The sequence below is a fragment of the Herpailurus yagouaroundi genome, unplaced genomic scaffold (assembly GCF_014898765.1).
Source record: "Herpailurus yagouaroundi ecotype Mexico unplaced genomic scaffold, PumYag 141, whole genome shotgun sequence".
Taxonomy (NCBI): Eukaryota; Metazoa; Chordata; class Mammalia; order Carnivora; family Felidae; genus Herpailurus; species Herpailurus yagouaroundi.
Genome location: NW_024412396.1, coordinates 44392048 through 44454017, shown reverse-complemented (window position 1 = coordinate 44454017; position 61970 = coordinate 44392048). Strand labels below are relative to the sequence as shown.

The 61970-nt window shown below is 49.2% G+C and overlaps 2 protein-coding genes and 1 pseudogene across 3 annotated transcripts in view; 1 reads left to right on the top strand and 2 right to left on the bottom strand.

Annotated features, from left to right (window-relative positions):
* Window positions 1–1870: 1870 nt before the first annotated feature.
* On the bottom strand, window positions 1871–32986 carry PLEKHD1 (pleckstrin homology and coiled-coil domain containing D1). Of its 2 annotated transcripts, none has more exons than XM_040477526.1 (13): window positions 32482–32986; window positions 21015–21108; window positions 20582–20671; window positions 20263–20339; window positions 19354–19445; window positions 18341–18393; window positions 10069–10163; window positions 8528–8621; window positions 5767–5945; window positions 5114–5246; window positions 4602–4746; window positions 4130–4279; window positions 1871–3905 (listed from the first exon to the last, which is right to left on the bottom strand). In XM_040477526.1, the coding sequence occupies exons 1-13, from the start codon at window positions 32628–32630 to the stop codon at window positions 3697–3699; spliced, it is 1560 nt and encodes a 519-aa protein (XP_040333460.1). In that variant the 5' UTR covers window positions 32631–32986; the 3' UTR covers window positions 1871–3696. The 2 variants fall into 2 exon arrangements, with proteins under 2 accessions (XP_040333460.1, XP_040333461.1); XM_040477527.1 differs by having other exon boundaries at window positions 1871–3910; window positions 32482–32979.
* Window positions 32987–41640: 8654 nt separating this feature from the next.
* Window positions 41641–61970, bottom strand: part of SLC39A9 (solute carrier family 39 member 9) — a 51040-nt gene continuing 30710 nt past the window's right edge. Inside the window, exons 3-7 of the mRNA XM_040477524.1 lie at window positions 56421–56615; window positions 49512–49580; window positions 48244–48329; window positions 47620–47754; window positions 41641–45608 (exon numbers count right to left, since the gene is read on the bottom strand). Of these exons, the coding sequence (XP_040333458.1) occupies window positions 45378–45608; window positions 47620–47754; window positions 48244–48329; window positions 49512–49580; window positions 56421–56615 (716 nt within the window). The 3' untranslated portion in view covers window positions 41641–45377. The remainder of the gene's footprint in view (window positions 45609–47619; window positions 47755–48243; window positions 48330–49511; window positions 49581–56420; window positions 56616–61970) is intronic.
* Window positions 58789–61970, top strand: part of LOC121031350 (60S ribosomal protein L36a-like) — a 4987-nt pseudogene continuing 1805 nt past the window's right edge.

Below are 61970 nucleotides of genomic sequence, written 5' to 3'. Positions count from 1 at the left end.
CCCCCCCCCCCCCCGGCATCAAGCAGCCTGTGGGACAAGTCCCTAGAGGAAAGTTTCTCCTGTGGTCAGTGACATTCCAAGGCCCATCAGCCACAGTTCTTGGCAGGATAACAGGACAGGTCGAGTCTGTTCATAGCAGGACCCTCAGCCTAGAGGCAAGGATTAGATCCTCCTTTCGGGGAAGTAAGACAGAGCACAGAGAATGAGCCCCCAAATGCGCTATCAGCTGGCCCTGTGTGGCTCTGCATTCTCCTGGAACCTGAGGTGGAGCCTCCTGCCTTTTAATTTTTTTTTTTAATGTTTATTTAACATAAAATAAGTTTTTGATGCTTATTTAACATTAAGACAGAGTGCGAGCAGGGGAGGGGCAGAGAGAGAGGGAGACCCAGAATCCGAAGCAGGCTCTGAGCTGTCAGCACAGAGCCCAACGCCCTCCTCACATACCCTGCGATCATGACCCTAGCTGAAGTCAGATACTTTACTGATTGAGCCACCCAGGCGCCTCGAGCCTCTTGCCTTTGAGCAACCTGTCTCGACTCACCTTCTCCGCCTGATCACAGAGTCTCACCCAGAAGCAAAGCCAGAACACCCCCTGCTCCTTGCTCTCCAGGGGTGAGGGAAGTAAAAGAAGTCAGTAGCTTCCCCAAGAGTCAAAGCCATAAGGTTTCTGAATTTGGGGAGCCCTTTGCAGCAGGGGTCTGAGCAGCCCCATCCTGGCTCACCACAGAAGCAGAAGATCCCCCAGGGCTGCTGGCCTTTATCTGAGGGCTCCAGAGCAGCCCCTTTGTCTGGTGGGTTTAATGACTATCTTCCAGTTAGACCAAATCTGACACAGGCTGGCTCTCTGAGACTTGAGCAAGTCAGTTCCACCATCATCATTTACTGTGTGCTCCAAATTTTACTCAGATGGTACCTGGATCACCCACAAGCTGCCCAGGTCATGGTGAGGTGGGTGGAATAGGATGGGGGGAGGGAGGAGGCAACAGTTACATCTCTCCAGAGACAAATATAGGCAGTAGATCCTTCTCAGGAACTGGGAGCTGGGAGCTGGGAGCTGGGAGCTGAGAGCTGGGAGCTGAGAGCTGGGAGCTGGGAGCTGGGAGCTGGGCAGTGGGTCAGGACCTGAGTATTTCACAGATCTCTTACCCCGCCCATTAACATACTGTTGGGGAACAGCATTACAACCAGGATGACCACAGAACTAGCACACAAACTGGGACATCAGGGACAACAGAAAGGGGAGTCATTAATAATTATGCTGGGAAACAATACAAACCAGGACACTCCTGGGCATGATGACAGATCAACCATCCCCAGTGAGGAAATATACCAAATAGGAGGAGAATCTTGTCATTACCATTTCTTGCTCTCTCTTACATGCTTACAAAACAAAAACATAAACCTCTCCTCTTCAGAGGAGGCATGCTGTCAATTTCCAGTGGGGATACTGATACCAGCAAGTCATAAAACTAGGTGTGCTTTGTCTCCCTGAGGTCATTCCCATCCATGTGGTCTACTCCCTTTGGTCAGTGCTCAAATCAGAACCAAATCCAGCTGATAGTCCTTGTTACATGGGAACAGCCAGGACCTCGGGGTGGGAAGACAGATTTTTCAGTTAATTATTAAGAAGCCACTTCCAGGAGGTGTAGCAGTGGGGAGTATTTCCTTCTATGTAGGGGAAACGTGCTTGCTTAATAAGACTACACGCAGGGAATTGCACAATTCCACGTTTGGCCTGCAGGGGGCAACATCTCTCTAGCAATGACCAGACTACAAGCCCTACTGCAGGAAACACATTTAATTGGCCAAGGAGTAAGAGTTTTATTAAAAAAAAAAAAAAAAAAAATCAGATCAATACATTTCCAATAAGTAATTCCCACTGTGATATATTTTCATATAGAGATGTTTCTCTTTTTCTATTTACAGTGTTAGGTACAAATAAATACTTATGGACTGATCAGTTTGTTGACAATAACCCAGACTTGCCTGAGGCATGGAAAGTACAGGGTGAAATGGTAGGAAAGAAACTAGGGATTGGTAAATGTGCATGGAACAGCACTTGCCTTCCTGGTTAATAGCCTGCCTGGGAGCGAAAATGCATTTGAAAATTTCCAAAAGGTCTTTCTCCAAGAGCAAACCATTATTAAACTAATTCCTTTACAAACAAAAAATAAAATGGTAATCTGGATTTTATACATCTTCCTCATTTCAAAGTCCACCCTATATACATGTCAGATAAATGAGTTCCAAGTTTATGCAGGTTCCTACGTGTTTAAAGTTTTTTTGTTTTTTTTTTTTAATTTTTAAACTTCTCTTTTTCAGATGCATTGTTTCTGAGTGCCTCTGTCCCTGTCTCCACCCAGATTCCACAGACTGGCTGAAGCCATCACAGTCCACCCAGGACTTGAGTTGGGTCTCCCTTAGCTTCACCAGGCAGCCTTGAGCACCGAGCAGGGCACCCCGGGCCGGCCTGGGCTAGGTGGCCAGTAGACACGCATGTATTTTGAGGGGGAGGCCAGCACCTCTGCCGGGGTTTGCCCTGCAGCCATCTGTGCACCGCTCCAGACTGGGCACCTCGCTCTGTTTGCCAAGCAGCAGAGAATCAATGCCTTTAATACCACCAGCATCTATGAGCACCCTGATCCCAGGCAGACCTCCTTTTCTGGAGGGACGAATGGATTTAGGTAGCTTTGGAGGATGTGGCTAGGAGGAGAAGAGCAGAGCAGACTGTGGGTGAGGGACACACCCCACAGACAACCTACAGTGTGTTTCAGCTTCACCCTAGACGACACAGGGCCAACCACTGGCTACTGGCATTATTGCAGGGCCAGGCCCCCATCTTCCAGGGTCACATTGCTTCACTGGATGAAGCCTCTGCAGGGAGAGGAGGCAGCAAGGTGGCTAAAGCAGGGGCGGCTCAGAGGGAGACACGTGTGATCCCACAGACCAAGGGCCACGACAGCCCGAGGCATCTGTCTTCCTACCCAACCAGGAGTGGACAATGCAGGAGCCAGGGCCACCCTGTCCCACGCCCTGAGCTTACTCCTTGTCCTCCGAGGGAGCCCTCAAAATGGCTGCTGGCTGCAGATCCCAGCCAGGGCCCAGGGCCCTAGGCACACATGCAGGAGGGATATGGGAGTGAGTGGGTAGCCCGTCAGCCAGGGCCCAACCTCAGGAGAGGAGACACCATGGCAAATGCGGTATGCCACAAACCCAAAGGTCACTGTGTTAGGTCCCTCTCTTCCCTGCCCCGCGATGTGGTAAAAGTAAGGGGCCTTGGCTGAGGGATGTCTATGGGTCTCAGAAGCAAAGAAAGGGTTAGGAACCTCAGGGGGAAGCAGGTATCAAGGTGGGGAGGGGAGTCCTTTATACACAAAGACAGGGAGGCAGCATCACAGGGAGTTGGAGTGGGCACAAGTGACAGCTATGGGCCCTGCCCACCCCAGTCCACAACCAAAATGTCTCCACGTGCAGCCAGGCCAGGCCCCGCCTCGCCTCACCAGATAAGCACCAGGTGACAAGCAGGCAGCACCCAACTTGGGCCTGATTGGGCCTGATGAGTAGGTTTCCGGGTGGGGGTGAGGGCGGTGCCATCCCTGTCCTATGAAGGTGAGGCCGGCCCCCAGGTGGGGGCGCAGAGGGGAGCAGAGAGGTGCCAGGTAGAGTCCGACCTCCCCCTGCCACCTCCTCCCGCCCCTACCCACTGAGAAAAGACCTGGGAGGCAGGGGGGGAGCGCCCATCACTTTCCACCCCGGGGAACCACTGAGGGCGCTCCTGGCTGGTTTGCCATGATGTGATAGATGGATTCTCGGAAGCGCTGGTCCCGGCTGAGCCTCTTGGCCACCTCCTTTAGTTCCTCCATGTTGTTGGCATCCAGCTGGGAGGTCATGAAAGACTGGGACGGCTTCACTGGGGAGACGGTGGCCGTGAGGCTGGGCCCAGGCCCCAACCCCAGCCCGCCTCCCTCGCGCCCCAGGCCCCCGTCCGGCGGGCTGCTGCAGCCAGTTCCAGGCCGCACTGCCGGCCTCTGAGCTGGACCAGCCCTTCCCAGTGCCCACCTTCCTGCCTTGTCACCCTCGGCCTCTGACCACCCCCACCCCGGGAGGGCACGCGGACGGCCACACTCACTGTCATTCCAGGACGTGCTGGACCGGCGCCGGTGGAAGCGGCAGCTCTTGATGCGGCGAGTGGCCGCCTTGTGGATGTAGACGGAGTTCTTCATGATGACCGGCATCTTGGCCTCCAGCTCCGCGTTCCGGATGCACTCCTCGAAGAACCCTGTGCGCGCAGTCGGGCTGCGTCCTTCCCGCCTGCCGCGCGGCCCCGCCCCGACCCCGACCCCGCCCCCGTGGGAAATACGCCCACCCGGCACAGCCCCAGCCAAAGGGGCGGGACCTCGAGCCACGCCCCCACCGGAGGCTACAGCCCAGAGGGAGCCGCGCCGGGGACTTGCCGGCGGCGGGGGTCTGGGCAAGTAACTCCAACCCTATCTATGGGTCACCTAATGCACACCAGACCCCGTTCCGGGCTTCCCGGGGCCTGCACTCCCGCAGGGGACGAGCCCTAGGGCTGGGGGCGGGCACCCGGGGCCGGGGCTTACTTTTCAGATGGCTCACGTCAGCCCGCATCCTCTCCTCCTTCTCCTTGTTCCGCACCTTGGAGTTAAGCCCTTGTTCCAGACTCCGCAAGGCCCCCTCTGCCTCCCGCAGACGCCTCTCCAGGTCCATGCGGACCTTCACCTCAGCCTGAGGGGGGAGAGAAGAGAGAGAGAAGTGGGGTCCTGGGGGGCAGCTGCCGTCTCCCTGGAAGCCTTCCCTGATCACCCCTGGCTCAAGCGGGCTTTCTGGCCTGTGGACTCGGATAGAAGTTAAGCACATCCTGCCCCGTGTCTTGCGCCCTTGACCAGGTGGCCTGGACTCAGTCCCTGCACCTGGCAGGTGTGTACCAATGATGCCCCCCACCCAAGCAGCAGGATCACTGCTTCCCCAAATGGTGGCTCCATCGCCTGCCCCTGGCGGGTCAGGCTGGCAGAGATCTTCCATGTAGCTGCCCGGTAAGGGATGTGAGGGAAGGTCCACCCGCACAGGCTGCTCCCAGCAGGCCCAGGCCAACCTTGAGCTCCCGCTCTGCCTGCTGCTTCTCTGCCGTCAGCTCCTGCAGCGAGTTCTGCAGCGCCTGGGACTGGCTCGAATAGAACTCGCGCTCCTCCTCCAGGGCCCGAGAGCGCTCTTCGTTCTCCTTCATCCTGCCCGGGGCAGAGGTGGTGCTCAGTGCTCACTCGCCAACGGGCCTTTCCAGTGGGAGAGCAGCCCCTCCTAGAGACCCGGCTGGAGAAACCCCGAGACCCAGAACTTTCTGGGGATGCGAGGGGTGGTGTGGTTAAGCGAGGAGAGCCCCCGCCTGAAGACTGGAGTCTTGGGTCCAGGTCTTGCTAGTTCTGTGACCTCAAGAAAGTCCTACAAATCCTCAGAGGCTCAGTTTCCTCATTTGTGCAAAGGGGCTTGGAGGACCTGCCCCGCCGCCACAAAGCATTGTTAGACCGAACTAATGTCTGTCTGTATGGTTCATACCAGTCCAAGAGACCATGATCAGGTCGGCTCTAGGTAGTGAAAGTTTTCTTCCCATTTGCCTGGTGGGGAAACTGAGTCCTAGGCAAAAGGAAGTAAGTGACCTATCTGGTCAAAGCCAGCTAGAACCCAAGAGTCTGGATGTGCAGTTCAAGGGATGTTATCAAAACGGGACTCAGGGGTTGAAGGCCCCCTTACCGCTTCTCAGCCAGGAGCTTCTCCTCCAAAAGCTGCTGCATCTTTTCTTCTATCTGCCTCAGGTTGCTATGGAGACCCCCATTGGGAGGGGGCTGCTCACTCTGATTGGCCAGTGTCTGCAGCTGGTTCTCATTCTCCTCCAGCATAGCCAGGGTTTTCTTCTTCTCTATGGAGAGTTCCTGGTATGGATGGGGGGAGGGAAGAAGGGAAATAACCTAGTTTAGGTTTTCCAACATGGCTGCCCTCACCTGCCTTTCAGTTTCAGGGAGGGATGTCCTCATCACTCAATCTTCTATAAGAGACACCATTGGGGGTTGGGGGGGGCACCTGGGTGGCTTAGTCAGTTGAGCATCCAGCTTCAGCTCAGGTCATGATCTCGCGGTCTGTGAGTTCGAGCCCTGCGTCGGGCTCTGTGCTGACAGCTCAGAGCCTGGAGCCTGCTTTGGATTCTGTGTCTCCCTCTCTCTGCCCCTCCCCCACTCACGCTCTGTCTTTCTCTGTCTCAGAAATAAACATAAAAAAAAAAAAAAAGAGAGAGACACCCATGGAATGCAAGCAAGTGCAACAACTCTGGAAAACAATATGGAGGGTCCTCAAAAAACTAAAAATAGAACTACCCTATGACCCAGCAATTGCACTACTAGGCATTTATCCAAGGGATACAGGGGTGCTCTTTCGAAGGGACACATGCACCCCCATGTTTATAGCAGCACTATCAACAATAGCCAAAGTATGGAAAGAGCCCAAATGTCCATGGATGGATGAATGGATAAAGAAGATGTGGTATATCTATACAATGGAGTATTATCGGCAATCAAAAAGAATGAAATCTTGCCATTTGCAACTACATAGATGGAACTGGAGGGTATTATGTTAAGTGAAATTTGTCAGAGAAAAATAAAAATCATATAACTACACTCATGAGGAATTTAAGAGACAAAACAGATGAACATAAGGGAAGGGAAACAAAAATAATATAAAAACAGGGAGGGGGACAACACAGAAGAGACTCATAAACATGGAGAACAAACTGAGGGTTACGGGAGGGGTTGTGGGAGGGAGGATGGGCTAAATGGGTAAGGGACACTAAGGAATCTACTCCTGAAATCATTGTTACCCCATATGCTAACTAATTTGGATGTAAATTTAAAAAAATAAAAAATAAAACAAGTTAAAATAAAAAAAATAAAAATAAAATATCCACCAAAAAAAAAAAAAAAAGACACCCCAAATATCTTCCTCCTTCCATGGAGGTAAAAGGCCAAAACCAAGATCTCCTTCCTCACAAAGAGGCAAGGTTACTCCTCGACAGAGGGACTCAGGGAGGAGCTCAATGCAGCTTCCAGTGGAAGTGGCACCTACTAAAACCGGCGTCCAAGGGCACCATGACTTTCTGGGGTCTTTATTCCCTGAGGGCTGAGTGAGGGCATGTGTTGGGCTCATATGAAAAAAGCTCAAAAGGAGCCAGCCCTAGAACAGATTTAGATGTCCTCGTCATTTATCAGGCTGGGGTCTTGCACTACCCAGAAATTCTAGAGTTGAAACTCTCCATGAGAACCATCTCTCATGATGTGAACTGAAAAGAGAAACAAATAAAGGCACCACAGACTAAGCATCTAGTCAGTGGAGAGAGAATAGAAACCCTTGCAGACCTCAAGGCAATTCATGAATTCAGAGTAAACATTAGTGCTGTGCCAGGCTGCCGCTAGGTGCTGGGCTGGGAGACACCTTAAGACATAGTCTAGCGAAGTTCACCATTTAGAAGACACAACCTAGTGTCCCATAACAAGACGTGCAAAGTGCTGCCGGAGCCTGGAGCTCACAGCAAAACCTTGCCTAGAAGAGTCAGGGAAGCTTGGCTACAGTTCTGTTGGAGTTGAGTCTTAGTAGGATGGATGAGTTCTCCAGGCAGAGAAGAGGTGAAAGAACATTATATGTAGAAGGAATAGCATGGCGGGGCGCCTGGGTGGCTCAGTCAGTTAAGTGTCCAACTTTGGCTCAGGTCATGAACTCGCGGTTTATGGGTTCGAGCCCTCCATCGGGCTCTGTGCTGACAGCTTGGAGCCTGCTTCGGGTTCTGGGTCTCCCTCTCTCTCTGCCCCTCCCCTGCTCATGCTCTGTCTCTCAAAAATAAATAAATATTTTTAAAAAATTAAAAAAAAAAAGAAGAAGGAATAGCATGGGCAAAAATGTTGAGTCTGAAAGGGGTTGGCCTCATCGGGACAGATGAGCTCAGTGGTTTGGAGTAGGGGTCAGGGTGTCTTTGCGCAAGGTGCAGAGGGGCAACTCAGGAGGAGCCGGGGAAGAGGGGCTGGGAACAGTCTGTACTTTGTCCTTGACACATGCCACTGCCTCTCTCCCCCTCACAGTTGCTGTGGTATCAGAGGCAGGTGACATACAGTTAATTTCCCTTCATGCTCAATTTCACCCAGTAGCAGCTAAGTGAATGAGCCACAAGAAGGAAGAGGTGGGTGGTCCCGCCGCCCACCCTAATCAACCCTCCATGTGGTATAAAGATATAAACTCTGAAGAAGATGGATTTCCCAAGGGCACAGTCATAGCAAGGCAAACTTGAATTTGCTTCCATGGGTCCTGCTTTAGGCCTCCCGTGCTCTCTGGTCCACAGAGAAGAGACCTTTTAGATCATCTCTCCATCGGGCCCCGTTCCCCTTGCGGAGAACCCTCTGGGGGAAAAACAGTATCACGTGGCCCAACCAAGCAGCCTGCCTCCAGGCCCACCAGCCCACCAGTGGCCCCTCACCTCCAGCGTCTGCTGCAAGGACTCTGTAAGGTGCCTCAGCTCCTTCTTCTCTTGCTCCACACCCTTGAGGCATCTTGCGGTCAGTTCTAGCTCCCTGCAGGGACAGAAGGCTGGGTATGGCAGGGCCCACCCCTCCCAATCCCCTCTGCACACAGAAATGCTTCTGCTTCCACTCCCGACATGGCTCAGAGGGGGCGTTGGAAGGCCAGCCCCTCTCTGCATGGCGGGGTCCTGACAGCAGCTGTAGGAACCTGGGGCTGAAAGGAGGAGATCCCGGCCAAGTGGGGTTGACATCACTTGCTCCAGGGACACATGCATCTGTCAGGTGGGATAAACCCAGGACCACCCCACAGGCAGAGAGAAGCAGTGGAGAAACAAAGGGAGGGGGCCTGGCCCCACCTCCTTTCTTCCCTGGACAGACCCTGCCAGTATCCCTACTCACTCTCACATGGGTCATGGCTGAGGCCCTTCTCTGCGGTGACAACCCCTTTGCTGCTTTCTTAACCAGCCTGGGCCACCTCAGGCCTTTACCCCTGGTTTCCCTTCCTCCTGCTTGAAATGCCTTTCCCTTTTCTCCTGCCCAATTTCCTAATCCTACCCATCCTTCAAGGCCCCGCTCAATTGAACCCCTCTTCATGCCCACAAGGATCACATGTATACCTTAATTCCTAGGACACAGGAAGTCTGCACTGTGGTCCCTAGTACCTGACTATATATTATCGTGTGGATGTTTCCTGGGTGTTAGTCTGATTTTCCCAACAAGAGTGTAAGATCCTGCATGGTAAGATAAGGGGACTTATCCTCTATTCCAGTATCTGGCACAATTCTGGAGATAAGCAGGTGCTCGGCTATTTACTTGGTAAGATCCTCAGTATTTCTCCCTCCCCAAAGTGCTTGTCTAATTGACTTCCTTTTATAAGGCTGCTGCAAGAAAAACCTTTGTGGGCTAACACTGATTATCAGTAGTGATGAGGAGGAGGATGCCGACGACGAGGACAACCACCGCCGTCAACAGCACCCAGAGCACTGGTCTCCAAATTCCTGGATCGGCTGAATCAGAATGACCCAAAGAGCTTTTGTAAAATATAGATCTCTGGGCCCTACTTTCCAGAGATTCTAATCCTGGTGTATGATTATAATGTGCAACTGGTTTGCAAAGTATACACAGGACTAAAGATCCTGAGGGACATCGTTAGCCAGAACGTGACGGGACTGTGCAGGCGACGCTGGGGGGTCTTGGCTAACAGCACCTCCAGGCCGGCTTGTTCCCCTCTGCCTCTGGGTAAGGAAGGCTTGACAGAGGCAAGAGGGGCTTGTTGCTTGTGGGGGACGCCTGTCGGCACCTGCCGGTGCCTCACCTCCAGTTCGTGTGGGGTCTACAGCTCCGTCTGGGCTGCCCTGAGGCCTGGAGCACTGGGAAGATAGACCCAAACCAAGCCATCAAGTAACGAGACTCTCCTGGGCGAGACCTCTCCAGGCCCGATGGGAAATGTGGGTCCTAATGCCCTGCCCCAGGCGCACCTTCCTCCCGCCCCCACCACCTTTTGATCTGCTCCTGCTCCATTTTCAGCTCCTGCACCACCTCCTCGAACTGCTGCTTCTCGGCCTCCAGCACCTGGTTCAGGCGCTCAAGCTCCTGAAGAGAACCAGAGGGGAAGAGAAGAGTCATGGGCAGCAAAGGGCCCCTGAGGTCAGGAAGCGTCCCTCTAGTCCAGGGGCCCCTATGTGATGCGGTACAGTCTGGGCCATATGCTGGCACAGACTTAGAGTTAAGTCCTAAGGAGCCCTGGTCCCACTAGTCGACACACAGTCTCAACAAATCCCCAGTCTGCCATGGGCGTGGCCTTCTCAAACACACTGAGCATGCTCAACACCGTGGCCTGTGCCTGAAGGTGATGATAATTCTAGGTGTCTACTCTGCTGGGCAACTCCAGTCACGAACCCCCTCAGGTAGGCTGGCTGGCTCTCAAGCCCTGGAGGAAAATGTGGTGGGTGTGTATTTCCATTAAAGATTCCTATGGGGCGCCTGGGTGGCTCAGTCGGTTAAGCAAGCGTCTGACTTCGGCCCGGGTCATGATCTCACGGTCCGTGAGCTCGAGCCCCGCATCAGGCTCTGTGCTGACAGCTCGGAGCCTGGAGCCTGTTTCAGATTCTGTGTCTTCCTCTCTCTCTGACCCTCCCCCGTTCATGCTCTGTCTCTCTCTGTCTCAAAAATAAACGTTAAAAAAAATTAAAAAAAAAAAAAGATCCCTAGAGTGACATCTGTCAAAGGTGGCAAAGAAAAGCCAGTCCCGACCCAAATAATCAGAAAACTTTATTCTCAAGGCTCTAGGAAGCAGCCAGCCTAGGTGCCTGCAGCTTCCCTTATACTCAGCCCTAAGGGAACAGGAGAGCCAGAAAGCCCAGGGCGGGGCCCCAGGGCCAGACTAGTCTTGTCAGGAGGGCTGGTAAGCACAGGTATGTGCCCTCCGAGGGTCCCGTTTTCCTGGGCTGCAATGGCAGCTGGGGTTGCAGGGCACCCTTCAGGCAAAGCTTAGCTGGCAGCATTTTTGTGACACCTGCTTTGCTCCTCCACATTACACACTGTGGGAGGATACTATTCCCAGCACCTCAGGTGCCAGCAGGCCCTTGCTATGCCTCCAAGAACCAGATAACGAAACTGACGCTCCTAAAAATAACATGACAAAACAATCAATTGGCTTTTCCTCTCCTTCCTCCCCATGTGGGGCCCAGGTATGTGTGATGAAATGCTTTTCCCACCTAAGTCAATAACTGCATGTGTCTGGGCAACACATATGCTGTGTGGCAGTAAGAGAACAGACATCCATGAATCAGAGCCGTCTATGGTCAAAGGGGCCTGAAAGCACTTCAGTCTTCATCAGACACTTGAATCCTGGGATCAGTTTTCCTGCCAAGAGATGGCCTGGGCTCTGCCTGAATGGCTGTCATGACGGGGAATTCACCCTCTCTTAAGACAGCCCATTTCATTCCAGTACAACCTGAGCAAAACTCTTCCTTCCGGGTCCGACCTCAGATGAGCCCTCTCTGAAAGCTACAAAGACCAAAACATGGATGAAGGACCGCAGATTTTGCCGAAAGTTTTGTGGGGCTCAGATGAGAGGGCTGAATCTCATTTATGGAGCAAAACTTCCCTTCAAAACCCCTGTAGCCACCTCCGTCCTTTGCACAGACTCTCCCTTCGGCAGCTGCCTTCCTGCCTGGAACTTGCTGTCCTTGGTCATAGTGTCCCCTTAAGCTCTTCTCCTCAGCCACAAAAACTGAATACCCCTAGCCAGCAAAGTAAGAGCCAGTGAACATCTCTTAGCAAAACAGACGACCAGCAAAGCCATGGACACAACCAACCTCTGGACACCCTGAGTGTCCCAGGTCCACCTAGGGGAGGGGGCGGCCCGTTTCATCCACCTGTTCCATCTGGGCCCAAATCTGCCTCCTTATAACTTCAGTGGGCTGACCTTCTGCCCTTGGAGCCACAGAACAAGACTGATCCTTTTTCCCTTCGTGTGTTGGGGACAGTTTTCTGTCCCCAAGTCTCCTCTCCTCCAAGCCAAATAATCCCTGTTCATCATGCTTCACTGCATTATTTCTAAGTTCCCAATAAAAGCAATTATGCTTTTGAAAAGAATGCAAGCTCCTGAATGATTGGGAAGACTAAATACAGTGGAGGTTCTTCCCAATTAATTTACAGGCTCATGTGATCCCAATAAAAACCCCAATGGGATTTTTAAAAAATAGTTTCATTCATTCACGCATGCCATACATAGTTATTGAGTGTTTAATAGGCACCAAGGACCTGCCAGGCTCTGCATTGAGGATGTGAGAATGAGCAAACCCAGACACGTCTCAGTTCTCATGGAGCTTACAGCTCAGTGCAAGAATCAAAAACTAATAAAATAATCACACACGAGAGTATCATTACAAACCAAGGTATGTGAAGTGCAGGATGGGAACACGGTTCTTTGTAAAGCTGTCTTGGACAAGAAGTAGGGAATGATTGGTGGTTGGGGGGGGGTGGGGAGCAGATTTTTGAGCCAACATGTGAAGGTGCATAAATAGCAGGAAGAGGAAACAGCATTCCAGGAACAAGGATCAGTATGTGCAAAGGCCCTTCAGAAACCTGCAGAACCTGAAAGAACCAAGACATTCCCACACCGCTGGGCCCACAGTGAGGGTGAACAGCAGGAGGGAAGCTTGACCACACAGCGCCTTGGGCTATGCTGAGGATTTTGTGGTTTTCCTGAGTCAGAACAAACAATGAAGGTTTTGAGCAGAAAGTAGGGGAAGAAGACGGGCAACGCAATCCGATTTCCATTTTAAACGATGACTCCAGCTGCAGCGAGGAGAAAAAGGATGAGAAGGGGCCAGGAGGGATACAGGGAATCTGGCAGGAGGTGGGGGGAAGCCACTGCATTAGTTCAGCAAGACCTAATTGTAGTGTGAACTTGAGCAAGGTGGTGAGATGGAGAGAAGTGGCCAGACAGCTTCTAGAGATTTGGGGGTAGCTAGCAGAACTTGGGGGTGGAGTGGGAAAGGGTGAGATGGGGAGGACAGGATGAGGCACAACTCTCAGGTTTCCAATCTGCACAAACAACGGGAGGAGGTGAATTCCCTGAGATAGGGAGCGTTAGACCATCCGCTCTGCTGGGGAAGATCATAAGTGGCCTTGGACGTGTTAAGTTTGCAGTACCTTTGAGACATTGGCTGGAGGTGTGAAGCCAACGGTTGGATAGAAGGGGCTGGAGCTCAGCAGAGAGAAGGGACTGCACCTGTCAAGGGGGAGACATTTGCACATACATAGTAAATGAAACTGGGGGTGTGGTCTAGATGGCCTCTGGATCCAATGCAGGAAGAAGAAGGGGTATGGGGGGGTACTCTCTGGGATGGGCAATACCACCTTGTAGGGTTCATGGGAGGGTAACCTGGGCTAATCCACGCAAACTGTCTGCCGCATAGTAAGTGCTTAATAAACGACGGATAGTATTATAAATTGAAGCTGTGTAGTATCTATTCAAGAATAGACAGCAATTCAAAGGAATGGAAAAGAGAATTCTGAAACAGATTTGGTATATGATAATAATGACAATGATAGCACTCGCTGTGAGTTTCCTGTTCTAAGTACTTTACATGTATTAATTCATGTAATCCTTACAACAGCTCTGAAAGTGGATAATATTTTTGTCCTCATTTTATAGATGAGAAAAGCAGAGGTACATAAGGGTCAAGGAACTTGCTCAAAGTTACACATGTCTTCATCCCTCTTCCCCACGCTGTAGCTAGTCGGTGATGGAGGGACTGAAACACGGGCAGTGGGGTAGAGCGAGATGGAAATGTCCACGCACTGTGGCTGAGAGTGAAAACTGGTACAAAATTTCTGGAAAGAAATTTGTCAATATGCATCAGGAGTCTTAAAATTTCTTGCCCAGACTCCGTGATTTTGCCCATAGGAAGGAACCTCTCCTAAACAATTAGATAGTAGGCCACGATTCATGTGTGCAGAGGTGCTCACTGTAGCATCATTTATAATAGTGAAGACAGCCTAGGGGCGCCTGGCTGGCTCAGTCAGTAAAGTATCTGACTTCAGCTGAGGTCATGATATCACGGTTTGTGGGTTTGAGCCCCACATCGGGCTCTATGCTGACAATGCAGAGTCTGCTTGGGATTCTCTCTCTCTCCCTCTCTCTCTGTACCTCCCCCACTTGTGCTTTCTCTCTCTCAAAATAAAGAAATAAACTTATACAACTAAAATAATAACAAGAAGAAGAAAATAAAACAGCCTAGATGTCCAAAAACAGAAGGTGAGTTAAATGAAACATCACGTAGGATGTATCAGTACGTGGTCATCAAAAACTGACGTTTTCAAAGAATGTTGAATGACATGAAAAATTGCTGAAGGTACAAATGTTAATGAAGGTATAATGAAAAAGCAGGCGATAAAATGGAATATCTGCTGTGATCCTATTTTGTTTAAAATATAGGGGCACCTGGGTGGCTCAGTCGGTTAAGCGGCCGACTTCGGCTCAGGTCATGATCTTGTGGTTTGTGAGTTCAAGCCCCGCATCGGGCTCTGCGCTGACAGCTCAGAGCCTGGAGCCTGCTTCGGATTCTGTCTGTCTGTCTGCTGTCTCTCTCTCTCCCTCTGCCCCTCCCCTGCTTGTGCTCTGTCTCTCTCTCTCAAAAATAAACACAAAAATTAAAAAAATATATATAAGAATATATAGAGAGAAATATATATATATTTCTCTAAAGCCTGAAGAAAAACACCAAAATGTTGGCAGCAGTTGTGTCAATTGTGGGATTAAGAATAAAGTTTGTTTTCCAGGTGTTCTGCAAAGAGCATGATTTCTACCATTAACGATAATAAAAAAGCTACACATGGATGAGGACAAAGAAAGAGAACCTTCTTTCCAGTCGCTCACTTCTTCTCTACCTTTCGATTTCCCTGTGTGACTCTTAGCTAACACCGATGTCCAGGTGGAGCCTTAGAAGACTGATGATAGCCGGACCTGAAAACCTGAAACGGCCAGAACCTTCTGTTCCTGCGGCCAAGACGGTACGAGAGCTTGCGGCAACCTTGTCATAGGTGGAGGTCAGCCAGGACCCGCTGCAGCTAAAGCCTCTTCCACCATCTAGTGCTTGTTCTTAAGTTGCAGGAGTACGGGGTTGGGAAGAGGTCACTAGAAGGCAGATTCCTGCTCAATGAAAGGAAGAGTCTTCAAGCCACAGAGCAACAAGGTGAAGAATCCCGCCAGAGGTCGTGAGTTGCCCATCACAGAAGCAAGAAAACATCCATCAGGGAGGTGAGCAAAGAGCCTCCCCTTGAAGTGACAGGTTCTTCCCAACACCAAGAGTCTATGTTCTGACTGGGAGCAACCTGGGGGGCAAGATGCCTGCCTAATGGGCCCTGGGCATTTCGATTTCCTAGGTGGCTACCCACATACAAGGCTGAGCTCTCTGAGTTCAGCGAGAGAAGGAAAGGTAGTCGGGCTGCCCTCCTCCAGGGATGAGAGATGAGGTCACAAGAAGCCAGGGACACTTGACGAAGGGCTCAAGGAAGGGCATGGCCTTCTGGCCCCGGGGCAGATGAGCCCAGGCTGGCCCACCCCGTGCTCTCTGCTCGTGCCTCCGGAGTCTCAGGTCCTCCCTTCCACATGGAGGAGGTCGGGGCCGCATCACCACACAGCGCACATCTGCATGGGCCCTGCCCGTCCAAAAAGCACTCTGCTGCCTTTGATTTCATTGAGCCTCACAGCGACCCAGGAACTAGGCAGCCACAGCCATCAACTCTTATCAGAGCATCATAGATAGAGCAACTGAGGCTCAGAGAAGTTAACCTACCCAAGGCCACACAGTCAGTGATGGAGCTGAGACTCCAATAGGAGTCTCCGGGGTCCAGACCCTGAGTCCTTCTTTAGGCCAGACTGCCCCTTAAAGATCAGAGAATCTTCATGTTATCACTGGGCTGTTGTACCCGAGGCCTTTCTAAGCGGCCCAACGCGCACCCAGACAACCTCTGAACCTTGCAGTGGAGATGGGAAAGACGCAGGGGACAAGAAGACCCATCATATGGATGAGCAAGTCAGGGAAGCAGTGATTTCTGTTCCTGATCTGCAGCGCGCAGCTGATGCGGGAATACGGACCTGGGCACGGCCCTCTCCCTTTCCGCCTGCTCACAGCAGCCTTCACGGGGGATCAGCTGGGCCCGAGTGAGTCTCGCTCAGATCTTGTAGCACCAGACCAGGGAGCTCACAGCTGACAGGCCTCGCTCCTTCAACGTGCTACAGCTTTAAGTGAGGCCTGCGTGCGGTGGGTCTCCACTGGCCTCATTTCCCGGCTAAAGACCTAGATAGAGTGTCTAAATTTTCCTCCAGCTGACTGCTGCCCCAGATTTAGCCTCTCTGATGGATAAGTCTGTCTCTCTCCCTGCCGGTGGCAGTGTCTGTCACTCCATCCCACCCCCTGGCTTCCTCAATTACCTGTCTTCAGGTTGCTGACAAGCCACCAGAAGGCTCCCTTGTCAAAATGGCAGAACCGTGTGAAGAAAATGCCAAGACTCTAATGCAGGACCCAGATGAGAGCATGGAGGCACGGACGCCCAGACGGCACGGCTGGGAGAAGGCTCAGTGCTGTCACCACGCCAAGCCTCAAATCCATGGAATCCTAACGCAAAGCCTCCATGGCTTTGGGGGTGTGTTTCTTGTTTGTTTGGGTTTGGTTTTTCCTGTTGGCGTCAAATGACGAAATGAGTCTGAAGTCCAGCTGGGAGAATACACGGGCAAGAAGATCTGGTAAAAGTCTGAAGAAGGAAAATGAGGCTGGATCGTCCTACTAGATTCAAATCAAGATGTAATGTGAAATGACAAGAATCAAAAATGTTCGCTCGGTGAATCATTCCACAAACATTTATCAAGCACTCATCCTGGGCCAGGTGCAGTCCTGGGCCCTGGGGATATTTGGGGTGCTGCAGGGACAGGATGCTTCTTGACAGTAGGGCCTGTCTCAGAGCCCAGTGAAGGGTGGTTGGGAAAGGTGGTTCGCAAGAGAAAAGTCACAGAGGGAGGCACTGAGCCCAGGCAGATGGGCCCAGCCCTACGGGCACAAGAAAAAACCAACTGGGCGAAGAGAAGTGGGCTGAATCAGGCTCTCCTATGGGAAAGGCACTTTGCAGCTTCAGGCCTCGGGTAGTTGACTCGCAGAATGGGCCCATAATGAGTAATAACATGATTATGATGCTAACGAACACAGATACTCACTGAGCACATACTATGTGCCAAGTACTTTATATATAACATCTCACTTAATCTTCACATCTTAATAAGACGGGTTCCATTGTCTCCACTTTTCATGTAAGAATATTGATGTTCAGGGGTGCTTGGGTGGCTCAGTCGGTTAAGCAGCCAACTCTTGGTTTTGGCTCAAGTCACGATCTCACAGTTCATGAGTTCAAGCCCTGCGTTGGGTTCTGTGCCGACAGCGTGGAGCCTGCTTGGGATTCTCTTTCTCCCTCTTTCTCTGCCCTGCCCCTGCTCTTGTTCTGTCTCTCTCAAAATAAATAAATAAATAAACTTAAAAAAAAAAAAAAAGAAAGACTATTGATGTCCGGAGAGGTTAGGTAACTTGTCCAAGGTCACACAGCTAGAAGCGTTGAAGGTCAAATACAAACATAGGCAGCCTGGCTCCAAGTCTGCCATGCTATCCCCTACCTTACTGTGCCCTTTCAGGGGTGCTGATGACACTTCAGAAACAGGCAAGGCCCAATGCCGCTCGGAGATTCCAGATGAAGTGGACTTCAGCGGCTCCCCAGTGCAGGCTGCCTCCGGCTAATGCTTGGCTTTTTTGGAACTTACGTTGTGTCATTTAGAGGAAGAAGGAACCCCTGAGTTCATCCAACCCAATCACCCTCGTGGTGCAGAAGTCCCTCTACGGAGGCCATCCCAGCCTCCTGTGAAGATCACCGGTGATCGGCAGCTCACTACCTACCGATACAGCTTATACAATTTTGGGATGGCTTTCTTGAGAACGTGGTCACCTACCCTTTTTACTTTTGTCTCTGGCGACTGGCAAGAACAAATGCTCTCTGACAAGAAGCCACAGCAAGTCCCAAGCACGGTCACCTCACGGTGCCCCTGCTCTGTCCGTCTGACTTCCTGGAGAGTTCTCTGGGTGCCTTGCTCCCCTACATGCGTCCCTAATGCCAGGAACACAAGCCAGTACACCTTGGCTGTTAAGGGGCCCCCGGAGCAGGGGCCGCGGCGGAGGGGCAGCAATTCGGAGCGGCCTCGGCCTCCGTGTGCCTACCTCTCTCTGCTCCCTCTGAAGGCAGAGCTCTTCGGTCTCCTCCATCAGTTTGTCTGCAAAGCAAGTGCGCACGCTCTCACGGAAAGCTCAGTCCGGCTCCGGCCTGGAGGGGGCCAGGGCCTTCCAGTAACCTCCTTCACTTCCAGGATCTCCCAGGGAAACGGTTTGTCATGTCCAGGCCAGCCAGCGGGCAGAGCCAGCTCCTGGGGATAGAAGCTGACATGCTGGCCGCAGCCACTACCTTCCTCTCTGGTCCCTGTCCCCGCACAGGGGCGGCTTCATCTTCAGAAGCTCGGGGGGGATGTCTGCACCCCTAGAAGTGCTGTTAATTGTGCTGCTCCCCTGCACTAGTGTCTGGCAGGTGGGGGGGGGGCGCAGGTTCTGGGGCTATAGGGGGGTTCTGAAGCAGGCAGAGGGGACCCAGCACCGAGGCCCTGGGTGTCTAAGGAGGTAGCAGGGGAGAAGATCCCAGGCAAAGGATCAAAGCCCCAGTCTCACCTTCTTCTTTCCCAAACAGAGCATACTTGCCAGCCAGTCAGGGGCACAGGGTCAGGTTGAAAGTGGGCCAAGGGGGTGGAAGTTTGGGGCAAATTCAGGACCTGGGAACCCAGGGCAGGATAACATCAACTCCATTCATGGGGCCCTTACTGTGTGCCTGAAACAAATGCTTACTGGCACGTTCTCATTTCCCCTGATCCCCAGGTCCCACCTCCCAAACCTAGGGACTATTCTCGTGACCCTTTTCAGGATGAGGAAATTAAGGCTTACAGAGGCTACCCTGTCTGGAGACACGCAGCTGATAGACAAGTGACAAAGCTGGCCCAGAGGTCCTCCTGCCACGCTGGCCAAGAGGACACAGGTTACACCATACAAGCCTCTACCTACGGCTCCTGGTAGCCTGCTAAGCCCTGCCCCAGCTCCTCTCCTCCGTCCTCCACCGAGCCCCGGCTATAACCCCGGCCCTGAAGTGCTACCTAGGGAGCCTCAGCTTCCAGTCCATCCCTCCAGCCAACCTAAATACTCCTGCTTCTCCTTGGCCAACTGCAGCCCCTGGGCCTCCAGGCTTTTGATCATGGCTTCTCCCAGCTGGGCATTCTTCCAAGTCCTGGGGAGGGAGGGCAGATGGACAGAGGAGAGAAGAAACACAAAATCGTTACAACAGAAGGGGAGAGGAGAGGGAGACCGTGCATGGCGTGTACTCGCCCATCCTGTCTCCTCCAGAATCGCAGCCCCATTCACTCTGGCTCCCGTGGCTCTGGCCATGCCACCAGCATCGATCACTTACAGTCCCGGGAGGCCAGCCCAGGCTGAAAAGTGGGCCACCGAGGACTGGGCCAGCAGCTTCGGAGCAGGGAAGAGATTGCTTCCCAGGCTGCTTTCTCTACCACCGCAGGCCACTACCTGGCACCAGGCCTCGTATGGGGCACGCGCAGTGTTATTTGTTGAGCTAAAAGCATGATCCAGCAGGTGCCAGGACAGGGGTTCACATGTAAATGGACCGTGTTGGGCTGGAGGTTTCTATGATCTGGACTCTGATTTACAAAGCACCTGCTCCAATCTATGCTAGGATTCACTGTGGACCTGGGGAGGTGAGATGGGTGTCAGGAGGCAGCCAAACCCTCCTAGCGGTGCTGGATTTGCTCCCAAGAGTCGGAGACAAGTGGTCTACGTCTGCCACCTGTGACTCCAGACAAGCAAAGGTCACTGGGCTCCAAGCCCACCTGGCAGACCTCTCATCCTGGCCTGTTCTTTCTTGCCCACTCTAACCAACTCCCACAGCCCTGTTTCCAAGACGACCCAGACAGTTTTCTCCCTCACCCTGCCCTTTTCTGGGGTCCTCAGTTCCCACTAGGTGATCAGGGTGGGCCCAGCCCATAACCATTCACTTCCTGGAAGTGCCCCCCCCGCCTATGAGTACTTACACCTTCCCGGACTCCTGTAGCATCTCCAGCCACTGGGTCTGCTCAAACTCGGACTCAGCAGCCAGCAAGATGTTCCCCTGCCAAGAAGAGGAACCACGGGCATACCTGAGAGGAGCCCACTCTTGGGATGCCAGAGGCTGCCCACAGCCTGCTCCTCCATCTCCTCCGTTCTGCTCCTCCATCCACCGTCCCACATCTCTACGACCCTGACACCCTCCCAGGCCAGGCCACCGGAGCGGTTGCCCCCAGGGAGCCTGGAGGTTCCCAGGGAAGCCGGTCTGCCCTGCTCAGTCCAGGCTGAGAGGAGAGCTTTACTCACATGGAAGTCCTGGTGGGAGATTTTCATGGCATAGGGCATGCTGGGCTCTTCCTTGGCCTCCACCAGGCAGCCTCCCAGGGGGATGACTCCCTGAGAAAGAACGAGAACAGGCAGCCCCCACCACCCCCCCCCCCCACATCACTTAAGGGCTCTGGGAGCCCTCAGCCAAAGCCAGGTCCTGCCAAGGGCCCCAGGCTGGGAGCCAGACCAGAACTGACTGACTCCTAGAAGGAAGAGGAAGGACTGGGGCAGGCTCGGGGCCCAGCAAGAGTCGTAGGGGGCAGGAGTCCTGTGCCCCAAGAAGGATTCATTCTCCAGACTCTCTGCCAGACCACAGCAAGAAAAGAGACTATCTTCCACCCTTGCAGGACACCCTCCCTCATTGTCCCCATGGGGTCCTACCCACTGTGGCCCTGGGGAGAGGCTGCCTCACCTTAGGGTGTATATTGAAGTATTTATTGGTTTCAAAGTTCTTTTTCTCGCTCTCAGAGTAGTAAAGAAGAAAGCTCTCTTTGATGATGAAAAACCTACAGTGGGTGGTGGGGAAGAAGGGGCAATAAGGAGGAAAAGGGTGAGGTGTCTTGGGACAGCAAGGCCTCGGGGGGCCCAGCACTCACGTGGAGAGCCCGTGGGCTCACCAGCTCAGGCTCAGCCTCACCAGCTCGTGTTCCACATGTGCGCAGAGGCCCCCTCACACCGGTGGGCAGCTGGACTGGGAAGCCCAAACTGCCTCCGTCCCGCTGCACCGCCACCCTTGGCACAGGAGGGCATCTGTAGTCCTTCCCCTCCGGTACCTTCACCCCCCGAGCCATCACCTCCAGTCCCTTAGGGTCCACCCCAGGAGAAGGGGGAGAAGGGAGAGAAGAAAGCTTTTCCACCATATCTGCCCTTCAGCCTCTCTGCCCTAGGAGAACAGAGCCTAGAAGCCGCTCCCATCCCCACCTCACTAAGAGATTGTGCATAATTCCAGGATGGGTCTTCTGACAAGGAATCGTGAAACTGACAATCGAACCCAACGTGCGGACCAGGCTGGCGAGGGCAGGCCTGCAGCCTCCATGTGACGCCAGCACTCCCTTTTGTCCGCGTGCTTCATGGCCTCCTTCTGGGACTCACGTCTAACTTAGGACTTCTGGGACCTGGTGCTTTCTGACTGTTGTGGAGGCGACCACCTGATGCCAACGGGCGGAGCACTTGGACCCAGCCTGGAGGCTCTCCTAGGACCGATGATCGGAGCTGACCGTAATGAAACACCAAGTACAATTCCAGGAAAAGATCCAGCTGGGGCTCAAAACCCTGAGGCTCAGGGCGACTGGCCCCTTGCTCCCAGGGCCCCCGGGAACACTACTGTTATCGCAGCAGGATCAGGGGAAGGGATGGGCGCCAGAGCCACTCAGAAGGGCTGACAGGAGCCGGCAGGGTGACTCTCTCCCCTGCCCCGCATTCAGTAACATCGCGTCGGCAGCTTGATATCAGTCACAGTGGGAGCAGTTACACCAGGAAAAATCATCAAATGATACAAACAGGGCTCCCCACCACCCCCGAGAGAGCCAGTTGTCAGCCATTTACCGGCACACTACTGGTTGGAGGCCCCCTCTTGTCAGGGGCCAGAAAAATGGCCGGAGGGAACAGAAAGCCAGTTTATCTCCGGAAGTCCATCAGCCCCGGGATCTTTCCTGAGGCCACAGCTGCTGGGGGAGGGTCCCCGGGACAGCTGCCACCTCCCCTCCCCCAGGAAAGAGAAGCTCAGCTTTGTCCTTTGGTGCGAGCCTCAAGCCAACCCTTGTTCTTTATTTGCACCGACCCTCTCGGCCCAGCCGGATACCGGAGGGAGCTGCGGACTTCTGCTCAAACCAGCTCTTCCCCCAGGTCTCTCTGCCCCCCAGGGAGAAAGGACACATAAACACCACCCTCTGCAGAGCTGCGGGGACAGTCTGGGCCGGCCAGCACCTGACCCCTGCCCATCCTCTCAGCTTTCCCACCACTTCTGCCCTTCAGCTTCTCTGTCCCGAGCCAATACCAAACTCACCATCCCCACCTCACTACTTTTTGCATTGCAGTTGTCCCTGGAAAGCCCTCCCTGTCGCTTTTCATCTGGCTGAGCCCTTCCTTGGTGACCAGTCCAGCCTACAGTGCTGTCTGAGCTCTTCCTGAACTTGCTGACCGGTCGGTGCACTTGGCACCCAGCACCAATATACCCAGGTGTTCTTCTTGTCCTGAGGAGATGCTGGGTTCCTGGGGGACAGGGCCACGCCCCCTGTGACCCATGGGCCAAGGGAGATGCCCCCTGCCTGTTTCAAAGAACTTCACAAAGTAGTTAAGAGCATAGGCTTCGGCATCAGACAGACCTACCATTTCTTGGCTGATGGGCATTAGGCAGGTAAGCTCACCTCTCCGAGTCTCAGTTTATTTACCTATGGAATGGGGATGAGAACACCTATCTCGTCTGTTATTTTGAGGACGAAATGAGGTTCTGCTCATCATTCTGCCAATTCCCAGAGGGCCCAGGACAGGGCTGAGTGATGCCTTCCCATGCTCTGAATATGCATCGCCCTAGGGAAGTGTGAGACAGACCAGCACAGGGTTGCCTCCTGGGGCCCTCCTCCCCTCCTTTCAATGGCTTCTGAAATACTGTGATGGACTGAACTGTGTTCCTTGAAACACATATGTTGAAACCCTAACCCACAATGTGACTGTATCTGGAGATGAGATCTCCAGGAGGTAATTAAGGTTAAGTGAGGCCCAAAGAGTGGAGCCATAGTGCAATAGGACTGCGGCCTTGAAAGAAGAGGGGGCTTGCATTCGCTCTGCCGCATGCGGACATAGGGGGAAGGCAGCCGTCTGCAAGCCAGGAAGAGAGTCCTTACCAGAATCTGACTGTGCTGGCACCTTGATCTCCAGCCTCCAGAACAGTGAGAACACACATTTCTGTAGTTTAACAGAACAGTTGAACAGTTTAAGAGACTGTTTATCCCCATCTATGGTATTTTGTTATGGGAACCCAATAAAGACAAATACCTTCTTGCCTTCCTGACACTTCTGGAGACCCCTCCCCACTGAGGGTAAAGCATTGTGCCAGGGACTTGGTTGGGGAAGGGAAGGATGTGATCAGTAGGTGATCACATGACTCACAGGCAGGGAGAGAACAGGGGCTCTGGAGTCAAACAATCCCCATCCTTCAAGCCATGGTCTCAGGCAACCTCCCAGTCTTGCTGAGCCTCCCTTTCAAAGCTTCTCTATAAAATAAGGAATGCATGTATATGTCTCTTGGGGGCTGCTGTGAAGATTTATCGCTGAGTTCCTACTCTGTAGCAGGCAATGTCCTTGGTGCTAGGGATAGAATTGTGGACAAGAGAGACACAAATCCCTGTCCCCATAGAGCTTATACTTGAGTATGTGTAGTGGGGAAGCAGGCAGTAAATAAATAAGAGAGAGAGGCCATTTACCAGATGCTAATAAATGCTATAGAGGAAAATAAAGCAGGGTTAAGTAAGTAATGGGGTGAGGGGTGGCGGGGTGGGGGGTAGGTTTCAGGTTTCAATATTAAACAGGGTGGTCAGGGAAAGCCTGATTAGGAAGGTGACATTTGAGGAGAAGAAAGATGTTCCAGGCAGAAGAGCCACAGGTGCAAAGGTCCTGGGGTGGGAAATGTGTTGGGCCCTGGAAGGAACTGAGAGGCTATGGTGTGGCTGCAGCAGGAGCCAGGCAGAAGGCGGCAGGATCAGATCACTGGGAACACCAAGGGCCCACACACCATGCATGCCAGCCCAGCCTCGTTCCAGCTGTTCTCAGCTTGGTTTGGGTGGGGGTTAGGGTCAAGGGAGAGGAGCTGGCTTGAACCTGGAGGCGGAGGGTGACTCCCCGGCTGGCAGGGATGAGTATCGCCCAACAAAGGGCACATTTGGCAGGCAGCCTTCCAGGTCCCAAAGAGCCACCTTTCCTCATAAACCTGTCTCAGTGACAGCTCACTGCTCTAGCCGATGATTCTCAGCTTCCTCTCAGCAGGTGGGGGCCCAGGACCCGAGTGTCCCTGCACAGAAGGGCACCTTGTCTTCCTGTCCTTTTCGTCAAAGTCCCCTTGCTCCCAGACAATCTCATTCTGACTGCAAGCCAGAAGCCATCTCCTTCTGTGCCCTACAAGTTGGCCAGCTGTGCAAGGGCTGCAGGTAATCCCCACTTATTCAGCTGTTCTCCTATGTTGGCTCCCCCGCTAAGTGTTCTACATGTACCGGAGTATTTGATCTATGTAACAATCCTGAAAGGCAGGACTCTTGTTCCCATTTTACAGATGAGGAAACTGAGGTGAAGTAATGTGTACAAGGTCACCCAACTAGGGCAGAGGTGGGGCTGGGATTGGAACCCACAGACCACAGTCCCTGCTCCTATTCTGCATGTGGAGCCGCTTCCCCGTTCGTTCGTGCCGGCACCCGGGCAGCAAACCGGTGGGCCAGGGGCAGTAGGTACCACAGCGGGGCTAGCCAAGAGTCAGAGCTCTGCCACATAGCAGCTGTGTGATGGGGGCAAGTCACCTGATCGCGACGCCTCAGGTCCAGGTATGACTGAGGATAATAATAGTAGCTATATCTCTTAGGGTTGTTGGGATCATTAAATCAGTTTGGTCTCACAAAGACTTAGAATATTGTGTGACACGTGGTAAATATTCAATGAACATTTACTTTTACTACTGCTATTATTTATTATTACGTTCGGTGTCTGCAGCCACCTCCCCTGGCGTCCTTTCCCATTCGCACTCACAAGGCTCCTACCGGCTGGCCTGCTCCTGTCCTGCAAGCACCGGGCACTTTCCTCCATCTGCTGCTCCCTCCTGTCTGAAGCCTTCCGTCCAGGGCCACCTTCAGTCCTGGGCGCAGCTTTGTCTCCAGCCCTAGGCCCCTCCTCGGCAGCCCCATGAGGCTGAAGTGCAGCCCAGAGAGTGTGAGCGTGGGCAGGGGTCTGCAGGGCCGGCTGCCTTCTCTCTCAGGCCCTAAAGAATAGTATTTTCACGTCCAGGTTAAGGGGCGTTTGCAAGGTGCCAAGACGCTCACTTTGCTAAGTGTTTCATTGTCATTTTTTTTTAAGTTAACTTATTTAAGAGAGAGTGTGAGTAGGGGAAGGGCAGAGAGAGAGGTGAGAGCGAGAATCCCAAGCGGGCTCCCTCCCCACCATCAGCGTGGAGCCCAAAGCGGGGCTTGAACTCGGGGACCGAACCTGAGCCGAAAGTCCAACCAACCGAGCCACCCAGGCGCTCCTGCGTTATCTTTTTAAATCTCTCACAGCCACTCTAAGAGATGGGGGTATTTGTGTTTCTGTAGCCTGAGGAAATGGAGGCACAGGGAGATTAAGCAGCTAGTAAGAGGCAGACTTGGAACTCAGTTCCGTCCACAGACGCAGCTCGTGTTCTCAACTGCGGTGCTCTGGACGCCCGGCCCTGCTCTCCACTCCATATGGCCCCTCCCGGTCACTCATCACCTGAAATTGTCGGTCCTCCTGGAGCCCTTTCCCTTGGAGAGACTGCAAGCCGCTGGTCAGCTCAGTGGGGTGAACATTCGCGAATCACCTGGTAAGGCCAGGCGGGGCCCTGGGGCTGGATGACTCCCTGCCCTCGAGTTGCTTAAAGTCAAATGCAGGCGAAAGAGGATAGAAATCAATAATTAAAACGAACAGCTAATCGAGAGCTCCTCCTTTGTGCCAGGCACCGTTGTGTGTGTTAACTCATTCACTCCTCGCATCAGCTAGGTGAGGTAACTGTAGCCTAGAGACGTTAAGTAATATGTGCCCCAGATCACACAGCTGGTAAGTGGGGGAGCTGGGATAATTACAAAGTACCAGGATGCACTGCACCACTGTAAAGCACTGAGTACCCTGTGACCCCACCATCAGCGGGGGGGGGGGGGTCCTGTAAAGCACCAGGATCCCTGGGACACTGTAAGCACCAGAGGAAACTACAGCATTGGAAAGCACTGGAATACCCTGAGACATTGGAAAGCACCAGGATACCCTGGGACACCATAAAGCACCGGGATACACAGTGACTTGCAAGTTTGTATGGGGTACAGGAAGGGGGCAGACCAGGGAGGAATGAAATGGTTTAGGTGTCCAGCCAAGGGCATTCTTGGAGAGGAGGTGACAGCTTGAGCAGGGTTTTGAAGAATGAATAGGAGTGTGTTAGGAATCTGGGAGGAAGCCAAAGGGGGAGGGGGGCATTCCAGGCAGAAGGAACAGCATATGTAAAGAACAGTGTGTTCAAGGTTATCAAAATATGTCTGGGATTACCGGCAGGTAAGTGCAAACAGGGTGGGCAGTGGTGTGGGGGGAGGGGCAGTAAGGGGACCAGAGCAGGGCGGGGCTGCTTCTTGCTGATGAGGGGGGCTGCCAGCTTAGGTGGACAGGGTGGAGACAGGTGCCACCCAACACAGGCAAGGGGACCCTGGAGGGATTTCCTAAGCTTTGCCTCCACCTTTTACTCCCCTCCTCGGTGCTCTGAAAGCGACAAAGGCTCAGCCAGAGCTGGATGGTCAACACTGGCCTCGCGATCAATCCAGCTGAAAGTGAGAGAACATGCCACTTAGGCCCACGGGTCCTTCCTGAGTTGGGCAGGTCCTGTTTAAGACAGAAAGGGATCTACTTTGCTGAACTTCTTCTTTGGGGATGCAGAAGCCAAGCATGGGAGTGGGGACTGGAAAGGGTCTTGGAGCACAGAGAGAAATTTGGAGTCAGGGGAAATCCTGGAGGGCTGTAGGGAGGAGGGCTTATGGGAGAGCGCAGAGGAGAGAGGACCCAGAGAAGATGTGGGAGTCTGGGTCCTGGTGAAAAATCCCATCTCCGCTGATGGCAAGATGGGGTGCCTGGAAGGCTTGAGAAGACAGGGCGCCAGCACTCAATGAGACAGCGTTCACACTTCGGTGATTTAAATGCCTCTTCCGCCTTTCTCACTGCCAAACCTTCTCTTCAGCATAGTCTACCACACTCACAGATACCTTGTGTGAGAGGCGGGTGTGGCCATGTGGCCACGGGGTAGGGTGGGGGAGAGAGAGGGATGAGCTGAGTTCGTGCAACAAGGACTGCCTACAGTGGACGGCGCATTCCTTCCATAAACAAGGAAACAAGAGTTTAGAGCCTCGTGAGGAACACAGAAGCCCGGGTGCTGGTTTGGAGTTCCTCGGGATAAAGTTAACTCACTCTCCAGATGGCGGCGAGAGTCCAGTAAACGTGAGAGCCACCCGTGGGTTACGTTTCTCAGGAAGGTGGCTATCTAGCGTGGCTGCCCCTTCTTCCCCAGATACAACCTTCCAGAAGAGGACCAGCACCCAGTCTCCCTTATCCCTCAGCCTTTCAGGCATTGAGAACGAGTGTGGGTTTGGAGCCAGGTGAATCCTGGAGCCGGGAAAGGACAGCTTATCAGAAGTCCTTTTCAGAATTGATAGAAGGATGGTAGAAATGACACAGCCCTCCCCCCGGCCCCCCCCCCCCCACCGTGTGTGTCCCTTTTTGCTCATTCCGGGTGGCCTGGTATGCTCAGGGAGTGCTCATCCTGGCCTGGGCCACTTGTGTGGCATTAGGTCTGAGGCGGTAGGACAACAGGAATCCTACCTGTGAAGGGCACGAGTGATGACAAGTTAGGGTTTATGCAGAGCATCAAGCCCAAGGGACTTTTAAAAAATGTTAGTGCAATTCTTCAGACAATACAGTAAAGACAGGGTTAATCTATAAAACAGATCGTAGTGCAGAGGCACTGGGTGAAATGGGTGGAGCCTTGGAGCCCCTCCCTGTGCTCCCCACCTCCTTGTGCTAAAGTCAAGGCATCTCTAGAGTCATCCATGGAACACAGTTGAGAAACCTCAGTGTGATCCACCCCCATTTTGTAGAAGATACACTGCCGGCCAGTGAGGGGAGATGCTCTCATGCCTCAGCCTGGCCCACGAAGCTGGTCACTGGCAGAGCTGGGACTGGAACTCAGAGCTCCTGCCGCCAAGCCTCGGTTTTCTTTCCGGCACAGCCCCATCCGCTCTCAAAGGAAATTGCTTTGTTATTTCCAAGTTCTTGACATAAGCTAGCTGAAGTGTCCTGCTTGAGGCCTGACCCCTCTGCAGGTGGGATTCATTTTCAAACAGGACATCAACAGCCACTAGGGACTGGTCCTGGGGTTGGGGATGGGGGACGTATGACTTGTTTGTATGAACTCGCTTAACTTTGGGAGGCTTAGTCCCAGCGAATCATTAATTCAGTGAAGCCTGAATTAATATAGTTTCACTGTACAGCTGTGAGATTGTGCCCATCTCCTTAAGCTAAGGACTCAGTGGAACCTCGATGCCACCCCCTCAAAAGGGGCAAGCGTCATGGACAGAAGGATCTGGGGAGATCCCGCAGCTGCCAGCTTGCCCCCTCCCACCATGCTGTCTCACTGGAAGAAGTGTGGAGAACACAAACTGATTATAAAAAGAGGAGTCTGTGGGCACTTCCAGCTGTGATAAAACAAGCAGAAATGCTACAGCTGTGTTCATGGGACACCTCCCACGGCTGTGCAGAATTCCACGTGTGCCAGAAAGCAAGAGCAAATCCCAGCGTCACTAGAGGCTGAGGCTGGTGTGTGGAGGTGACACGCAAGGCTCTTCCCCTCAGCCCTTGGGGACAGCTCGGTATTGCCACGTCACCTCTACGAAACAGTATCTCGGAACCACGGATGAAACTCCCAGATCCCAATTCCCGGTGGGAAGAAAGTCTCCCTGGATCGTTTTGGCATGATGACCACCATCTGCACAGATGATCTTTCTACACCCGGGCTGGTTATAACCTGAGATGTGGGGAAATGTAGCACTTAGTGGACACTAAGTGAGTCTTAGCTCCCTGAGACACAGACCCACCAATGTTCCAGGAGCGTGAGCATTTGGTCTGGTAGGACAGCGTGCACGTGAGCTGCTGCTGGGCCGGGTTCGGGGCCCGTTGGCCACCTTACATGGGGGGAAGCAGGAACAGGGAGGAGCGCAGAAGCTGCAGGAATTGGCTGGGCCTTCCTCATCAGGGTCTCTGGCCCTGGCATTTGTTCAGGGGGCACTGCGGGGAGGGACAGAGGCCAGGGAGAGATTGCACCCTGGGAAGGTTGGCCTGCCTGAGGGACTGGCCCCACTGCAAGCTGATTCTGGCTGAGGCTGAAATGCCCTCCTCACCTTTCCTCCTTGTCTCTGAGCGGCCAGGCCTCTGCATCAACCCTGCTCACAAACTAGGGAGGACAGAGTCATCAATCAATCTTACCCTCTAGACACCTCTCCCAGCTTCTTATCTCTTCTAACTAATGTTTTGATTCCTTTCCCCTTTTGTTCCCCACGGTGTGTTGGGGGGGGGGGGAGGGGGAAAGCTGATCCTTTAGCTCAAGGGCATCTTCCCATCCCAGGAAGGGCAAGGCTGCTCAGGCAGTAGGGTTTGGAGGCACAGGTCCCAAGATGGGCCCTGAGCCTGAGCGGAAGAGGTTTTACAGAACCCAGCTGGCCACGGCCGGTTCCATCTTGCCCATCCGTTATTTATGCGGCTCGGGAGACTTTCCAGGCCCCCTCCCCTTAGCTGCCCAGCTAGAGCATCGATCGCCCTAATGGCAAGGCTCTGCAGTGGCAGGGCTGGGCTGCCCCCTCCCCAAGCCTTCCTGTGGCTGCTAATTAGCTGAAGTCCAGAGACTCCATTTCACAAACGGGGAAGCAGGGCCCAGGGGGCCCTGCTGGAAAGCGGGAGGGGACTAAGCTTAGCATCATGCCTCCCCCACCCCAAATGACTGTTAGTTTTTTCCTGAGCCCCAGGGGAGGGGGAGCCTGTCCAGTGGCAGCTCCAGAATTCCAGAAGGGGGAAAGGTGACAGCCTCCTCAGAAGGAGGCTGGAGGACTTGACCTGCAGCTGGCTTTGCAGAGCATGTGCACTGTTCTGACTTAGACTGGATGGTTTTTGAGTGGCTTTGGGGGCTGCTGATGGAGAGTATGGAGTGGAGGTGGGGGGCGTGGGGCTAAAACCTCCCAAGCCTCCTTTGGCTCCACTACCCTGCTTTGAGCTGGGAGCCTTTGCCCCTGACTCCTTCCAGCCCTGGAATCAACTGTGGGTACAGGGCCTAGGTCCCCACCACTGTGGGTGAGGAGGGCTAGGAGACATATCCTGGAGTTCACAGGCCCCTAGCATGTACTAGGGATGCGATCGGGTGCAATTGGCTGGCAAGAAGAATCCTGGAGGACAAGACCCAGCCTCAATGTAGCCACCAGACCCAATGGAGAAGGAGCAGTGGCTGCCTGGAGGCTGGAGAGGGAGCTTCGTGCTAATAGTACTTGAATTTACAAGCAGCCTTCCCACCCCACCCACCCTACTAGGCTGTGCGGGTAGAGACAAGGCTGCTCCTGGCACTCAGGAAGTGCATCTTAGACAGCACAGCCCTGGAAGCCCCTCATAAGATGCCCTCCGAGCTCCCCCAGGCCTTCTTTTAGGGGAGGAGACATAAGTTTAACTTGGGAGGAATGCAAGTAACCTATATCCCATTAAATCCCAGAAAGAAACCTGGCAGAACCAACAAAGGTATGTGAAACTAGCTATGGAAAACGTGGAACCCCCGGGGCCCCGGCCCCACACCTCCTTTCGTTCTATGTATGGTCTTGTAGAAATATTAAATTATTAATCCAAATAGAACATCAGAACCAACCACATCTCTGTGATCTGTGATCTGTAGTTCTGGAAACATCTAAGGCTCTGCTTCAGGACAGACTCGTAGTGGGATGGGAAAGAGAATCTAGACACACTCCTAGTTTCCTGGAGGGGTCATGCCTTCAGGGAGAGGCTGGATCAGGATTTGAGTTCTACAAACCATTCTAATAGCAAGTCTCAGAACTCAGATTGATTGGCTTGAGGGTGGAGACAGTCCAGAAGGTAGCCCATTGCTCCTGCAACCAGCATTGGGAGCCTCCTGCAAGTTTAGGGCTGTGAGCCATTCCCTCAGTACCTTCCTCCAATAAGGAGCCCCTTCCTCCAGTACCTTCTAGGCCCATTTATAAGTGGAAAGTGGCTACTGACTGACATCTGGTGAGTCCCCTCTGAGTTGGGGACTGGGAAGCTGGTCTGAAAGACAGGGCTGGGGCTGCTCTGACCCTCTCCACCACCCCTTCCAACAGATCAATCCCCTCCCCTCCCCCCCTCAGTCTCTGTGCCTCTCTACCCCAGCTCAGTCCCTCCTTTCAGGCCCCTGTGTCTGAAGCACTGGGCACTCTTTTTCCTGGGTCCAGATTTTTAAAAATTAGCTCAAGGGACAGTCGGAGGGGTTGCCAAAATTATGCCATCACCAGTGCGTACAGACCCTTCCTGGCCCTTCCTCTCTCCCCTGGCCTGAGCCTTTCAGCAGGGCCATAGGTGGAGCTAGCAGTGTGCACAGGTGAAGTAGGGGAGAGGGGTAGGACACAGGAACCCCACCTCTAAGCCCGATGCTAGATGCCTGGGTCGGGGTGGGGGGTGGGGTGGGGGGAGGTTGTGGAGATGATGGAATTGTCAGTGGGGATCCCAAGAGGATATCTTTGGCTGGAGACAGGGCTTCTCCCTCCCCAGGAGAATCTAGCCCACCTTGACACAGATGGTCTCCTAGCATGGCCATGATCTCTTCCGCCCACACCCTACGTCCCCACTGGGGCTTATATCCATTCCACGGAGAATTCCCCACCGCCCCCAGGCCAGCAGGCCCACGCCAGCTCGACCAGTAACCGACAGAATGACCCCAGCCCCGACCGAGTTCAGTATCTTCCAGGGAGAGCCAGGATTGAGTGAAATAGGGCGAGGCCAAGGTCACAAAGGAAGTCAGAAGCAGGATGGTAATATAGAGGCCGGTACGGGGTCCTTAGGCCCTGGGCTCCCCTCCCCAGGCGGTCCTCACCGGGCGCGGAAGGCGCACTCACCGCCGGGACCACTTGGCCGACGGCCTCCCGAAGGGCCGCTTCCACAGCACTCCGTAGAGCTGCACTTTGGTGCTGATGTCCAGCGCGTCCGAGTCAGTCTGCTCCAGAGACGGCGAGGGCGACACCGAGTTGGACTTGGACGTGAACATCCTGCCTCGGCAGGACGGCCCCGGGCCCGGCCCACCCTCTCCCCCGGGCCGGCACAGACGCTGGGGCTCCGGGCGAGGGCGGGAGCGCGGCAGAAGGCTGCGGGGAGGCGGCGTCGGCCGGTGGCTCCGGGCTCCGGGCGCCGTCGGGGCGCGTCCCGGCCAGCGGAGACGCGGAGCTGCGGGGGCCGGGACCCGCCGCCGGAAAGCGCGCGGGGTGGGGAGCGTGGCGCGGAGGGGGCGCGGGGAGCGCAGCCTGCCACTCGGCCTCGAGATTGGGGCGGGCCCGGCGGGAACCCGGCGGGGAGGGCCGCTCAGCCTCCAGCAGGCAGCATCTCCCCCGGCTCCCCGCGACAGCCCCAATTCTGGTGGCCCCGATTGGCTGGGAGGGGCAGGTGAGCTAGCTGGAGGCCGGCCGCGAGCGCCAATCAGGGCGGGCGCCGGCTGGAGGGCCGGGCTCCGCGCGTCCGGAAGGTCCCGGCGGGTTGTTCGGCCCGGGATGCGGCCGCAGCCTTTCCCCACCCCCCCCCCTCTCGCCCGGCTCTTCCCCCCCCCCCCCATCTCCACCCCCGTTCTCTCTGGCGTGCAGACAGGGCCTACATAGAAACTGGGAACTCGTGTGCTTTGTGATGGGCTTGGAGTCTCTCCTGGAGACACCTACTCGGTGTCTGGGTAGAGGAGAGCAAAGAGCAAGGGTTTGGTGTCAGACAAGCGGGTTCCGAATCCCAACTCAGTCCTGCGGCCCCGAGAAGCTGCGGAGAGCCTTGCTTCCCGCACCTGTAAAGCAGGGATGCCAGTGCCTCCTCGGGCAGGGCGCTGGCCAGGAAAGACTTCAGTAAGTGCCCGAAGCGCCCGCCCGGAGAGCAGGCTCCCTGCCTTCCCCGCCCCATCAGGTGGGTTCTGCTCGGCACCGCCGCCGCCGCCGCCTTGCCGGGATCAGATTCCTTTTCCCAGAACTTGGTCGTCTGCGTCGGCATTTGGAATTCAGTGCCAGTCCCGAGCGTCAGTGCAGTTTGTGTCCGTGATTAATCTGCGCGCCGGGCGGGTGTTCCCGGGCGCGGGCGCTCCAATCACATCCGCTCCTCTCTGTCTCCGCTCTGAGCCACCGGCTCGCCTTCACGCAGAGGCAGACGGCTGCCCAGCCCCTGGGGACCACGGGCGGAAAGGCAGCGCTCGGAAGGCGGGGGAGTGAGTTTGCGCAGTCCGCCCACTGGACAGCCCTGCGGTCACCCTTCCCCAAGGCCGACGAGCCACCTCCGCGCCCTGGAGAAGACCACTCTCCCCCCTCAGGGGGCTCTGATTCCTCCTTTGTTAGAGAAAGAAGTCGGTTTGGAACGGAAGTTTGCGAATGGGTGGCCTCAGAGCCACGCTGGTTTATGGATATACTTTATTAATTTGCCCAAGTAAAAAATTATCTTTCGTCTTTATCTGAGGAAGTTTCCTTGTTAACTGTGTACGCAGAGTAACCAGCGCCCAAAGTAAGATGCAGAACATTTTCCTCACTCCAGAAGGATCCCTCCTGCACCTTGCCCAGGCAACTGCCATCTCTCGCCCCCTCCCAGGCAACTACTTTCTCTTGCCAACATTTCTACACCTTAAAAAAAAAATTTTTTTTTTTTTTTAATTTTACCGCCTAAAATGCTTTTCTCCACAGACCCACCGCTCCCTATTTTCCTTTGCTCAGCTCGCTGTGCTCATTCATTACCTGCCTGGCTCCTCCCTGTAACCATTTGACTTTGTGATCCTCAGTAGATGCTCCCCAAGGCCTTCCCAGGTCTAGCAGTCCATGAGTCCACTTAAGAAGGGGCCTCGCAAAGAGCACCCACACCCTCCCCCTAATGAACTCTGGAGTTCCCAAGCCAAGGCAACACCCCCTGGTGCTGGCTGTCAGAAGGGGCCCATCCGGATTCCCTTGGGCCCCTCATGGCTCACATGCCCCTGCAGAACATCTCAGGTCCAGCCTTAATACAGGGCTCAGGGCCTGGGTCCACCAGGTGGGGTGGGACAGGACCAAGCAGATGACGGGAGCCCGTGGAGAGTGCAGAGTGGATATCTCACACGCTTTGGGGCTCTTTGGGACACTTGTGCTATTGCACGAAAAATTTCTGACTTTGGGAGTCCTGCTTTTTCCCAGACGGAATCAAGAAAACTTGTGTTAGGAGCCCGTGGGGTGGAATTCATGGGTCAGGGGTACTAGGACAGGACTTCGAGAATGCAGGTGACAAGCAGGAAGAAAAAAGCTTGCGTAGGCATCGGTTTCTCAAGGGAAGGTGGTACCAAGGGCATGTGACTTTGGGGGCGAGCTGCGGCTAGGAGACTGCGTTTGCCATGCAGCTAGCAGTATCCACACTGGCTGCAGTGGCCGTGGCGGGAAGGGGGCACACAGACAGCAGCGGCAAGGGCTCTGCGGCCCCAGCTAGCTCTCTCATCAGCGTGCTTCCTCAGCATGGTTTTGGGCGGCATCCCTGGTGGCTTTACCTCCGGACAGGCCTAGTTCTCTAGCCCTGCCAATATCCTTTTAATATATTAATTCCTTTTCTGCTTAATCAGGTCAGGACCAGCTTTGGCTGCTCATGAAGGACCAGTGATGAGCTCATGAGCCATAGGAGGGAGAAAGGCAGGGTACCTGGAATCATCCTTAAAGGAAACCCTTCCCCAGGAGAAGGGCAGCGTGAGCCCAGATGGTGTCCGGGAAAGATTTGGTGTTTTTACTGGAAGAAAGAGAGCACAAGTGTTTTCAGTGGTGAAGAGAAGGCAGTCTTTGCCCATGCCCTCTACACACAGGCCACCTGAACAGACCTTAACTAATGGTGGTTGAGGCGGGGGCTTGAACTCGTGAACCATGATATCATGACCTGAGCTGAAATTGGACGCTTAACTCACCGAGCCACCCAGGCGCCCCAACATGATTTTTATTATTATTTTTAATGTTTATTTATTTTTGAGAGAGAGACACACACACACACACACACAGAATCCGAAGCAGGATCCAGACTCCGAGCTGTCAGCACAGAGCCCAGCTGACGCAGGGCTCGAACTCACGAACCATGAGATCATGACCTGAGCCAAAGTCGGACGCTTAAACAACTGAGCCACCCAGGCGCCCCAACATGTTTTTTTAAGGAGTACAACATGATTTAATACATGTATATATTGGAAAATGCTTACCATTGGGGGGGGTATCAGCTGTGGCTGTGAGATTATGTTCCCCATGCAGTGTTATTAACTATAGTCATTATGCTGTACGTCAGATCTCCAGAACTTACTAATTTTATAAGTTAAAGTTTGTACCATTTGACCACTACCTCCCCATTTCCCCCACCCCCAGTCCCTGATAATCATCATTCTACTCTTCGGTTCTATGAATTTGACCTTTTTTTTTTTTAAGTTTATTTATTTTGAGAGAGGGAGAGTGGGGGAGGGGCAGAGAGAGAGGGAGAATCACAAGCAGGTCCGCACTGTCAGCGTAGAGCCCGATGCAGGGCTTGAACCCACAAAACTGCGAGATCGTGACCTGAGCTGAAACCAAGAGTCGGACACCCAACCGACTGAGCCACCCTACGAATTTGACTTTTTAAGACTCTACACATAAGTGAGATGGTAGAGTATTTGTCTTCCTGTGTCTGGTTTATTTCACTTATCATAGGGTCCTCCAAGTTCACCCATGTTGTTGCAAATGGCAGGATTTCCTTCTTTTTACGGTTGAATAATATTGTGTCTACATGCACTGCATTGTCTTCATCCATTCATCCTCCTTCCACGGTCACTTGTGTTGTTTCCGTATCTTGGCTGTTGTGAATAATGCCATGTCTTCAAGATACTTATTTCCTTTGGATGTATATCCAGAAGTGCGGATTGGATTATAGTTTTTTGCTATCAAGTTTTATGTGTTCTTTGGACTTTAATCCCTCATCAGACCAACGATTTACAGATAGTCCTTTCCCATTCCACACGCTGCCTTTTCGTTTTGTGGATGGTTCGCTTGCCAGGGTTTTGGTTCGAGGTAGTCCCACGTGTTTATTTTTGCTTTCGTCGCCTTTGGTTTTGGGGTCTTTCGGTGAATCTTCATTTCGTAACGACACGGTGGTGGTTTGGTCCTCGCGAGACAATACCACTCCTGGCTTAGGTATCTTCCCTGAGGGATGATACCATATATTTTGCCCCTTAAAAATCACCAGAGGGTGTGTTTATATTGTACGTAAGCACCTCAGCTGGCACCTGGACTAACAGCCCTACCTCAGTACCGTTATGTCCATTTCAGTCCCTTGCCCATTTTCTGATCAGGTTATATTGAGTTATGTGAGTTCCTTATATATTTTGGATATTAACTTACCAGATATATGGTTTGCAAACATTTCCCCCCTTTCCTTAGGTTGCCTTTTCATTTTATTTCCTTTGCTGTATGAAAGAACATACATTATCATAATGCGTTGCTTTTATCCAGAGTCTGCGGGCTCATAGGATAGTCACCATTGTTCCACGAGACAGGTGTACCCATCACACATGGCTAGCCCATGGTAAGGAAATGTGTGAATATTGACTGGGATCCAGCTCTCTGATCTTACACTTCAGCCAGAGCGAGCCAGACACAGTCTTCCTTGACCCACTCTAGTCAGGAATGGGCAGGCATTCTCACATGGGAAACGGCGACAGGGGCCTCCCTGGAATCACATCGTGATTGGGCCCCCAAAGCTCCCAGCAACCCGGACAAGAGCGAATCTTCCCATGGCGCCACCCCCTCAGTTCCCAGCCCTCTTTGTCCCCGACCCCACTCTCAGGCAGGCAGGCCAGGCAGGTGCCAGGGGAAGGACCCAGGAATGTTCCTATTTTAGGTTCCCTGAGCTGCCCTGACACCGGTGTCAGCCTGATGGCTGGACCCAGCACAAGTATCCCTAAGGGGCCAAGAGGCAGAAGAGGCAGAAAGATCTGGGCTCCAGGCCAGGCCCTGCTGTAGCATCAAGTCTCTCTCATGGAATCTCTTTCCCTCCTCCAACCCTAATTCCATCCCTCGGGCTCCTGTCCTGGATTCCACAGGTTATGGCACTAATTCAGCCTAAACGACACCACCATCCCTCGGGTCATCTTGGCCTGACTCCTGTGGACCTTTGCCCCTCCTCCCGTTCTAGCGCTGTCTGCCTGCCTTGTTTGGAGTTGTCCTCTGTGTGTGTGTGTGTGTCCCTTCCGGACTGTGAGCTCCTTGAGGACAGAGTCCAGGGCATGTAGAAGGTGCTCAACAAGTGCTTACTGAACCGATTTGTCTTCCCTCGGCCCCATTCAGGTGCCGTGATTTCTCCTTTGTTTGCAAACCAAATGGAGCCCCAACCCCTCAGGGCCTCAGTTTTCCCTCCTGAGAACAAAACAGAATCTGTGGTGTGGTTGACAACGTCTGAGAAAGCAATCTTTAGATGGCAGGCTTGTTGCCTGCTTTTAGTGTGAAGACGGGTTTAAATCCAGGCCCTGCCATCCGTTGTGTGAACTGAGGGCAATCACGGAGCATCTCTGGGCCTCGGTGTTCTCTCAGCCCCACCGGATGTCTATCCCTTCATCCCAACCTGCTGTCCGGGCTCCCGCTTCTCTTCCCCCCACACTCAGCCCCGGTGCCCTCATGCCCATTCTGATATTCTGAGAAGCCACCAAATTTTCACAGCTCCTTTTCACTTGCCATTCCCTCAGTCCAGAATGCTTTTCTTCTCCTTTTCCCCCGACTCCTGCTTTAAGATTCAGCTCAGATGACTCATCTTTAGGGATGCCGCATGAATCGTGTTCCACTTGGACTGAATTTTCTAAGGCCAGGCATGAGTCCTAGGCTCCTTTACCTGCCTGGGGCTTGGCCACCCCTCCCCCTGCCCCCAGGGGAACCCAGGAAGGGGGAGGTGGGGTACAGGGCACCACACACGTTTGAAGCCAGTAGGCCAAAGGTCTAAGGGGGTGGGGAGCCAAAGGAGAGTCTGTGCGGGCGCAGACCAACCGCCCTGTGTCCAGGCACCCCGCACTTGAGATGCCTGAGCTGGGAGTTTCTTACATTGACCAGATAGTTCTGTTCTCATCAGCGGTTGTTAGGCTTTGGCTCTCTCTCTGCCTAACAACTGCTCACACCCAGGGTTGCCAACGTAGAAGTGTTTCTGGGGGTGGCCCAACGGCCTTGCTGCCCTGCCAGCCTGCCAGCTGCTTCACAGCACTAACAAGGTCCCCTGGCATCCAAAGGCATCGCACGCTGCTCAGGAACATTGAAGGTATTCAGTGCTCCCCCTCGTGGGTGCTGTGTGGATTAAAATGTATACATTAAGTTGGCTTCCAAGAGGAAGTTCATTTCATTGGGGGAGAGGGGATGTGTTCAGTCTGGCCAATAGGCCTAAGGCCATTTATTGTGAGAATCTCACACACTCTCCCAGAACGTGTGAGCAAGAGCCAGGGTGCCGGCTTTTCATCTGGAAGAGAATTAGCAGTCCATTGGGTCGGAGGCTTGGGCCCCAGCATTAGCTCCATTTTACTTGATGAAAGCCCTTGGGCAAGTGACTTAGAAACCCCTGAGGCTTCGTATATCAAAAAGGGGCCCTGCCAACTCTCAGCATCGTGCTACCCTCGGAATGTTTTCTCCAGGTCCAAGAGCTTATGTTCTTTTCTGGTTTCTCCAAATACCAAGCGAGAGAACAAAAGGGAGGGTCTACTCACATGCCTGCCCCTCCTGCTCCTACCTGCCCCCTCGGGACAGGGGAACACCTGATTCACACAGGGGCTGGAGAGCTGGAAGAGGTGGAGGGTGACGACAGAGGTTTCGTGTTCCGTGATATGTCCCGTTGAGTCAACCGGGGAGCAGAGGGGACAGGGCTTTGGGGGAGGGAGAACCACAGGGTAGAAGGAAGACTGAGCACTCACCTGGTCCTCTGTATGTAACTGTAACTAACACAGATGTGTGGAAATGGGGGGGGGGTGTCTTTGAGCCCCAGCCAGGAAGTGGGGGAGACAAGCAGGCATGAGGGAGGAAAAGTCGCCAAGCCCCACCTTGAGATGCCGGAGGAACCTCTGGACCACCGCGCCTGTGAACCCTCCGCCTGGTGATAGGAAGTCAGAAGCCAGCCGGGACTGCACCTGGGAAGGCTGGAGGGGAGGCTGCAATCACAAAGACCCCGGCGAGGCCCTGTTATCTGTGGGATTTTAAATCTGGAAGCACAGATGTCAACTAGGGGACCAACAGGTCCCGCGCACCACCTGCGGCTGCCTCCCGTTTGTCAGCCAGCGGCACCGTCTGTGAAGAGTCCACGTTCTCTGTCGTGTGCCACCGGGCCTTTGCCACGAAGGTCCTCCTGCCCCGAGAACCGTTCCCAACGCTTCACGCCTCATTCTGCTCCACCTGTGAGTTCAGCGCAGGCCTCGTCTCCCCCTGGCTGTTGTCCCAAAGCCTCCCTCTGGGTTCCTCGCCCCCACCCCTGTTCTCTCAGCCTCCCAGCACCCACCTCATTCTTGGCAACCGTGTTTCCTTGTCTGAATCCCTCTCTGAATCACACGCTCTTTAAGGACCGGGAGCCATCCCTCCTCCCTTTTGAACACTCGGCACTCGTGAGGGCCCCGTCTGTAGGAAGGGTTCACTTGATGCTGCTGAATGAAGAGGTTAAGGCTCAGCTTACATCCCGTTCCACCTTCTGGAGAATATAGGATCTATGCCCTCCTACACATGACAGCCCTTGAAGTCTGACGGTGGCTATCAAGTTCTGCCCCCGAGAACGTTCCAGATGAAGGCAAACATCCAGTTCCTTCGACACCTCCTCACATGCCCTGGCTTTCCATCCTGTCTCCACTGGGCTCCCTCCTCTCATGGCTCTTGTATTTGTCAGGATCCCTCTATAAATAAGGCAGTCAGAATGGGACACACGTTGTCCCTCATGTTCTGACCCAGATTTACAAACTGGGGAAGCAATGGCTAACATCGCAACAGAAATCAGTAGCTGAGCCAGAAGTGGGATCCAGATGTTCCGGTCCCCCATCCGTCACACAGTACCTTACTAACATTAGCTGGTCGTGGATTAGGAACCCAGACCCAGTTAACTTCCCACCTGTACACTCAGCCCCATGCACTGACTCCTCACCTCTTGGCTGACTCCCAAACCCTCACCTCGGTGTGGGCAAGGGCAGAGCTGCAAGTAAGGCCAGCAGCTGGTCCTGCCACCGATTAGGGAGACAGCTGGTGCCAGGGAAGTGGGGGGCGGGGGGACCACAGATTAGAAAGAAAGTGCCTCCTTGGCACACCGATTCATTTAACAACACGTATCTATTGAGAACCTAGCTTCCTGGAGCTTGTATTTTGGCAGGGAAGGACACAGTAAGGATATATATTATAAAGCAGATTAAAAGATGACCAGTGCTACAGGAAAGGAAATAATAGAATAGGGTAAAAAGTACTGGGACACGGTGGGCAGATTAGTTTTAAGCTGGGTGGTCACAAGAGGCCTAACTGAAGGAGGCTTTAGACCCAGACTGGAAGGACGCGAGGGAGCTAGGGGAAAGGGCATTTTAGACATAGGGACGGGACACAAGGTTGCTTATTTCTGACATTATATAAACTACACTGTAGGATGCTGCCCTAGCTTGTGAAGAACTAGAAACGAATTTACAAATTGCACTTCCATTAAAATCTCTATTTCCAGGGCCAGTTGGTCTCAGCCTCTGTATTCTCATAGAGCAGCTCTGCCCTTTGAAATGAACCCACTGCGATTGAGATCTGTTGCCTGCTTCTCTTTTCTGGGAGCAGGCAGCTACCTTCCTAAGTAATATTTACTAGCAACCACGGCAAAGCAAAAATAAAAGTCAATGAATTAGTATGTCTGAGGGCACCTGGTGTATTGAGTCCTTCATCTCCCCTCCCCCTTTCCTTAAGGATATCATATAGTGGGCACACCTTTCTCTGGCCTTCAAAGATTTTCATTACCTTTTCTGATGTTCAGATGTGGCTCAAGTCTAGCCATCAAACAGAGAAGCAAACTGCCAAGAGAGGAAGTAATGAGCCACTCACATAAGGTATGCACTAATAAAAATTTAATATCATAAAACAAATCAGAAAACAGCAAAAAAAAATTTTTTTTTTTTAACCATTCACAATTAACGTGGAAAGAGACAAAATTATAAGGCAGCCATCCATGGAATGATTTCATGTTTACAAAGGATCCAGAAAAGGGGACATTTAAAATCACTCTTCAGGCTACTGAACCAGGGGAAATGCAGTTTTATCCCATGAGACTTCCAACTTGCTAGAAGATGCTATCAGAAAAAAGACCAAAGCCAAGTTCCTTGTGTTTAGGCTGAGCATATCTAGAGAATTCCCAATGATTGTCTCCTTTCCTACAAGTCACAAATTTCCCTCAAGTCTCCTGAGGCGATCGATCTAGATGTCTCAGCTACAAAGGGAGCTACATCGTTGGCTTTAAGTTCATGGCATCTCCCAACAGTGCTCTCGGGATCATTCTGTTTTGACCAGAAATCTTCGACGGTTCCCCTGTAGATCACTTTGCACTGCAGTGGTTTTAGAAGAATCTGGTCATTATTCTCAATCTCCCAAGGGGCCCAGGAGCCATGTAGGCAAGAACATTCTCTGGGGGCTTGTGCTGTTGGCAGACAGCTCCCGTGTTTAGTACCTGGCTACCATGTGTCTGAGGGGCATAATATACTCCAATGTGGGGGTGTCCTCCTACCTCTAATCCTCCAACAAGAGAAACACCAGGAAGTGACCCTTAGAAGTAGGCTGGTAAGAAACACACTTACATGGTCTCCTCTTTACAAAGAACTGACCCCTCCAAATGACCACCTCTCTCCGTTTTCTAATAATTCATTATACAGGAACACGGCTGACTCGGCTGTTTTGAATAAGGAAATAAAAAGGTAATGGGGGGAAGAGAGAACACAGAGCCTCTGCAGGTGGTACCGTTTCCAACTCGCTACACTCTGGTGCAGGAAAGCCACCAGACCTGGAACTTCGCCGCTTCGGGGACATGGGGACTGATATGCAATTCACTGGGAAACAAGTGAGGGGAATGGATCAGTAGTGTTTTTCAATTTAATTTGCCATTTAAGAGTGCATCTGGAATCTGAATAAATTGATCCCTACCAAGGAAATGGAGTCAAATTGCAATTAAGATTAGCTTTGGTTATGAGGAAGGAAGGACCATGCTTTTCATCAACTGCATCTCTCTGGTAGCCAATAATTCCATCTGTAATCATGGCAGCAGCTTAAGTATTGCCAACGTTTTCAAATGTGTGAGAGCGTTAAGGCATCTACATCTAAAGCGGGAGGCAGTTTTAAACAAGAGGAAAACAGAACTGAAATGTGCCAGTAAGCAACCACTGCTGTGGCCTCTTCTGGGACACTGCCCACCACGAGCAAGTTCTTCCCCCGGTGAAGAAGGCCTCTGCCATGCTGCTTGGTCCCCTGCTGCCTGAAGATGCATTTGAGCCCTGTAAGATTAGTATGGCTATTTCTGCATGCTGACCAGGAGACACAGGAGTAGCTCCCGAGGCAGCAGCTTTAAAATCTGGGGAGGCCCATAGCTTCTGAGAGCTGATAGGCCTTGAAAGGTTTGCTTGTTAATGTGAGGTCCAGAGGGAAGGCAAATTTGGAAGTCTGATGGTTCGATCCTTGCCAGAGTTCAAGGCCCCACCTACCCAGCAAGCTATTCTAGCCACACTTTTAGTGATGGCAGGGCACTGCTGCAAGAGGCTTTGGCCAGCAGAACAAATTTCTCATCATTTCTCACACAACAGTATGGCAGAGAGTGCTGCCATCCAAACCAGGCCAGACACTAAAATGTACTATTTATTTAACAAAGTAAATGTCCAGGGAGAATCAAGGCAACCATGACATCTTGAAGGACCACATGAAGCCCCAACACTCTTCATAAGTCAGAGCTGCTATCAGGAAAAGTCACTCAGACTTTCCACGCTGTACCTTCTGCTGGTTTTAAGCGCGTATGCAATGGCTGCAGCCACTATACGAAACCGCCTCCTATTTATGCTACTTTGGTCTACAGCCAGCAGGGGGCTCTCGAGGTCTATTTCCATAGCTGCTGACCCAGTGACAAATCTAGGACGGAAATAAAGAAATTACAGGCATGCTGGCATATACGTCATATAAAACATTTCACGGACTCCTAAACCCACTGCCCTGAAGAAAACGGTCTTGGTTCCCTCTTTCTATAATGTGTTTTTGAAATGGTACAGAAAATCAAAATAAATTAATAACACAGTATTATACACTGAGTCGATAACACAAAGTTTTACAGGGACTTTGGCAAACACGGAAAAATCATCCTAGTTTGTTAAACGCTTTTACTATCTCAATTGTTTAAATTACCAGAATATTAGTGACTGCATCACCTCACGTGTGAGGAAGTGACATTTTAAGGGCTTAGCAGAGTTGCATTTGACACAAAAGTGACTTCATTGAAGGGAATAAAGTAAAGAGACAATGTCATCTTCATCATCACCGTTCAAGAAGTGGTTGTCCTGATGAGAGTTCAATTCACACAAATCCTAACGTCGCTGTCAGCAGTGAGCAGCACATTAGAGGGAGGGGGTGCTGGAGAGGAAAGTCAGGAGGAAAGCACGGAAAAGATGAAGAGACGAGAGACAAGAGACATGATTTCAATAAGCTTTAAATCAAGAGGCAAACACTTCCCGCTTGTGATACATCGTGACCGTCTTCATTGCTGCAGGTGCTTATGTGACGCTGACCTAGCACTTCCCACGGGACACCGAGTATTCTGCCGGAGGGACTGCCGGTCTGCTAAGATAAATACTTAAAAAGAAAAAAAAAAAAAGGGACAACATAGGTTTTGGTAATCTCCATTTTAAAAAGATTACTACAAAGATGTCAGTCACTATCCAAATTCACTTAAAATTAATACCCCTCAATTTCAAAAGGTACTTTGGGATCTGACTGCTCTTGAAGGAATGGCTGGGGGGAGGCCTGAACCTACCAGAACTTGGCTCCTCTGTATGAATGCATTGTAGGTAGGCACGCTGCAAAAGAGAACTTAAAAAGAAATACTAGTCACCTCCTCCGATGCTAGTCCATCTCTGTGGCTCCGTTTGATGGAAGGGCAGGCCCTCTTTAAAGAGGCAGATGTGAAAGGAGGTGTTAAGTCTCTCCAGACACCCCCTGTTCAACGGACAGCTCTCGAGTAAGAAGTCAGCTTTTAATGTGTCTTGCTGTCATTTTCCTGACTCTTGCCCCAGGTAGATGACAATTCTCTTTAGCATCTAAGACAGTGGACATTATGACCTTGATCAAGGCATGTGGCAGAGATGCTAAAGCACCAGTCTTACACGGTGAGAACCATGTTAAAGATCAATGGATAAAGTAAGCGGCGGAGCCTCTAAACTAACGAAGAGATTTAGCTTAATTACAGAACACTGTACTTTCATAATTACTATTTCATCGTGAGTATGAAGTTCTCCACTTTTCCTTAAAATGAAATTCCATCTTCCCTGAGAATAGGGGTTAAGAGAAACATCAAAACTCAGAATGCCAAGGGCCCTTTAAAAAACAACACAACGGAATGTCCACATCCAGTCGCGGTGTGTCGTTTCTCGTCTAAAAGCTTTCCATGACTCCAGGTTTTAATCTCACCTCCCTCCAGACTCTAGGAACACAGGTGGAGATGGGCAAGGTGAGACAAGACACTGAGGAAGTGAGCAGCTGTCACGCGCTGGCTGTTCTCGCCGGATGCTGGACAGCCACGGACTGAGGCTGGAACCTGACGTTTAATGCTGGTGTCCTACTGACAGGATGAGTGGGATGAGGCAACCCAGAACCAGGGCTGCCACCTCCAGGCGGCTGAGGCCCCTCCCGCCAGTGGGGTCGGGTTTGTGACTGTGCCCCATTCCGCCCACCTCCGGGAGGACATGTACTGTGGCAACATAAAGAAATGTCCCGGCAGAGAAAAGCATGGCCACTCCAGTGGCATTGACCTCTGAAAGGGCTTCTTTACTGCTCTGTGAATTGAGAGAAACAGAGAGAGACAGACAGAGAGAGAGAGAGAGAGAGAGAGAGAGAGGAGAAGAAGGAGAAGAACAATTAAAATTCAGGGTCAGGAAGAAGTTCCAATTAAAAAAACACTCAGCATTCACAACTGGTGCACTATGGGACACTGGGGACATCTTGAGATCAGAGCAATCTTGTGATTGATGAGAAGCTTCCAAATAAGGGCTTAAGACTATTGATACTGTACACAATTGCTTCTTCAAGCAAACATCAAGTCTGGATGAACAGGTCTGGCACGTATTATTCTTACAATGGAATCAACGGCATTATTAATGCAGATATTAAATTTCGTACATTCACTCATTTATTCTACTAATAGTTAACAAACATCCCCTATACACCAGGCTCCAGGCCAGCTGTTGAGATACAGTGGTAATCAACATCCAGCACCTGCCCTCAGAGGCTAGAAACATAAGCTAATCTTGACACAATTAATTTCAACTTTTTCTATTAAAAAAGTGGACCCATGGACTACAACAATTAAAAATTTAAGAAAGGAACACGCCATAATGTAACATGTAACCCCATGCCTCCAGAATTACACCTTTCTGTCTAAAGTTCTAAAGACTTTGATCGATGATCAATGAAGTGATATACAGGGTAATACTTAAAAGGAACTATATACTGGCTGAAAGAAGAAAAGGCTCTTCAAACGATCAGAGAGGGTTTTTATGACACCTCATTTGTTAGCAATCCAGATCAACAAACTTGATTAACATGAACTTAACCATGTTTTGACCACCTCGTTTCTCATATGTTCCTTTTAATATAGTTTTGTTGGGGGGTGCCTGGGTGGCTCAGTCAGTTGAGCGTCCGGCTTTGGCTCAGGTCATGATCTCGCAGTCGGTGAGTTCGAGCCCATGTCAGGCTCTGTGCCGACAGCTCCACAGCTTCTGTGGAGCCTGCTTCGGATTCTGTGTCTCCCTCTCTGTCTGCCCCTCCCCCACTCCTGCTCTCGCTCTCTCTCTGTCAACAATAAATAAACATTAAAAAAGAATTTAATATAAGTTTTGCAGTATCAGCTATGAACTGAGTGACACTCAGAAGAATCAGTGACCTTCAGAGAGAGTACGGGAAAGCAGTTCCATGAACGAGCCCTAAGTCGGTCTGGTGCTAAGATTTTCCTCCTGTCACCTGCCAGCTGACACTGAAATACAACAGGTCAATGAGACCCGCAGCCCCAGCGGACAGAACTGGAAGACAGGGAAAGGTCCAACTTGAACAGCACGGGAAGGATACCCAGGCTCAGAACTGACAAGCGACAGACACGTTACTTCAAGTCTGATGTTATGTTCAGCACAATGATAAAGAACTGGATACTTAGTATGCGGTGATATGAGAATACAGACATCTCTGCTCATCCCCTATTCTCCTCAAAGCTGCCATTCGCTTGTCCCTCACTCTTCACGTGCCTGCTTAAACATTAAATATGTACCGTGGCTTATTATACATCTGTCAAATAAAATTAGTGGGTCTGGTTAGGCTTAAGTTATATTATTTGAAAGATCACGTATATGTGCAAATGTTTTCGGAATTGAAGGGGAAGACATTTTCAAATTAAATGAACAGGAAGATGTAACTTTATGAAGGGAATGCCTTGGAATTGAGATGTTTACCTTGTACTGGTTTTTACTCGTAATTTCATTTTTCTTTATCATTTTATTTTTGAGACAGAGAGCGAGCAGGGGAGGGGCAGAGAGAGGGGGAGAGAGAGAGAATCCCAAGCAGGCTCCGCATGGTTAGCGAGGAGTCTGATCTGGGGCTTGAACTCACTAACCGTGAGATCGTGACCTGAGCCGAAGTTGGATGCTTAACCAACTGAGCCACCCAGGAGCCCCAATTTCATTTTTAGTTTGAGAGAGTAACTTAACTGAGAATCTCAACATAAAAGACCATAGATTCTGGTAGATCACAAAAAAATTAGATACTTGTCTAGATAAACTAGGAACGAATAAGACGTACCTTACTTAGTCCTAAGTATGTCACCATGGCCATAACTGGTGCTGCAAGCGCAAACACCAGTAAATGTTTTCTGATTCGATTCCGTTCTAGGCCAGCGTGCATTAAGAAGGAAACCAGCCCAAAAGCAGCTGGTGCCTGGAAAAAAAAAAATTAGTCTTAAATACTCTTAAAGTATGGATTGCTTCTATATTATGAAGTATATGTCATTGGACTGAATTCTCACCGAAAAAAAGAGGCATGGTACCAAGACTGAGCTCTGCCTTTTAGGAACTAATGTTCTGAGCTAAGAAAATATCCTATGCGTGTGTGTGTGTGTGTGTGTGTGTGTGTGTGTGTGTGTGTTTTAGACAGTAGGAAGAGAGAAATAGTCAAGAAAAGATTATAAAAAAACAAGAATATTTACCAACAAAAATTATTATAAAATACAGAAATCTGTAGAGAATTTAATAATTTGTGTATAGGACCATAAAAAAATCCCTTCCATCTAGTCAACTGTCTCAAACCAAGGGCAATTATGAAAATAGCTAAAAATATTTCCCCATTCCAGGAAAATGTTAATGACCAAAGAGAAATTTTAATTGTGAATATATTCAATATCAAATCTTTCACTAGGATTCCCCTTACCTTATGTAGCATTATTGCCACAAACACAATCAATTGGACGCTAGTCTGGGAAGTAGAGGCTGCCGCTCCTAAGGCAACACCGTCGGCTAAATTTGGAAAAAACGAAACATAAAACATTATAAATACAACAACAGCAGCATCTATACTAGTGTCCTAGTCTTATATGAGTTTTAGAGTCAGGTAGACCTGCATTTGATTCTGGGAAGGTTCTTTAACCTTTCTCAACCTTAGTCTTCTCATCTCTAAAATGGGTTCAGTGAAGTATGTGTTCTTTGGGTTTTCATGAGGGTTAAATGAGATAACATTTGTAAGCTGCTTAGCACCTGGCCCCAAATATTCAATGTATCAGCTGTTATTAGAAAAGTATGATGCCAGAAAGTATATAAAGTATGTAAGTATTTAAAGTCTATATAAAGTATTATAAGGTATAATCCACTGATTAATCAAACTGTAATAGCAGAAATAGCAAAGATTATAAAGAAAGCAACTCTGCATCTTGTAGATGAAAAAACACAACATAAGAACACTACAACTTTACAGAGATGATTTGTACGTCAAAAGTAAACACTGGCTGGCTGGCTGGCTAAAGTTTTGTCAGATAGGCATGTTCTGTTAGAAAGGTCCAAGTAATAGCATGCCACGTTTCACATGCCTTTGTCCTTCCCAGAATCCCACTACTGGGACTGGTCTTTGGTGATCATTCTAAGGCATGCCCAATTAGCAATGCTGAGCCTTCTGCATTCTACGGCCCACCTCTGCCTCAACTGGCACTTTAGGTATACACTGAGCAACAGGGCTATTCAGTATAAAAGTGTCAAAACTCTTTTCCAGATGAGGTTCTAGGGCAGAGGTCAGCAAATTTTTTTCTTAAAGGGCCAACGAGGAAATATTTCAGGTTTTGCAAGCCATTTGCTCTCTTGCAGCACTCTGCCATTACTGTGCGAAGAGCCACAGGTAAGATGTAAACAAGTGGGCATGGTTGTGTTCCCAAAAAGACTATTTACAGGCACTAAACTTTAAATTTCATGTAATTTTCAGGTGCCACAAAATATTTTCAACCATTAAACAATATAAAAACCATTCTTAGCTCGCAAAACCCTGACACTGAGTACGCCAGGGTTTATACTTGGGTTGGAGAACTTCATCACGAAACCCTCTCCCTGAAGGCCAGCCCAAGAGCTTTCATGGAGGTGGTCCCTGGGATGTAAACACTAAACTCCCCATAGTGCACCAGAAGAGAAAGGGCTCTCTTTGCAGTCCCGCCCTACCTGCAGCATGGACGACCAGACCCAGTGTGGTGGTGATTTTGGAATTGCTGGGCCTTGCTGTTTCTGGATCTGAAGTAAAAATAAGCGAGTCAGTCATTAAGCAATGTGAAACAGAAACTGTTAGAACACTGTCCTGGAGGTGGAAGAATTCTTTCAAAGCTCTTAAAGTAGATTCTGTTTTCCTCCTGACTGCCTTTCTTTACGACTGGCTTCAAACACTTAGAAGTTTCTCCTGTCCTGAAAGAAGTGGGCAGGAGGGAACCCTTCATCTGCCCCAGCCTTCCCTGAACAGGCAATACGTAAGCCCCAACTGCCTCAGCTGCCTTGCACCCTTGAGCGCTCTGGCTCTCCCTGGAAAGTGCTCTGTGGTCTCTCCTCACTTCTCTCCAGACCAACTGAATTGTCACTGCCTACCTGCTCCTCTCCCCGGCCTCCTGAAACTTTAGCTTTATTCCAAGACCAAAATGTCTATCATGCTTGCCCTTCTCCTCTTAATCGCCATCATCCTAAACCTAAACTTTCATCAACTTGAACCTGACTTAGCAACAGGCTCCCAGCTGGTCTCCCCTAGCTCTCATTTCTCCGTCGTCTGATTCATCTTACACATCCTTGTCGGAATGCTCATCTCTGAATCACCACCCTTCTGACGTGCCAGTTAACTAGCTAAGAATCTGCTGCTTATCAAACTCAGTCCAAACTGCTCCATTCATAGGTTCTTAAGCTCTTTATCAACTGGTGTCATCTTATTTCTCACTATTCAGTCCAGTTAAACCAGCTTCTTTAACACCTTCTAACAAAACATTCTCATTCTCCCTCAAATCTCTCGTCTTTAATTCTTGGCATGTGCATAACTTCTCAGCTCCTCAGTCCAAAACATAGCCATTGTTCAAAGTCAATTCTAGGACTACTTCCCTTAAGAAAGAATTAAAGATCAATTCCAGCTCAAAAGGCTCCCCTTGCCTAGAAACCAAGAGCTCTAAGTGCACATACTACTTCAGTTTCTTCTATATCACCACCTGAGATACGTAAAACTGTTTTCACTCAGATAGGTCTGATGTCCCCAGACTGACTGTAAACTGCACAGAAGTGAATTTTCCACTTCTCTCCATTCCCTTTTCACATGTCTTACAGAATGTCGCACAGCAATGGAAACCCAATAGCTGCTTAATAAATCCTTATTAGAGAGGGGAGAAAAACATTTCTCTGTATGAATGTTACTGCTATAATAGGAAATATACCAGCAAGTCAATAATGTCCAAACAATGTAAAGTTAAAGATGAGGACATCAAAATGCCAGATGAAATGACAGATGGACATTGGTCAAATAAATTCCAAGGGATTTAATCTTCTGGGGGAACCCAGCACATAGGAAGAATGGTTTACAGTGGGAAAAAACACATACAAGTAAAGTAACATGTTATCTTTTTACTAAAAATAAAATTATCTTCTAATTAAAATACTACAAGGAAGGGAAGCTAAAGCCCCAGTTGGTCTGAGACAACAAATATTTCAGTATCGCCCCAAAATGTGAAGAATATCATATTATACTGTGTGACAAGTTTGCTTTGACTTTTCTAGTTATAAATAGCATCTTAAATAAAAATTAGAGGCTTTACAATTAAAACGCAGTTTTTATAAATCTATAGGAAAAGACTGCTTTAGCATAAATTTAATAAATGAATTTTTACTGAGATTTAACAATAGACAAAACCCTGCAGATAATTGGTAAAACCAGATTACTAGATACATGAAAGCCAGCAAAAACAGTGACTTCAAAGATAACACAGGAAGAAGAATAAAGGAACACATGCTATTTTTAATTCTTTGTATAGTATCATAGGGCACTAGTGGGCCTTTAAGTGCATTTAAAATCGAAACTGACAAGAATCGCAAAAATGTCATCGAGGCCACTGTGGGCAACTATGTAACGTAGATAGAATCAGATCCCATCCAACCAGAGGGTGTTTCTCATTTGCTATTTGGTAAAAAAGCACACAAATAAAAGCATTTACTTCTAATCAGCTTCCCAATACATGTAAGACCATTAAAAAAAAAAGTGCATGGAAAAATACTGAAAAGAAACAGTAAATGCAAGATTAACAAACGAAACAAAAAATAGCCTTGGACTAAAAAGGCTAAATTCAATTCCATGAATTTTGAAAAAAAACCTTTTATTTGGAAATAATTTCAAATCTTCAGAAAGTTCTGACAATGTTAAAAAAAAACACTCACACACTCCTTTCTCAGAACGACCTACTGTCTAACACTTTGCCCCATTTGCTTCATTATTTGTGTTCATGTTCTTTTTCTATCCATACCACACACACACACACACACACACACACACACACACACACACACGCACACACACACACTTGTTTTCTGTACCATTTCAAAGTAAGTTGCATACATCATAACTCTTTATCCCTAGATATTTCAAAGTATATTTCCTTAAGAGGAAGGACATTTTCTCATATAATCACAGCACAGTTATCAACTTCAGTAAATCTAATATTGATACTTTTTTCTAATCTCTCTTGCATATTCTAATTTGTTAGCTGTCCAGGAAGGTCTTTCAGAGCATTTTTCCCTCCCAGGAAGGATCCAGTCTGGGATCATATATGCACTTACTTGTTTCTCTGTAGTTCCCTTTAATCTGAACCATTTTCTCTGCCTTTGACTTTTGCGACATTGGTATCTTTGAAGAATACACGTCCCTTCCCTCAGCCTTTCTTGTTTTTTAACAGACTGATCCTTCCTTTTTGGGTTTGTCTGATGTGTCCTTAGATTATGCATTCTGAATACAGGTTGAATATGCACGCTGAATACTCTACAGATGCTGCCTCTCAGGATGTCACATCTAGACGCACAGAATGTACATCTGCTGCTTACTAGTGGAGTGAATTTTGGATTATATCCTGGACACTGTGAACGTTATCTTGTGGACACTCTGAATTCTATTATATTCCTCCAAAGAGCGTTGCTTTTGTGTTGTGCTTTAAGTAACTTGGTTTAGCTCAAACTGCAAAGTCTGTCTTCTGGGCAGCTGCTCAAATCCTGGTTTAGTTCTCTCATCTTTACCTGAGTCTGCCCACAAAAGAATGGTTCAGGGCCTTGCCAGACTTGGGTAGAATTTATACATAAAATGTGGGGTTGTACCTTCCAGTGGCTGTAGTTACCCTGAACTCTGTCCTCTGGTTCCTTAGGCCTGAGAGACTGAGTTTTCTATCAGTTTTAGCTACCTCACTGGGCACGGACTGCTTAAAAGCAGTACAAATAGGAACTCACCCTGTTCCATGGGTTGACGCCCCTCTAGAATTTTCCTGCTTTGGGTCACTCTCCAGTGTCTTTAGGTATTTTTAGGCAGTAAAAATAGGAACTCACCCTGTTCCACGGGTTGACTCCCCTCCAGAATTTTCCTGCTTTGGGTCAGTCTCCAGTGTCTTTAGGTATTTTTAAAAAATATATGCCCAGAGTTTATAATTATCTGTAAGGAGGCTGGTCTGATGGGAACTTATTTGCCCACATTGAAAACAGATGCCAGTGACATTAGTTTTAATCATCTGGTCAAGGTATTATTGGATTTCTTCGTTTGGTTACTTCTTTTTCCTTTGCAACTAATAAGCAAATCAAAATTCATCTCCTAGATGCAATAGTCATTGGTGATTCTGGCCTGAGCCAGTTTTTACTATGAGGATTGCAAAAATGATTTTCTAATGCCAGCACCCTTTCCACATTTACAAGTTGGCCTTTAGCAACCTACTGTAAACAAGCATCTTCCCTTCTCCTTCTCTCTCTCTCATGTGGATGTGCTCACTGATCCTCATTTTTTCAATGGTTTATACTTCGTTACTATTCTTAATTATATTGGAGCTCAAATTGTCCTATATCTGGCCAGTGGGAGCCCCTTCAAGCTGGCTCTATATTCCGTGACAAATTTCCATTTTCTTCCTTCCTATTTTTTTTTATTTTTATTTTTTTATGAGCACTAGATGTTCCAAGCTCATTTTGTACTTACCCTGCCCCTGTCCTGGAATCAGCCATTTCTCTGAAGAGCCCTGGTATGCTCATTGCTAGTGAGGTGTCTTTACTTCTAGGCCCTCTCTGCAGACAGAGCTAAGACATACATACATGTATACATAAACACACACGTATATATGTACACATATACACACATATACACATATACATTTTAGAAATCATGAGTCCAATAGCTCCAATTCCAGTCCATCCCTACAGAGGTTCTTTCTGGCCTTCCCCCATTTCAGATTTGTATGTCCCCTCTTCCACAGTGAGAACTCTGGTTCCACCAACATCAACACACTTACTCATTTGCTCAATCCTATAATACACCTAAAATAGTTTCAGAATTGTTTTCACCTATGCCATTACAAAAAGCAAAGCCTAATAAAGACTTCAGTAATTGTTTAATGCTTCTTCCCCCAACTCCATCCAAAACTAAAAATATATAGTCAAACATTACATTCATAAGTCACTTAAATTCGTTTTTTTTTTTAAACCCCTTCAGTGTGATTGTTATTCATCCGAATTACAGTTCATCTGCTTCAGTTAGCTTCCCCTATCCTTGTTGATTTCATTTTATTTTTTGAATATAGGAAATATCAACATGTTTCCAAAAGTCAAAGCTATATTAAACAGGCCTGCCCAGGGAAGTGTCATGCCCTCCTGAAATTCTGCTACCCTATCCTACCCTGCACCCACTTCTTACATGTAACTAACCGTTGTCTAACTGGTCTTGTTTTATTCCCCCTTCTTTCTTACACAAAATGTAGTATATGATGAAAACTAATTTACATTTCAGCTTTTCCCCCCCACTTAACAGTATCTCCTAGAAATCTCTCCCTATCAATTCACAGAGATCTGATTCCTCACTCTCTTTCACAGTTACCTAGAACTCCATTATATGCACACATCACACTTCATTCAACCAATTTCCGTGACTGGACATTTAAGTGGTATTACAGTGGTAAATAATGTTGTACTAAATAATCTTGTGCATGTGTATTTTCATAGTGGAGCTATATTATCAGGAGCAATTCCTACAAATAGGACTTTGGGGTTGAAGGGTAAATACAAGTGCAGTTTTGTTACATATTGCCAAGCTCTCCTCTGCAGGGGCTGTACAATTTTGCATTCCCACAGCAACAGATGAGAGTGTGTTTCACCGGAGCTCTGATAACAGAGTGTATTGTCAAGCTGTTGAAGTTTTGCCTGACAGGTAAGAAATGACATCTCGGCAGAGTTTTTGATTTGCATTCTTAAGTGAAATTGAACATCTTTTCATATATTTAAGGACCATTTTAATAACTTTTTATGAACTATCTGTTCATGTCTTTTGCCTGCTTTTCCACTGATTTTTTTTGTAGGCCAAGGATTCTTAACCTGGGGCCCACATAGAAGAACACAGGTAGAATGTAGGGGATGCCTGTGACCTTAACGTGGAAAAAACCCCGCATTTTAATTTTTACTAACCTCTAACTGAAATCTATTATTTCCTTTAATTGTGAACATAGACAATATGCTACAAGATCAGCACTACCTATACTCTATTGCCAATAGTAATCAGATAATTTCATATTATTTTACAGTTGTAAATATCTTCATATTCTTGCTTTCACTCATCACTATTTTAAATTTAAGGGCTTATAATACCTCCACATTGCATGATTACAGTCTTCTTGTCTGTAGATGCTCATGTGGCAAAGCTGGGCCACTCTCCGGTAACTCTTCACCTACAGTCATTCAGGCAACTAAACAGCAAAAGCCATGGGATCTCTCACTGGGGACCAAGATATCTATGCTGCTCTCCAACAGCTCCTATCTGCAAAGTTCTCTGTCAGTGTATTTGAAAAGAGATATTTATAAATCCCTATATCACCAAACCCCAAGAGTTTGATGCAACTCTTCCAAATTTATTTTTGTCATGGATCAGAATTTTTTTTTATTTAATACAAACCATATCAAAGATGCTGACCTAGCCAAAGATGAATTCATTGATCTTAAGGCAAAAAAGTTACTTGGCTGGCTTGTTGGTAGAGCATGTGATTCTTGATCTTGGGGACATGAGTTCGAGCTCCATGCTGGGGGTAGAGTTTACTTTAAAAAATAAATTAAAAAATTATTTTAAAAATTTCTTTAAAAAGTTACTGTATCTGGAGTTAAATTTAAAGTCTTAGAGAACTGTAGTTGAGAGAAGTTTAGCTTTCTTTGGAAAGCAAGCTATGAATGTGTTTAAGTATATCTGTAAGAAAATATCTTTGTGAATCAGGGTTCTCTATACTAGTAACCATTAAAACAGAAAACCAAATCCACTGAATGTTCAACATGACACTCTGTTGCCTTGTTAAAGCCCATCTCACAATTTAAGATTTTTAGCGAGCTAAGCAACAAAAGCTGTCATGCTGATGTCTTAAAAAATAAAATTTAACTCCACCTTGCATATGATTTAAATATATTTTGTTAATGCATCAATAAAGAAGATACACATTACTATATCATACATTTGTTTTTAACGTTTTAGAACTATATTTCAATATAACTGGGCTTTCTCTGCAATTATATGAATTATGCTTTACACATTTAAACACATTTAAAAGGTCCACAAGCTTCAGAATGCCTAAGGGCTCCACGGCACAAAAAAAGTTAAGAATTTCTGTGCTAGACTCTCAATGAGACAGTTTTAAGATTAATAACCCACTGAGCACTCCCTTGTGCCATGTCACAACTCACTAGCTCCCCCAACTGAATAAAATGTTCACCAGAACCCAAGAAAGACAAGAGTTTTCAGCACTAAATAAGCCCATTGATACATACTGAATTGTTTAATCATCTGTGACCTTCTAAACTGCAAATTTATTGCACTGCCCATAAAGCGTTGGGGCCACTTACCATCAGTAGAATGCACATGGGAGCTGCCAATCTGGTCTACGAGCAACATGAAAACGAAGCCCAGAACGAGGGAAACGCCAATGTAGGCATGCAGCTGTGTATGGTCATGGCTGTGCTCATGTTCATGGACAACTGGTATTTCTGCTTTGTCTGATGCAATAACATTCTGTGTCTCACTCGCTTGGTGGTGCTTACCTAGAGTAGAATGAACCATAAAGAGAAAAGGTTGTCCCCCTTGAAACATTTTCACATAGAAGCTTCCATTCCTCTGCATTTCAAGCCCTACTTACTTTACTGCAAAGACATCTACTTCCTGTATCGTAATCCAGCCAATCATAAACTCCTTTTGGCATGTAGACCTTTTAACTGCCCATTATTCTCAAAACCTAGGAAGTGGAAGCAAATCACCAAGCAAGAAAGCAGTCATATTCCCAAGTGATATCGTCCTCTTTCCTGGCTGAGAAATTCCTGCCAATATCATCAGAAACTACAGTGAGTTTTACTCTGATGAAAACAGGTGAATGAAGAGCAGTAATAACGAAAATAATTTTAACCAAGTGGATCTGGTTTCACACCTAGGTTGATCTAGAAATTGCAAATGAAGAGTAAACTGAGTATAAAAATTGTGTAAGTTTTATGAAAATATATTTATAAGATATAAATATAATATTTTATAAAATATAAAATAATATATTCATTAAAAAATATCAGGAGGCAATCACTAACTAGAAACCAAAAGGGCAGAGCAGTTTACGAGGCATATCCTTCAGTCTAAATTCAGTTCTAGAAATACAACTGCTGAGATATTCCATATTACAGGAAGTGGCACTTGGACAGGTAATACTTCCTAGTTTATATTCACATATGACACTCAAAGCATAAATGCTTCAAGGCCAGAATCCTGATCTTTGCTGTGTTTCATGTTAACACATTAGACATTCTTCATTCATACTTGGATTAAGCATTTTTACCTTTGATCAAAGAAATTACTCGTTGTAATTTTTAGATCCTTGTAATATTTTAGATTCTGCCTTCTTTTTTTTTTTAAAGTTTATCTATTTGAAAGACAGTGAATGCGTGAGTGCGCACATGAGTGACGGAGGGGCAGAGACACAGGGAGAGAGAGAGAATCCCAAGCAGGCTCGGCACTGTAAACGCAGAGCCTGATGTGGGGCTTGAACTCACAAACCATGAGATCATGATATGAGTCAAAGTTGGATGCTTAACCGACTGAGCCACCCATGCGTCCCTGCCTTAATTCTTTATTTAAAAAAAAAAAAATTTTTTTTTTTAGTGTTTTTATTTATTTTTGAGACAGAGACAGACACAACATGAACACGGGAGGGGCAGAGAGACAGGGAGACACAGAATCTGAAGCAGGCTCCAGGCTCTGAGCTGTCAGCACAGAGCCCGACGCGGGGCTCGAACTCACAGACTGTGAGATCACGACCCAAGCTGAAGTTGGATGCCCAACTGACTGAGCCACCCATGCATATCCCTGCCTTAATTCTTTAAAAGATATTTTGAGGGGCACAAAGCACATGCTATCTTAAGATTAAAAACAAAAACAAAAAAAACCCACCTATATATCCATCTAATTCCTGAAAGATTCTTTTTTTTTGGTTTTCATAGCTGTTTTCTTTTTATAACCTTTTAAAAAATGTGATAAAATATACGTAATGTAAAATTTACTTACCATTTTAACCGTTTTTTAACGTTTATTTTGAGAGCGTGAGTGTGGGGGTGGGGCAGAGAGACACAGAGGGAGAGAGAGAATCTCAAGCAGGCTCCTTGCTGTCTGCACAGAGCCCAAGGCAGGGCTCGACCCCTTGAACTGTGAGATCATGACTTGAGCCAAAATCCAGGGTAGGACACTTAACTGCTTGAGCCACCAAGGAGCCCCTTAACCATTTTTAAGCCATTTGCAGCATTAAGTACATTCACACTGCTCTGCAACCATCACGATCATCTATCTCCAGAAATTTTCATCATCCCACGGTAATTTTTTAAGCTGGAGATTTTTTTCTAACACTGATTTTGTCCACTTGTTTTAAATTAAACGTCTAAATCTCTCTAAAAAAATAAAAATTAAAAAAATCTCTCTAAAAAGCAACAACAACAACTTTACTGAGATATAATTTACATACAATAAGACACATGGGTTTTTGCAAGTGCAAAAACTCTAGTAACTACCACCAGGACAAGATACCAAATATTTAAAAATCCCAGGAAAGTTCTCTTATGCTACTCTGAAGTCAATATATCACTCCTGGTCCCAAGCAAGCACTGATATGCTTTTTGTCCCCAGAGGTTTTTGGGGTTTTTTTTCCCACCTATTCTAGAATTTCGTATAATGCAACCATACAAGATGTACTCTTTTGGGTAAGGATTCTTTTGCTTAACATGATGTTTTGAGATTTATCTATGCTTTGCATGTATCACATGCGATTTGTTTACCCATTTACCTATTGATGGACATTTGGGTTATTTCCAATTTTGGTCTACTATAAATGAAGCTGCTATAAGCATTCAGGCACCAGTCTTTCTGTGGATACACATTTTCTTTTCCCTTGGGTACAAACATAGGCTTGGAATTGATGGGTTGTGTGTAGGTTTAACTATGAAAAACTGTCTGTTTTCCAGTTTCCAGTGGCTGTACCATCTTCCATGCCCAACAGCAGTGTAGGAGTGTTAGGTGCTCTATGCCACTGTCAACATTTGCTATTGTGAGGCTTTAAAACTTCAACCATTTTTACGTACATGATCATGTCATCTTCACAAAGTTTTGCTTCTTTCCAATCTTTATGCCTTTTCTTTCTTTCCCTGGCCTTACTGTGGGCTAGGATCTGGCTAGAAGCCCCAAATACGATGTTAAATAATGGCTGGGAGGACACGGCCTTGCTTTGTTCTAAACTTTAGGTGTCTTAGCCGTAGGATTTTCAAATATGCCCTTTCTCACTAAGGAAATCCTTTCCTAGTCTGCTGTGATTTTTTTTTTTTTTTTTTTTACGAAGGAGAGTTTAATTTTGACGGGGCGCCTGGGTGGCTCAGTCGGTTAGGCGTCTGACTTCAGCTCAGGTCATGATCTCGCGGTCCGTGAGTTCGAGCCCCGCGTCGGGCTCTGTGCTGACCGCTCAGAGCCTGGAGCCTGTTTCGGATTCTGTGTCTCCCTCTCTCTCTGACCCTCCCCCATTCATGCTCTGTCTCTCTCTGTCTCAAAAATAAATAAACGTTAATTTTGTCAAAGGCTTTTCGGTACCTGTTAAGGATGATCAAATGGTTTTTCTACTTTATTTTGTTAATATAATAATTGAAACCGGTTTCTGGATATTACTCTAAACCCTGCTTTGCATTCTTGGGATAAACTCCACCTGGTTAAGATGTGTTATCCTTTTTCTATATTGCTGGATTCAGTTTACTACTATTTGGTAAAAGACTATTGCGTGTACATGCATGAGGGATACATTCATGAGTGATTGTTGTCCTGTAACATCTCTGAATCACACTGGTCGTGTCATCTTCAAAAATGAGATGGAATGTTCTTCCAGGACACGGAAAGGTTCTACTTTGGCCAATACATTTCCATTTTATTGATTTTAACAAGGTCTTTGACTATCAATTGTTATTCTGATGTTAATGTTAAGTGGTATTTTTAAATGACTAAGTTGAGGTTTATGATGGTTTTTAAACTTTTAAGACCATGACCCATAGTAAAAAATAAATTTTTTTATTTAAAAAAAAAAATTTTTTTTTTAACGTTTATTTATTTTTGAGACAGAGAGAGACACAGCATGAACGGGGGAGGGGCAGAGAGAGAGGGAGACACAGAATCGGAAGCAGGCTCCAGGCTCTGAGCCATCAGCCCAGAGCCCGATGCAGGGCTCGAACTCGCGGACCGCGAGATCGTGACCTGAGCCGAAGTCGGATGCTTAACCGACTGAGCCACCCAGGCGCCCCAAAAATAAATTTTATTTATATGGAAAACTAACTACAAAGTTTCACAAAACAGTGAAGCTTCAATTGGTTAACAACGCACTCTTCCATTTCTTTGTCTTTCCCTCTTTCTTTGTCCCTCCACCAGGTTTTTATTTTATTTTTAAATTTATTTCTTTTGAGAGAGAGAGAATGAGCAGGGGAGGGGCAGAAAGAGATGTGGGCAGAGGATCCAAAGTGGGCTCTGTGCTGACGGCAGTGAGCCTGATACGGGTCTCAAACTCACGAACGGAACCGTGAGATCATGACCCAAGCAGAAGTCAGATGTTTAACCCACTGAGTTACCCAGGTGCTCCCAGGCTCTTTTTAAATCCTGGTTACAAGTCCAACTCGCTGAATGTATTTGAAGACTCACTTAGTTGCTACTTTTAGTTTGAAAGCACTACTGGAGGTGGAGAGACTCAGGGGAGAAATGGATGATTTTGGAATAAGGAGCATTTTCGAGAAATCAGAAGCCTGGGCCTGCAGTGGTCAACTAAAGAGAGCTGAACATCAAACAGGCCTAGGAGAAAAAGGTGGGCAGGCTGTGTAAGAACCACTCAGTTCCTTACACAAACAAACTTGTTAGCAGTAAGGGTTTTAAGCCAAAGAAGTGACTGAAAATTCAGAGAGGAAAAATAATTAAGTTTGAGAAGCAGTCTAAGACTCTTGAATTAGTAATGGTGGACAATTAAAATGTAGCCTCATGGTACCATGACTGTATTAAGTTTGTGAAAATCACTGAGCCATACACTGCCCATATGTGTATAACATACTTTTTTGTAAGCGATATTTCAATAAAAACAAAAAAATTCAAAATGCAGTACTCTGAGGCCAATACTGAGATGGTTGCCCTCATCATTTTTCAAGTAGGTCTTCTTTGCAAGCTGAGAGACTAGTTTTGCATGGCCTCGAGAATATGAACTAAATCATCTTAAAAAAAAAAAAAAGCTACATAGCGACAATTTACAATACTTTTTAGAAAGATGCTATTGGCGAGGATCTAAATGATTACACTTTCATAAGGTGCCCACTTAACACCTAACTGGGCTCTCCTCTCTGCCTCTGCCTGTACTCTGCACACATTAGTGAATCCAGGGGCTCTCCATTCTGCCTCTCTTGGATAATCCCTTGTCTTTGGAGACTCAGCTCATCATCTCCTCCTCCTTGAGATTTTATGTCCTCTTCTCTTCATTCATACATAGCACACTAGGCATCTCTCTACCACAGGTCCTACCTCACTATACCAGAATTCAGACATCAGCAAACTATAGTACAGGGCTGGTGCCTATTTTTGTAAATACAAATCGCACTGGAACATAGCCAGGCTCATCTGTTCACAGATTATCTGTGGCTGTTTTCATGCTATGACACCAGGGTTAAGTAACTGCAACAGAAATCATGTGGCCCACAAAGCCTGAAATATTTATTAGTTGGCCCTTTACAGAAAAAGTAAGCTAACCCTTGCTGTCATTAATTGTTATTCATTTTCTATTGGCTGTGAATTCTTGAAGGCTGGGGCTAGATCTTAGATCTCTGAACTGCTAAAAATCAATAGAAGGCCAAAAATCTAGCAAA

Bases quoted from the DNA above. Each gene is read 5' to 3' on its own strand.
- PLEKHD1 (XM_040477526.1), bottom strand. From the start codon at position 32,630: ATGTTCACGTCCAAGTCCAACTCGGTGTCGCCCTCGCCGTCTCTGGAG. The intron at 10,164-18,340 runs GTAGGCACACGG...GGTTCTCTTCAG, and splicing joins TTCAGAGGGAGCAGAGAGAG to GAGCTTGAGCGCCTGAACCA. The intron at 5,247-5,766 runs GTAAGGGGGCCT...TGCCCCGGGCAG, and splicing joins AAGCTCCTGGCTGAGAAGCG to GATGAAGGAGAACGAAGAGC.